Raw genomic sequence first — 72,089 nt, 5'->3', positions numbered from 1 at the left:
GTGCAGTGTGTGAGAGAGAGTGTGTGTGTGTGTATGTCTGTGATGGTTCACATACATGTTATAAACACCATGAACACAGCTACAACCACAGGGTTTGGAAGTCCTAGTCTACGTATCTGTGGCATTACTGGTAGACTGGTGCTGAGGTGTTCAAGTCAGTGAAATAAAGAAGTTTTGGGACATGTGCAGGAACAAAACTTTTAGTACTTAACTTTGGTTTTCATTGAAAATTGTATGATCATATTTCTTCTTTTGGATACACTTCAGAAAAAGAAGGAGGGAGATTCAAACCTAAGTAACACATCCAAGTGTTTAAGAGCACGAACATTTTTACAGGTGCTGGAATTCATGTCAGGATTGTGAACAAACCTAAACAAGCAGAAATTCTAGTGATAATTGCAGTGAGAAAGAGATTAAAGGGTGTAAGTGGCTAGTAATGAAATAAATATCCAAAGATGAACTTATGAAATATGAAATGTGTCAACATTGGTGAAATACAAAGAAAATAAGGCAAGGGACAAATGAAATATTGATGTAAATAGATACTTCACATGCACTCCTATAGTGAAAAACCACCTATGACCAAATTGCAAAATATGTGGCTCATTGTTGGCAACAGTACTCTGAATATTGTGCTCAAACAGAAAGGGAAATATTTGTCGTGGTGTGAAAATCAGGTATTTTATCAGTGCAATAATTTGGAGCACACAAAACCCAGATTATAAGCCCACAAAGAATATTCCTGATAAAATTCCAGATTTTGGGCTTTTAAAAATTCAATACTTGCCGTTAAACTTGACTTGAAAGGACTTCATATTCTTATCTATTTTTTTTCCAATGAAATACTGCAGGATGTGGTAAGAGGAAAAAAAATCTTGCAAGAACAGGTGTACATAAAAAATTGTTTATCAATATAAGCAATAAACAAATAGAAGAAAAGAGAGAAACAGGAAATAATGATATGAGGGCTCTTATAAGTCAATCAATCATACCAAATCAAGGCATTCTGCAAAGAAATTACACATTCTCTCATTTGTAATTCTTAAAATTTCTGGGATAAAAATAAAAGCAATTAGAACCAAGGAAGACAGTAGTTAGAAAATAGGAAACATTTTAATTGGTCTAGGGAATCTGAAAAATATATGTAAGGATATAATGATATGGCAGCACACTAAGGACAGATTAGTGGTTAATTTTGCTGGTAAAATATGAAAAAGCAACCAGAAAAATATTTTTTAAAAAACATCCCAGATTCTTATGTTTGAATGAATATCCGATGCGTAACAGTGAAAACCAGGTGATAACTCATGATGTATATAGTCATTCCAGACAGCATTTTGGAACAGATTTATTCAGAGGTGACCATTTAGCCACTAACAGCTGATAATGACAGCATTGTGGTTTGGTTTGGTTTCCAGTAACTTTACTAAGTAACACACTAGCTGGCAATGTATCACATTAAGCCTACATAATATTTACAAGCTTTACAGTGAGTTTCTTGTGAGTTACAGAAGACGATACGTATCTGAAAAGCTATGAAGGTTTGAAAATGATTGATATTTTGATAAAAAGCACTCTGAGATATTAGCAATCCAATAAACAAAGCAGCTGAAAAAAAATCATGCACAAGTAGCCAGATACCAACCAAGCCAAAACAAGAGTCACAGCTCTTCTTTGATTTACTCTGTTGAATCATTAATTAATTAATGATTGCAATTAATGAATGGATAAGACATGTCAAAAACACCTGCAGAAGCTCCTTTTCTTAATGTCCACCCTTTTAAATCCAGTTGACTGGACAACAGAAGACAGAAGTACAAGGGACTCTATTAGTAATAAAAAAATGTCAAAGCTGATGACACCACGGCACTGTAACTGAAAAAGAAAGGTCACAGGTGTTATATGATGGAGTGAACAGCTTGGAACAAGGAATCTCGCATACTTTAGGCCTTCTGATAATTAGACAACCACAGCTAATAATGGAAAGATGACCTGAGGTAATGAAACCATGACTGAAATGTAAACCTATAGAACATTTTGCACGACAATAGAGCAGGAAGAAATCAGAGGAAGTAAGACAAGTAGCATCAGCAACAGTATAGAAACTGTGGTTTGGGGGAGAAGAGGAAATTAAACAGGATTCCAATATGTCCTGATGCTATTATTAACTAAAAATATTAGTAACAGCAACCACAAACATAATGTGTTTTAAATAGGAATTAAAAGGAGTTTTAAAATTTATTTATTGTACTAAATAATAGATACAAGTTTAAATAAACTTCAGCATGGAAATAGAAGAACACTTGCTTCCTAGTATTTTACAGTTAATGGTCAATTACTCAGGCCAGTCATTCAGTAGATTTGCTAACTGCAACTGAATATTTTCTTTAGGGATATCTTGCTTAAATAGTAAAAGAAGCATTCTAAGAAATATTGTCATGTTAATTGTACAGATTAAGCCTGCAGCTTAATATGCTTTAATATTAAATACAAAAGAAATATTTTGAAGGTTGAGTAAAGAAATGTGTTCGTGTGTATGAATGGTTATGTATTTAATAAGCAATAAATCAATAAACCTGTCTAGATCATGTGGAACATCTACATTATTTTAGTAACTAAACTAGTGACCTTTCACATATACGTTCTGGCAGCTGAATTAGGCATAGGACAGGCCTGAGGTACAAATGTATTCAGCCGCTCCTCTCCTGCACGTCAGGAGCCTAGCTGGCTCAGCACGTGCCCTGCCCGTGTACCTCTGGACAGCTAGAGTCAGGAGTAGGAAAAGCAGTAATGACGTGAGTAGTTGTACAACAAACATCCTTACGAAGCAAAATACTAACAACAGGAGAGCTCCAGACAATAATTAATCCAATAGTCATGTGTTTACCCATATAATTTCCCATGGCATATTATGTGAACCAATACAATAATTATGTGCACAGATAAACAATCAGATGTTAGGACATGGAAGATTTGCCTCTGTGTCCTTTCAAACCAGTGGAATATTGCCCACTGACATGACCAGGGCAGCATCACATGCTCCTGCCTTAGCCCCACAAACTATTTTAGTGGGCAGGATGATGTATTCACAGGAAACAGCTTGTGAGATTATGTTGTAATCAGAGGGTCTGTGCTCCCTGTTAAATGCCTGACTAGTGTAAGCTGCTCCAGCTCGTAGCAGTGGTCCTCACGATTCTCTGGGTTTATGTAAACATAAAGAATATCTAAAATAATAAAAGATATTTTCATCAAAACTTATAAATATGTATTGGAAAGAAAACCAGTAAATTTATTGTCAGAATAAGGAGTTTTCTAGATTCTCCATCAAATCCTAAGGATCATATCAATCCTAAAATACAGCTTCAAAGGGATCATAATGCAAACTACATAACTCGAGTGTGACAAATTTAGAAATAGACTTTTGCTTACAAAATAATTTATTTCAGATTTCAAAATAGAGTTTAGTTGACATAGTAAAAAGATGGGTTCTGTGAGAATGTTGTAACAGTAATACATAAAATACACAGAACTTTAGCAACCCAGTGTTTTCTAGTTATGATTAATACTGTCTTTCTGTCAGTGCCACTGTTTCTCATCACTATAAATGAGATGGCTTGTGAAAGCCTATCAAAAGTTCAGAGTTGCACAGTATCTTGGAGGATGATGGACATCTTTAAATTTCTTCTGAAAAACAGCGTATATTTTATTTTACATTTTTATTAATTCTCCAACTTAGAAAAACACGTAGAACAAATGCAGAATTGTCATATAATCATGTCCTCTATACACTTTCGATAACAGCAAGTATTAGATACACTGTGATACTGATCCACTATAAAAGATATTATATAAATGATTTAATAGTTTATCGACTCTTTCACGTAAGCCAGAATGTAAGTAATACATGGGAACTGCCTGAGGTGATCTACTGTCTACTCAGTGCTTGTCTTGACACACCTGGAATATCGTGTCCAGTTCTGATCCACACAGTTCAAAAAAGTGCAGACAGACTGGAGAAGCTCTAAAGGAAGGCCATGAAGATGATCAAAGGGACAGAAAAACTGCCCTGTGTAGCAAAGACTGAAAGAATTAAGTTTTTTCTCTGTGGAGAAGAGAAGGTTTGGGCAGGACCTCATCACAGTATTCCAGTACTTAAAGAACAGCTACAAAGAGGAGAGTGGCTTGTGCTTCACATGGAGCCACATGGAGAACACAAGGAGCAGCAGGTGTAAGTTGTACTGGGAGAGGCCTCATCTCAATATAAGAAAGAATTTTTTTATAGCGAGAACAATCAAGCACTGGAACAACCTCTTCAGGGATACATAGAGTTCCCATCACTGGATGTTTACAAGATGCAGTTGGACAGAGTGACAGACAAGGCAGGTCTTGCCCAACTAATCATCTTCTATGGCAAAGTGATTCAGCTACTGGATGAGGGAAAGGCTGTGGATGTAGTCTTCTTGGACTTCAGTAAAGCCTTTGACACAGTTTCTCACAGCATTCTGCTTCAGAAACTGTCAGCCTCTGGACTGGACAGGCGCACACTCTCCTGGATTGAAAACTGGTTGGATGGCCGGGCCCAGAGAGTGGTGGTAAATGGAGTTAACTCCAGCTGGAGGACAGTTACAAGTGGGGTTCCTCAGGGCTCGGTACTGTGTCCAGTCCTGTTCAATGTCTTTATCGATGACCTGGATGAAGGCATTGAGAGCACCTTTAGCAAGTTTGCAGATGACACTAAGCTGGGAGGAAGCGTGGGTCTGCTGGAGGGTAGGGAGGCTCTGCAAAGGGATCTGAACAGGCTGGACTGCTGGGCCGAGACCAATGGGATGAGGTTTAACAAGGCCAAATGCCGGGTCCTGCACTTGGAGCACAACAACCCTATGCAGTGCTACAGTCTGGGGGAAGAGTGGCTGGAGAGCTGTACAGAGGAGAAGGACCTGGGGTTGTTGGTTGACAGCTGACTGAACAGGAGCCAGCAGTGTGCCCAGGTGGCCAAGAAGGCCAATGGCATCTTGGCTTGTATCAGAAACGGCGTGACCAGCAGGTCCAGGGAGGTGATTCTCCCTCTGTACTCGGCATGGTGAGACCGCACCTTGAGTACTGTGTTCAGTTCTGGACCCCTCACAACAAGAAGGATGTTGAGGCTCTGGAGCGTGTCCAGAGAAGAGCAACGAAGCTGTTGAGGGGGCTGGAGAACAAGTCTTATGGGGAGAGGCTGAGAGAGCTGGGATTGTTTAGCCTGGAGAAGAGGAGGCTGAGGGGAGACCTCATTGCTCTCTACAAATATATGAAAGGAGGTTGTGGAGAGGTGGGAGCTGGACTTTTCTCCCAAGTGTCAGGGGACGGGACAACAAGGAATGGCCTCAAGCTCCACCAGAGGAAGTTCAGGCTGGACATCAGAAAAAAAAAAATTCACAGAAAGTGTCACTGGGCACTGGAACAGGCTGCCCAGGGAGGTGGTTGATTCACCTTCCCTGGAGGTGTTTAAGGAATGGGTGCGTGAGGTGCTGAGGAGCATGGTTTAGGGATTGATAAGAATGGTTGGACTCGATGATCCGGTAAGTCCTTTCCAACTTAGTGATTCTATGATTCTGTGATTCTATGATAATCTCATCTAGGGTCCCTTTTCCCATGAAAGATTGGATAAAATGATTGTTCAAGGTCCCATCCAACCTAGACTGTTCTATGATTCCGTGATCTCTCCTCCAGGCTGAACTAACTGTTCCTTCCAAACTTGCTTCACAGGGCAAGGGATCCAGACCCCACACAGCCTGGAGGCCCTATGCTGAGCTTTTTTCCAGCATTTGTTCACTTACTTTCCTGTACTGAGGAGCCTAAAATTCAGACAGTGTATCCAGATGGGATCTCATGAGTGCTGAGCAGAATGATGTCCTGACTAAGCTCCTGTGAATACTGCTCAGGGTGCTGTTGGCCATCTCTGCAGCCAGAGTACACTGCTGACTCATGCTCTACTTGTGTCTGCCAGGTCACCCAAGTTCCTTCTCTCAGATGCTTGCAGCCAGACAGGCCCCTTGCATCAGTGCTTCCTGCCCAAGGGCAGCACATGGTGTTTCTCCTTGCTGAGCTGCATGTCCTGTTGGCTTGTTTCTCCAGCCCGAACAGGTCCTTCTGAATTATATTCTTGCCCTGAAGTGTGAACTCATTTCTCCAAGCGGCGTCATCTGCAAATGTGGCAACATTGCACTCCATTTCCTTCTCCAGGTCAATGACAATGGCGTTAAAAAGGAAAGGTACCAGTGCAGACCTTTGTGGAAGTTCACGTCTTCCTGATCTACAGGTAGACTAAAACCCATTAATGACAATCCTCTGAGCTTGATCATCTAAGTTATTTATGCATGTCATACACTACCCACTCAGACTATAAAATCCTGATTCTCATAGGAGAATATTTCAGGAGAGCATACCAAAAGCCTTGCTAAAGCTGAGATGAATGACATCCGTTTTTAATGTCATTTCATTTTACCCTGCAATGTTCTGCATTCGGGTTCTTTTCTCAAAATGCTGCCGACATGTTTAGTGGATGTGGTTTCATCTTTAAAAGACTGCCTGAGATATAAGGAACTTTTAAGTATTTTAAGTTTTTGTCTTCTGTGATGATCTTTCCATGAACAAACAGTAAATTTTCATGTCCTATTATTATGTTTCCTTACAACCTGTTTTGACTTGTCTACTTCTGTTGTCAAGACCACAGTTACTTATCATCTGTTGCTGCTCTCTTATATCTATTGTTAGAAAATATATGCAACTGTATACTCCTTATAGCAATAATTTAAAAACTGAAAAAAATACGGTTCTGAGCTCATTAGTACTCAATGTATCCCCCCATTTCTAATGGGGCCCTTCAATGGGATACCATTATATTCCACAGGAATGTTTAAGGGCTGTTAAGTTCCATTATTTGGTGCCACTACAGTTCCCCATATTTTTCAGGCATCTGAATTACTTCCTAAAATCCCGTAGCTTCTTTGTCTATGGTTTCCTACCCAGCAACAGAGAGCATTTTTAACTCTGATCAGTCATCAATGTCAATGGACTTTTTAAAAAGTCATCTTTTTTTCTCTAAAATAAAAATCAAATGAAATCATACTTCATTTGTTTAATCAGTGCAGAAATTACTTTGTTGTTCTGCTGTTTCTTCAGTAATATTGCATCCTTCCTCACTGCTTTCACATTGCTTTGTGATTTATTCTTAGAATAAAGTTTCTTCATCTACATTTTTCAGCTGAATTTTCTCAAAATGCCTTGTGGATCCCAACTCTGCAAGCCTGCAATATGACAAAGCTCTACACTTCGCCCTAGTTGATGAACAGATGGGCAGAGAAGAACTGATTTCTCCACCTTCTCACATGATCTCCAGAGAAATTATCACTCTGACTTTCTTCTGTTATTTCTCCTTTTTTTTAGAAGATGGAAGTGTTACTCAGAGAGATACCACATATAATTGCTGTGAAGACATAGTGAGTCCCAAAAGAGTCTGAGCTCAGAAGAAAAAGGCAAACCAGGAAACAGACTAGTACCTGTAAGACTGCACATAACAGATTCCAACTCAAAGTGGAGGGAGTTAGCTCATGTCATCTCAGCATGGATAAATTCACCTGATCAATCTTTAGTTGAGACGATTTGGTCAACTATACATTGAAAACAGAACATTATGGACTCATTCTCCCAAACTTAGGAACCAGGCAGGTTTCTGCAGCACAGGCTGAAATCCCAGTGCCACAAAAATGTTTTCCTGTTAACCAAACAGATTAGAGCTCTACTTTTCTTTCCTGTGCTACAAGCTTATCTCCAACTGGCATGTATTCTCCTTTAACTAGCTTTGCTTTAATACCATTGCCTGGCCATGTAAAGATATTGACTAGAATGTTTGACCGAGTGGTCTCCCTGTTAAACTGTCCATGTCCAGAAGTTGTCCAAGTGAAGCATGCAAAGTGTGAATGCAGAATTGTGATTTAATTGTGTGTTGCACTTACATTTTTGGGAAAGCTGTCCATTATCTCTGCATATTGCTTTAAATCATGTTCCATCTGTTAACATCTTTCCCATTTAGCCTACTGTCTCACCATGGAAAACATAGACAAAAGACTTTTTTCTGCCTTTTTTCTTTTAAGCAGAGAACCGCAACATTTATACAATTTACACAACATTTATACAATGTCTAAGATACATGTAAGATGAAAGAAGTGGCATTTTTATTTTAATAGGGGTATACTATTCTGCAGTGTACTTGAAGGAAGATTTTAGTCCTGATTATGTAAAAGAAAACAAGAAGTACTACCCCAGAAAGTCTGTGCAGAAGTAAGTAGACAATGGATTTGTGCCTTTTTCAGGTTTTGTGTGCCTTGTCTTGCCTCTGCCATTGTTCTTAAACTGTGTATCAGTGGCAACCATCAAATATCTTTGAAACATCACATTTCCCAATCCTTCTTTCGAAGTAACTATTGAAGATTTAATTTACTTCAGCAGATCCATCTATTGCAGCATTGATGCTGATATCAGAACATCCTTGAAATCCTTGAACTGTCTTTAGGACTCTCACCTCCATTCCCATTGTCGCTTTTTATGAATTTTTGTCTTAGTTGAGTTGATCAAGCTGCACACTTGGCATGGAACTTAAACTGACTAGTATCGTTAACCCAGCCTAATGCAACCTTCAGTCTTGCTGTGAAAATTTAACTCTTCATAGTTCAACAAGGACTTAGGTGTGGTTTATAGTTTTTCAGGGTTGTTTTTATTTTTTGTATAATGAATTAATTTTGAGTATGACTCCAGTCAAAGAATGCTTAGTAGCCTACATCTAATAGACTATGCTTTGCGACAGGCTACCAGAAATAAGAAATTATTAAAATTAGGGCTTTTTATCTTTAAAAAACAAAATCAAAGAAAGGCTACTGACTGATGGGAAGTCACTTAACAAAAAAGAAATAAAAGTTATTTGAATGAAGTAACTTAGAAGAAGGTGGCAAAAACTCAGCAAATTCCTATGAGGTGCAAACAGTTTCACCAGAGAACTTAAGAAAGTTTCATTTGTTCGACATAAGTCTGCTTCAGTGCTGCCAGTTCATAAATAATAATGTAAGTGCCCTAAAAGGCAACCATTCCTCTATGTTTATTTTCTGTCACCCACAAAGAGGTGAAAAAAAACCACAAAACAAACCAGAAAAAAAAATACGAAAAAAATCCACCTCACAACAGTAAAAAGGAATTACAAAATGCAGAGTGGAATACAGAACACTTGGAATCACAAGAAATTAGAATCTCTTACTGAGAGCATACCACTGAATATATACACAGTAACCATAATGAATATATGAATAATATGTTATTGTTGAAAAGTTTTTTTTCTTTCGTTGCAAATATAATGATTCTATTTGATAACATTCACTGCTAGAAGTACTGAAGACAGCACTACACATAGGAGTTTTTCAGGGAAGGACTTAAAGAGATCTATGACCATTTGAAATAAATGCTAACTAGTAAACTTGAACATAACAAAAAATTAAGAGATAATCTTGGATTCAGGAGATATTTTGGTAACATGTCTTTTAACATTTCAAAGACATTTACACATATATAGTTCAGCAGAAGCAGAACCAAGATAGCTTTTTTGTCTGTGCTCTTGTTGCCATAGTAACAATATCACTTTTATTAACAAGAAAAATGTTGAAAACTTCTGCATGGGTCTGAATGGCCAGACTCCTTAGAGACAGTTTCTACATTGGATCTTCCTCTCAAAAAAGTGCTTTGTGGTTCCTCTTTAAAACATTTTCAGCAGGTTTATGTAACTAATATTCTTTAACTGACCAGATATTTTCCAACCATGTTTTAAATGCATATTGCTAGAACACAAACTGTGTTGTATCGGATTAGATTGTACTCTACATAGAGGACCTAATAGAAAACCTGAAAATAAACAAAAGGAAAAATTAAACAATGTATATTTATGTGATAGATCTCAAATTGATCTCAACTTTGAGGCTATTTACCTAGACATTGTGTTCTGATTGCTTTCCATAATGAGGTATAATGAAAAATTATGATTCGTAATTTCTTACATAGAAAAATTCAAAGTGACTATGTTAGACAAGTCAAAATAGAATGGACCTACACACAAGTCTGCCTTGCCTACTCTGTACTTGCAGGTAAATTTTTGCTACTGTGCCCAGTCTTGTAATTTGAAGCAAAACTTTCACAGTTTGCCCTGTTTCTAAGGAAGTTTGTCTTTCGGTCAGTGCTGAGAGGTGTCACTGTTCTCTGTTCTTCTCAGTAATTCCTCTCTTCTGCCTGACATCCTGCTTATTTCTTGGCTTCTCTCATTGCCATCTTCTTTCTGCTATATCCAGCAATGTCTAGAAGTTTTTCTCTTTCTGCAGTGACTTAGTTGTCCCAAGAAAAGCAAAAATATTTCCCTTTCCAGAGAGTTCCCCCCAAAGCCCCCAAGCCACAATTGTATTGCAAGAAACAGCACACAGCTGAAAACAAAAAGATCGACCTCACAGAATTTCACACTTCTATGCATCTGTCCAGAGGCACATGTTTGCCCAGCTTCAATGTCACCTTATACACAAAAAAACACATCACGAAAATGTCTGCTCCAATAAAGACAAGAAAAAAGTCTTCCAGATCAATCTGATGACTCTGTACCCATCTGCTCTCGCTTTGTGTAAACTTTGCCTTATGCCATCTCTTCTCGTGTATTATTCACACTGCACCTGATTCAGTTTTTCAGTTATTGAAGTGAACACGTGGTTTAAATGGTTACGGTCCTGAACAATTGTCAGCTACTTTATTAGAGGAGTCTTCCTTAGATATCACACAGAGAATCTTGTAAAGTTATTTTCCAGTGCTCTTAATTCAAATTAAAACTAAGCTCGATTAAGCATATTGCTTAAAAACGATTTAGGAAAAAAAAAAATCCTACATATATCCATTGAAGCTTTGATTCAGTTAAGATTCTCTAAAAGGACTGAGTTGTGTCTTCTAATGGCTTAGTCCAAGCAATCTTCATTTTATTTGCTAGGCAAACTAAGATTATCATCTTAAAAAAAATACATTTGCGAGGCTAGATGACAGTTCAGAAATGTTGTACCTGCTCTTTGCTTTATTCAATTCTGTTTTGTAAATCCATGGAACAATTTATATTGAAATCAGAGGGATCTCAGCTGATTCTCGTTAAACTTTTTCTTTGACTTCGAGCTTTTAAATTTATTTTGTGCTAACATTCTTTTCTGTATAAAATTTATGTCATTTCTTTTTTTAAAAATGTGAATATTGAATTGTAAGAAAGAGATTTTACTTCAATGAAGAACATTTTTCCAAATGTTAGAATCAGCTTTTGCTATGAATTTGGAAGGGTTATTTGCATTGAAAAACAATTTATGGACATTGGAGTTTGGACTTTCATATGAAATAAAATAAAATTGTCCTCCAAAAGATTATACGAAAAAGGAACATTTACCTTAAAGTGAACAACGAAAAAGCCTTCATCCCAGGTATGATTTTAAGCTATCACCATTATTTGTCCCAAGAAAAAAACCCAAATATACACCCTTTTATGAAATAGTCACAGTTGAAGCAAGGTGCTGCTGTGGAGACACAGTGGGAGAGTAAAATCTGTTTGTGGCAGGATAGGTAGGCATACTGTGAAGAACCGAGCTACAGTTAAATGTGGAGACATTTTATTTCAGGTAGCCCACAGGAAGCAATAATGTTCTTAGGGATGAGTGGGAGGACAGTGTGCTTTTAATACTGAGGGTGTTGCTAAAGCCTGTATTGTGTTCTTCAGGCAAGAACAAGGCAAGCCAAAGAGTGTATTTATTGTGTGCTGGCTTTTCTCTGCTGACAGTCCAAGACCATATCCTAACTCATGGTGTGTGTGACATGAGTTACCCTGTTTCAAGTGGGTAGTATTAATGTAAATCTCTGGCTTAGCCCAGCTAATTATACTCTGAGACTCTTCGGGAGGGGTATGGCTGTGGGTAGGTGTGTTAGAACAGGAATAATGGCAGAAGATTCAGCAAAAATACAGACAAAACCCTTTTATTAAGGCACATTAATATGAACTGATTATATCTCAGCTAATCCAAATTTAATCCAAAATTTATCTCAGTTTTATGTATAAAAATATGATGGTTTAACATTCTAAATCTAAGTAACTGATTGTATCCTTTCTTGGAGAAAATCTCTCAGGTTGTAACAGCAGAGAAAGACAGAACTTGATTTCTCTGAATATTCCAAAGAGGCTTGATTTTGAGTATACCAGAATAACTCATAAAATATTACTTTATGGACCCTTTCATTAAAGTAAAGCAGTGATTATGCTCATAGATCTAAATGGGCTACATGAGGTAAATAGGCCTGTCATTTTTTTTCATTAGATGCAGAGACAGGTAACTATGTGTAATCTCTCTGAATCATTGGTATATCAGTGAATTAATGAAAAGAATTGTTTGAGAGACTACAGCAGCATCCATCACTACAGTATCTCAATAACATTTCTCTGTTACAGGGTATGCACACATACAAAATCCCATGACTTGCTGAAATATGAATACTTCCCCTTCAGGACAGTTTTGCTCAGGTTAGTTACTGTGGTTCGGAAAGGCTGAACTAGTGAGAAAAATCACATTTGAAGCCCATCATCCATACATGGTATAACACACCTTTTTGCAGCCCATTACCTTGATTTGTTAGTCTTTATAAAGAGTCAATGCTGATTTCCAGGGTAATACTGTCTTTGTACAGAGATTTGTTTTAAATAGGTTAATTTTAGAGCATTTTCCCCAAATTCACTTTCTTTATTATAAATTTAAAGTCTTTTTAAGAAATTTCTGTGCTGTCATATTTTGGCTTTTTCAAAAATTCTATAAGAATAAGAACTCTATTTGTTCACCAAAGAGGTTTTTTTCTCATTAATCAAGAAGGTCTTTCCTATATTTCCTAAGAGGTTGGTAAAATAGCATTGACTCATTTTATTAGTAATTATTTTATTTTCTGTCTAAAATGGAAACTGTTGAAATCAAATGACTCTCATGGTTTCATAGGGCAACTCTAACTACCTTTACAGAGAAATATCTCACACTTTGAGATCAACGGGACTACTTATGTGAATAACTGCATCCTAGTAAGGAGTAAAGTGGCACCATTTATTTCTTACACTATATTGAAGTCATAAAAAGTGCTCCACAAAATTTGTTTCATTGAAGAAGTCAAAGGCTGCAGTGTGAACAGGAATTAGCCATTTCATTGCTGTGAAATCAAAAATATTCTTAGAGCAGAGACAGGCCATATAATAAAATATGAGAACATGCTTCCTTTACGCACTATGCCTTCTTCTACTGGTGAACCAAAAAAAAAATCAGGCAGACACTTTTTGATCTCATACTGTTTCATAATATTGTTGATTTGTTAAAATTTATTCCATTAATTAGAATCAGTAGATAGGCTTCTTCCATATACATTGTAAATTTTCAAAACTTGAACTTTCATGAATAACAGGCTAATACTGGCAATATGATGAATAGAAAATTGACTAGGGAAACACAGAATTAAAGCCAGCCAGAACTGAAGGAGCACATTTCCTTATTTTTTCTGTTAAGATGTTAAAGTTATGCAAGACAATTGCCATTGAAAATGGAAGATGCTTTCCCAAAGTGTAATAATATAACCATTTCCAGCTGCAATAAGAACATATCAATGCTTTCTTGGGCAGTTATACAATTTAATCATACTTTTTTGATTAAAACATTATTATGTGTAATTCCAGTTACTCGGGTTCAAGAGGAATAACTTCTGATGAGAGTCATCAGAAGTGTGTATAAGCCTAGTAGGAGGTTAAGAAGCAAAATGAGCCTAAATAAGATGGAGAAGGCAGAATAAATCTTCACCTATATACTCTCCAGGACTGGGGTTTGAGAAAGGATAAAGTAATTTACTGGAGAATAATAATCAAAAGGCTACAGAAAAGGATGAGTTTGAGTAAATAGACCTATAGGTTAGCAGGAAATTGAATAATTTGTGTTTGAGAAAGTGAGTGTGCACTTTGAAGGTACAGCAGTGCTTGGAGTCTGCTTAGACATCCAGAATACTGGACAAATACTGGAATGAGATCTCTACTATAAGTCATACTTATATAAAGCTGAAGTTAAGCTGGAAATGAGAAGCAAAGTTTCAGAACGGCCTTTCTGTAAGTGCAATAGAGTCAAGAAATCTAAACAGTTTTAAGATAACATTCTCTGTGAAAAGGGATTATATGGGGAAGTTGCTTGTATTACATTGAAAATCTCATTATGGGCTAATGAGGATGCACAATGTATACAGAACCAAGACTTTGTCCAGATAATGTCTTTACAGTCAAAATGCGCTGAACGGGTATCATTAGTCCAGCTGCAACATTACTAAAGTAATTTAAATTAGTTAGCAAATGAATCATTAATAGTACAGTTAAAACGCTGATATACAGAAACTATAGTCTCCGCCTGTTTTCCATGGAGATGTACTCACTTTTTCAGGTAACAGTGTGGGCTATAAAGGTCTCCAGATCTTCTCTAGCAGTAGCTCCATGATGGTGCCGGCACTCCTTCCTTCTTCATAATGGGCTCTGTTTCTGGTTTTATTTCCAAGTCTTCTTAACACTTTCTGCTTCCTTCTCCTGGTTTGTTATCGTACAGTTTAAAAATAGGACACTAGCTCTTACAGACTCAGCATAAAGGGTTAGTGCTTGTTATACAACAGCTACTGAAGTTGCTCAGACCTTCAAGATCCATATGATAATCACACAGTTAAAGGAAAGCAAGTTAGAAAATAATGAGTTGATCATCAGACAGTTGTTATTACAGCTATATCAAGGTAAAACCTATGCAGGGCAAAACAAATCCTGAGACTCTGATATTAGGTCAATAGAGATATTGTAGGCTTTTACTATTAATGGCAAAAACCTTATCCTTTGCAATACTAGGGGACAGAATTTCCTGCATGAAGCAGATGGATTCATCTTCATCCTTACACATGCAGTCATGTTCAGCCTACTAGCATAAATCAAATATTTATGAGATGTAGACTATTGTATATGTGATAAATAATACGCCAAAGTGCTTGGATTTTCTAGAGTGAACTTCAATATAAAAATGATAATTTTTAACCCCTGCATTGTCCCAACAGCCCTATAAGAAGCCAAATTTTAGTTTGCTGGATAGAGCAGTTAAGGTTTTTCACTGTCATAAATAAAGAAAAACATAAAAAAATCAAAAACATCAAAAAACAATTAATCAATAAGTAAAAAGATAAAATATCCTAGCTATACAAAATTAAGGAGCATGCTTAACAGGCTAATGCATAAGAATCACAGAATCATAGATTATCTTGTTCCAGCCCCTCTGCCATAGGCAGGGACACTTTCCACTGGACCAGGCTGTTCAAGGCCCCATCTAACCTGGCCTTCAACACCTCTAGGGATGGAGACATCCACAACTTCCCTGGACAGCCTGTTCCAGTGTCTCACCACCCTCATTGTGAAGAATTTCTTCCTAATGTCTAATCTGGATCTTAACCCCTCCAATTTAAAGCCATTCCCACATGTTCTATCACTACATGCCCTTGTAAAATGTCCTTCCCCAGCTTTCTTGTACTCCCTCTTCAGGTACTGGAAGGTCTACCTGGAGCCTTCTTCAGGCTGAACAACCCCAACTCTCTCAGCCTGTCCTCATAGCAGAGGTGATCCAGCCCTCTGGTCATCTTTGTAGCCCTCCTTTGGACCAATTCCAACAGTTCCATATTCTTCTTACATTGAGGATTCCAGAACTGGACACAGTATTCCAGATTAGGTCTCACAAGAGCAAAGTAGACGGGCAGAATCACATCCCTCAACCTGCTAGCTGTGCTTCTTTTGATGCAGCCCAGGATATGGCTGGCCTTCTGAGCTGTGAGCACGCATTGCCAACTCAGAGGCAATAAAGGTGTGACCTTCTTAAAGGGATCTGCTGTCTGACTCCATAGTCCTATCAAATGTTCATCTAATGACATTCTTTTCCACAGAATTCAACGCATCCCTGTTTTGTGTTGAAAAAACAGAGGAATCCCATTGTATTCCATTTTCAGGTAAAGGCATAGCTCAACAGAATACATGTGACACAGACGACATCTGAGGAGCATTTCAAAGCAAGCTTCTAAGCCTGATCACTTCGAAACTGAATGGTCAGTTTTAGTTGATTCTGTGGAGTTTGTTGTCATTTGGATAAGAAAATTTTCTCCTTCTTATTTTGGAAATGTATTTTGTAAGTATGATATAAAAAATAGAAATGAATACGTGTTCATTTACAAATGGATTTTTTTTTTGCCATCTTCCTATCTATTTTTGAGATAATATATGCCAATATAGAATAAAAATAAAACAGTGTTTGTCATCTCAGATTCAGTTATTTTGGAATAACTGCAGCATGAAATAGTTAATGGTGGAAATATTTCTGCTAATGTGTATGAGAGCTTTATTGTTATTACTGAATTTGCAGGACATTATAACAAACACATATAAAATATTCAAAATATGTAATCAGCCTCTGAATGAATAGTTCCAAGTGAGTCAGTCCTTGAAAACAGACACCGTAGTGCTAGGTAAATGATCATTAAAGAATACAAGAGATTAAATGAACATGGAAAATTTGTGAAGTTTTTGAAATACTGAAAAGTGTATGACTAAGAGTAATAACATTCTCATTTCTGTGAGGAGAAAATAATATGAAACATAAAAGATTTTCTCAGTCATCTACAAAATACCAAAATATGGTGAAGGATAAATGTGGTCTATTGAAAGACTTAAAAAAAGAAAAATCTGCCTGTCAGTCTTACTTGATAAAAGCATACTGGAAGGAGGAGGAATTGGGGAATATTTATAATACAGGCTCATCTAAGTCAGTGTTTAAGAAGCTAGTAGCTAAGAGTAAAGAGATGTCTAAAGTTTTTGAGACAGAAACTTCTGAAAAGGTAGACAAAAAATATCATATCTGAGGAAAAAAGAGGAGCAGGGGGAGTATAAAAATTTACTGGATACATATTTAATTAGTGAAGTCATTTAAACTAATAGCCAAAAGTTTTGAGGTCATCTAGCATTTTTGAAAACTAGTGGTTTATTAAACACCTCTTCTTTCTCTTTTCACTTTTCTACCAATTTTTCAGCCCTGCAGAATACCTTGAGTCTGTGCAGAAGTCCAGTAGCACCAAAGCTTTTGTTTTCTTGCAGAGTAATGTGGGCAATGCAGACAAAGGGAAAAATAAACCACAATTAAGTATCAGTTACAAAATACTTATGTAAGCATTGCTCAAGAAAATAAAAAAGCACAAAAAATCAAAACAAAACAAAAAAAAACCCCAGAAACCAAAACATGACACACACTGAAAACTGAAAGAAAATCCAGGAGTTTCCAATTGTTTCCAGGAGTTGCTTTGCTCCCAGTTTGCTACTTCGTTTACAGTCATGATTTTTATTTTTTAAATTGTAAGCACCTATGCCATGTAGAACCCTTGAGTGGAAGGAGAAATTTCTGGCTTTGGAAGAAAACCAGTCTTTGAAACAAATCTCAGGAAGATAAGACTTCAGTTGAGGCTGCAAACAAAAAGAGAAAATCACAGGGAGGAACCAGGAGCCTGTAACTCAGAAGGAGATTGTTGAGCAGATGATCAAGGTGCATAGAGGAAAGTCTCAGGAATGAAAAAGGCAACTATCCTTAGAAGCAGAGAGGAACTGGCAGAATTTCATTCAAGGGATAAAGCAAATGATGACTTGCCTTGAAAAGACATGGTGAGAACTGTGCATAATTCTTTTTCATGTCACACAGTTTCTACAAGATTCTTCATTTTAAAAGATAAGGGATTCCAGTTTTTATTAAAATAAAACCTGGGGTTTTTTTCCAAATTCAATGCTTTCCTGTTTTTCTTTGGGAGCTCATTCTAAGAACAGAGACTAGGCATAAATACTTTAAATTTCTGGGCTACTTACGGTATCTCCAGAAGCAGGTGGATTGCTTGGATGAGTGTTTACATATAATTCAAATTAAATTTAGGTTGTTCAGTGGAATACTTGAACACAACTTGTGCTACTCTATGAATGGCTTTGATTATCACTATCATGGTGCACCTTGATGTCTGTCAGGCTACATCAAGAACTGTCCCCCCTAGAGGACAGGGACTTTGGAGCCCAGGGTGACCCCAGGAAACCCAGTGACATCACCAATGGGCCCCATCCCCAGTGTACCACAGTTGACAGAACCAGTTGCTGTAACCAGGACTGTTGACAGCCTCAAATGACCTACCAGGATGGAGGGCCATAAAGCAGCAGGAGACTAGGACAGTGCTGGAGACATGGCTGAAGTTTGGGTCCAAGGTCTATCCAGCGGAGAGAAACAGAGATGGATTCCTACTGCCTCACTAGGGCAGGTATGAAAGCCTTAGTCTGAGCTTAAATGAGGCTCCTCAGCTCATGTTCAGGGTTTGAGGGATGCCTCAGGGATGCTGGGCAGGGACTGTAAGGCCTGGCAGTACCCTCAGAACCCCGTCAACTATGCTCAAAGCAATGGGCTCGCCTGTTCCTTTATTTTTAATATGTAGTTTATGGGAATTCACGCCTACACCAGGGTGAAGGAAGCTTGACATTCCTATCCCATAACTAGGCAGCATTTGGCAAGAAGGGGTCATACAGATTGATCAATTACTGGCAGAGATGGTATGGAGCAATTCCAGTTACAACTAATTTCCTCTGTTCTTCCTTTCTCTGTTTTAACAGTCACACTTGTTTTGAGTGTGAGAAGGCCAGGTGGCTACAAAAAGAAGTTTGTTTACAGTTTTTCATGTTAACTGTACCATCACTCAATATCAGAGCCTGTGGATTGTATCTGTGCATTTTTAAAATAAAGTAGGAATGAAGTGAGCATGAACAACAACAGCCATCGCTTTGAGATTATTAAGAATCTTGCAACAAATTCTTCCTCTATGATTTTAAAACGTTTTATCTAAGTAGGATACAATAAGCTGCACAAGGAAATGTATAGACATGGGAGTATAATCTGAACCGTTCATAGTCTACTGAAGAAGCAAATTAAGTTAAGTTGTAAATTAAGATATTTGTCCTTAAGAAAGCTTATTCCTATTGGCAATTGTATTGCAAATCTAATATCACTGATTGGATATTACTGATATCATTCTTTAGGCTATAGCTCAAGTAACTCCATTAGTGACTATCCTCATATAGAAAAGCCCTTCATGTAGCACAATTTAGGAAACAAAATAAGCTGAACAGAACTAAAAGTAAAGTGAAATATAGCAGAAACAAACTTGCAATAATATAAGATATTTACAGAATAGAAATCTCACCTGAGTTTCCTTTGCTAAGCAATCCAGACAACACATAACAGCAACTGGCTAAGCACTGAGGAACTGGTATGTTAGCTCAGACCAATATTTTTCTGTGACTTGGTCAGCTTGGACTGCAGGCAGAATGAAATATATGTTCATAAATATAAACTCCTGTGGACAGATGCACACACCTGCACAAGTGCTATTGTTGGTATCAGTGAACTCAAGAACACAGAAAGGGTCTGAATGTCCCTGTAAAGTCTGAATTTACTTCTTTTTTGCCTTAAACATTTTGTCTGAAGGCTGGCCATTTGTGTGTTTGTTTTGTGGTGCCAACAACAAGTAGGGGAGGTGTTACAGTGGCAGACCTCCCCAAAGATGGAGCTTGGGATATCGCCTAAGGATCTCATCTGTGCTGCCAGGTTCGGTGGAGGGGAAGTGCAGGAGTGAGCACCGCTCTCTCTTGCCTGGCTGAGGTCAAGGTCTGGAGTTGGCTGCTACAGGGGGAGGTGATGCAGCGGCAGGCGCTGCCCCCTTTCCCTCTTCTACCCACTGGACTGCCTGGGCCTCACCCTCCCAATAGACACGTGGCAGGACCACCCCAACATGTGCTGATGGGGGTAGAATGGGCCTTATAAAAGAACTTGCAAGGAACCACGCAGGGGGCTATCACTCAGTGAAGGATACCCTTGAGAATGTCATCATCACACAGTTTTGTGAGTTCTGTCCTTGGGATCCAAAATTCCATCCTTTGGAGAAACCAGATTACTATGAGGCTTTATATGTGCCTCAAATTTCCTAGTACCCTGGTTTTAATCCCCCCAAATTTATTGGAGCCAGTGGGATTCTGGTTACAAAATTGAATCTTAAAATTTTGGGGAAAATGAGTGACACTCCTTTGAGTGCTCCAAAATTATTATTGCCTGTGGGTTATGCATTGAGATTGGAATTGTTGATTTACCATTGCTATTAATCGAAGGGAGAGAAAACCAAAGATAAGAACCATAGTTTCAACCTTATTCATTAAAATGTTATTTTTTTGATTGTTAGATCTATACTCATACTGGTTCACTCGGCTATCGTAATATTAATCTTGATCCTTCTATAATCACACATGCCATCCTGGTTATTTTTTTCTCCCTATCTTTCTTCCTCTATCAGATATATCCCAAACTCCTCTTGTCTTTCAATTGTACAAGTCGAAAGAGGCCTGGGTGCAGGTTAACAGCTCGTGGATCTGGGAAATGTCCTGTGTTTTGACTGAGCAAGTTGATATCTCATGGATCCAGCACATGACTACCCCTTCCTTTTCTCTTCCTCAACCTTATTCTGCTCATCCTCTCCCCTTCTTATAAGGGTCACCACTATAGACAGCATGGACCTGAGTTTTGGATTTGAGTTCTGTGACAAGTGTTTACATCTTGGGGTGGAATTTAAAGCCTGACTTTGCTTCTTTCTTTGCCTTAAATATTTTGTCTGAAGGCTGGCCATCTGTGTGTTTGTTTTGTGGCACCAGCAACAAATAGTGGAGATGGTGTAGTAGCAGACCTACCCAAGGACTGAGATTGGGATATTGCCTGAAGACCTCATCTGTGGTGCCAGATTGGCCTTGTTGGATTCTGGATCATGGCACAGATGAATGAACTACTTCCCTCCTGCCCCAGTCAAGCCTGGATGTGAGCGTGTGGCTCATAGATCCGGGCTGTGACACTCCCACATATGTTTAGAGAACCTTGCATAGAGATATCTCCCGTACTCCTATTTTAAAGGCACAATTTTCTCCCTTACTTGTATTATTCCCAGTATTTCAAAGACAATACAAAGATGATAAATCCATAGTCTACTTGCTAGCATATTACCTCCTTTTTTGAAATGCTTAGCATTTATGTGGGGGTTACATAACATTCAGCATTTACACGAAAGCGTAAAATTACCAGGGCTGTGGTGTGAGGAGGAAGGCTTCCTTGTTTTCTCCCCCACTTCTCCGTGTGTATTCTGAATCCCACAGATTTTTCTGCAGAAAAATGTATATATATACTCTTATACCTTCCAAATAACATCCAAGTTGCAGCATGATGGTAAAATAGCTGAAAAAATTATTAAAATTTTAAAGTGAAAATTATAATTAAATACTAATTACTATCTATAAAACAAAACTAAATCAGGGGTGGCAAGAGAGGAAAACTTACGTTTGTTCAAAGAATGTTATATCACAAAAAAAAAACAACTCCAAGATGAAGTTTCAAAAGCTGTACCATTACATAAAATTGCAGACTTTGTGTTATAAATTAATTTTGATACATATATATATTGGGGACAGGGGTGGGGGTAGAAGAGAGGAAGAGAGGGAAATGAGTGAGTAAGCACATATAAATGAAGAAAACTAAGGAAATATTCCTTTTTTTTTTTAAATTTAAGCTAAACTTTGGAGGACTCATAAGTGTAAATCAGCAGTAATCAATGGAGTTACTTTGGCATAAAATTGCTGCAAAATTAGAATAGAGCTCAAGGTCTTTACAGACCATTAATTTTTAAGAAAACAAGCATCCCCTTTTTAAGGGTGAAATGTTTACTTGAAAGCTGTCTGAAATTTTGCCAACTATTTGAGTTAACTTACTTAACATGCACTTTTTTTTAAAAATACACCTACAGCATTCAAGCAGCTCTGACATCTTTTGCAGAAGTGAGATGCACTGCCTCTGTGGAGGAGGCAGCCTGACATTGGTAACATCTCAGGAAGGACTGATCCTTTCAGAAGTGTCAGTATTTCAAAGCCCCCACCCTCTTCAACACTCACACACGTAATAGACAACAGTATTTTCTCCTCTTTGCGTTATTTGCAGACTGCAAAAAATGTGTATGGTATTACCAAGGTAACTTAGAGCAATACCCCAGATAGATGGGTCATTATATAAGTAGAAAAACTGAGTAGGCCTTCTATCTGCAAGAACTTAATGGAACTTCATACTGCTTTGACCTCAATTATTTTCACAACAGAAATAAAAGAGGCCAAATTGCATGAAAAATATTTTTGAGGCCTGTCAGGTTTCTGAAAGTTACTTTGTTTCACCCCTGAGGAATTGATGCATGGTTTTTGTTCTTAAAGCAATGAGTAGAAGTGCATCGAGTTGACAGCTTTTTGAGGCTTGTTCTTAATCTTTCATTTGAGATTCTCTTTGTCCACAGAAACTTATAGACTCCTCTCTTGGGGTCTTAAATTTGCCTGTAAAAATATAGGCAAGCTGGATGGGAAGAACACTTTTGCATTCCTGCAGCCGTTAAAGAGGCAGACTAGAGACTGGCATCAAAAGTATAAGGTGGGGTATAAAGATCTTATTTACACAATAAGCAGGAAAACACTACAGAGACATAGAAGAGATTTTTAAATTTTCAGTGGTTTTAGTAATCCTTCTCAACACTGATCAGGGCTACCATGTAAGTCATTCATACTACCTCATTAAATAGAGTTCAATATTCAGCTTAACATCTAAAAAGACATAGTAGGGAAGATGAAAAAAAAATACAGAGAGGTAAAATGATTAATTAAAAAACAGATAAACACTATACAGAATAATAGGTCTTAGAACTGCTGAGGTTTTACCAAAGCATCCTACCAACTAGTCTTTCAATACAGCTTTAATATAATGCATATTAATAGCTTTTACACTGACCCATACTTACTTTTTTATTTACCTCAACATTCTCTATAATTTCCTAACTAATTCAAAGAGCAATGATGACCTTCTGCACTTACACAAATATGAATTGAACAATTTTAAAGTTGACCAAAATGCATTTCATAAAATCAGAGTAGATTCAAAGCTGAGTGGGGTTTTTTCCATCAAGATTTTCTTTTTATTTTTCTAAACTATCAGCAGAAAAACAGGTGTGGTAAACAGAGAAAAACTAAAAAACATTTCTGAATTATCTTCTCAAATTATAAATATGTGTTAGGAACATCAGTGTAGCTGAGAGTGTTTGAAAAGATGTGGAACTTCTGGACATGATTTAGTAGTGGACTTGGCAGTGTTAGGTTATGGTTAGCTCAATGATCTTAAAGGTCTTTTCCAACAAAAACGATTCTATGATTCTGTGAAAATGTCCCTGTCTCTTACAAAGCAGATCCAGTTATCTTTCTTTTAATATTTCAGAATATGGTTTTCTAGGAAGATACATTTTTCAAAACAACTTTGGCTGAAAGCATTAGTGGTGCTTGGCTCATTGAGGGGTCAAATTTTATACAGCTAGCGAATGGCAGTCAATTAGAATAAGAGAAAATCTGGACCATTGCGTAAGCTGTGGCAGACAACATGCTCTTGCTACTTTCTCAGAGGCTTTTGAAAAAAAAAAAAAAAAAACCAAAAACCTGTAAAGACTTCTATGCTTCTAATAAAGTATTAAATATCAGTTGTTATGTCATATTTCTGAAGACCAGATGAATTCCTTGTGCTTTGTGTTCCTGCAAACCCTGCTTTGTTGCAATATTAGCCTATGACAATATCTGCTGTTTCTGTATTTTTGAGCAATAGATGTCACAGAAAAAATTCTGTAAGTCCACTTGTATGGACCAGGCATGGCATAGGTTAATGGCTCAAAGTAGAAGAGCCATCCTCCCTCCCCACAGTGGCAAGACCAGACATGCTGGAGAATGTGTTGTGTCTAGACCTTCCCAGTGGGGCCATGCCCAGCATGTTACCTGCTCTACCACTTGACCCCAGAGAGGGGCTGGGACAAAGAGCTTAAAAATCCCGTGAAAGCCTACAACCTCCTGTTGTGTTGGACACTCACCATCTTCTAGACCCACTGGACAAAGAAACATGTATTGTGACATGCAGAGTCTCTAAGGTGGTGACTATCTCTCATCTTTCCTACTTCTCCTGTAACTATTTTTCTATCTTCTCCTTTTCTCTCCCTTTTCTCCTTTTCTCTCCCTTTTCTCCTTTTCTCTCTTTCTCTCCCTCTTCTCTTTGCAACACATGTGGCTGCAGTGGACTGTAGCTGGTGGTTGTGGTCTGATTTTGGTTTTGACTCCAGCAGCATCAGGGCTCCCCATGCTGTTTTCTCGACTGGGTTAAGCAGATTGGCACAATGTTGGCAAGCGTTGGCCGCATGATGGGTTGTTCCAGTAACTTCAGCCACTGTGGTTTTTCTGTGGGTGCTTTGTCATGTACAGGTTGTTTGAGCATTTCAATCCAGTGTTTTAAGGTCCTGCGCCTTGTTTAGTACAAACATTGTTTATATGCTCCTCCTGAGTGATTTTGTATCGCTCTGGTGCCATGCTGGGATAAAGAGCTCACTTTTTAAAGCAGGCCGTGACACCATCACTTAAACTAGAAACAAAGCCTGACTACGACAAGCCCAGATGCTTTTGAAGATGACTCAATTTAGTCAGCAACTTATGACATTTGTTCCAATTTGTTTTTTAAAACTAAATAGAGTACTAGACTCATACTTGCTGGTACTGGTAATGTTTTTGTTCTGGAAGCCATCCCAGTGCTTACTGCAATACATCACACAGCTGGATATAGATTTTTATACCTACTGTCAATGCATATGAGAATTGAGTGATTCTTAGATTTCCTATTTCCCTGTTGTTTTCTGCGCTATCGAGTTTGTAATGATTTATAGCTCTATTGCAGAATTTTTCTGGGTCATTCCTCACACATTTTTTTTTTTATATTTTCTGATTACATATTCTTTCCCTCATCTTGAAAGAATTATTTTTTTTTTTGTTTTAATTAATGCTAAACTGGTTCCCCTTATAATCTGATGAAACAAAATGAATCGACTACGAATATTAATTTTGGCAAGTTTTTTTTCTTTCCATCATGCTACATATAGTATAAAATCTTGAATGTAAATTTGTACTGTGACTAGTTTAAAGAAAAGCGGTACATCCAAAATCCTCCACTTAAACATGAAACAGAAACATCAAATAAGAAGCTCATCAGGCATTGTGTTCCCACACCTAGACTTTTTGTTGGAAAACAGAGAGCCTGAAAAGGAAAGGAGTCCAAAACATAGAACTGATCCCAGAAATAAGAAGATAGAGGTTCTCCCTGAAGGGAAAATCCTGGAAGAGGAAGATGATCCTGGACATAAGCCCTTTGAGTAGTGAATTCTGGGAGATACAAACCCCTATATCCAGACCCGTAACGGTTTGCTTGCTCCATGTGTACTGAAATTCATGAGTTTCCAATTCAAAAACAGTTGAAGACAATCACAACAAAATATTCTTTCCATCATCTTCCAGCCGTCCTGGCTGACTGGGGAAGTTCCATTGGACTGGAGGCTGGCTAATGTTGTGCCCACCTACAGGAAGGGTTGCAGGGAGGATCCTGGGAACTACAGGCCTGTCAGTCTGACCTCAGTGCCGGGGAAAGTCATGGAACAGGTAATCTTGAGTGCTATCATGAAGCACATGCAAGAGAACCGGGTGATCAGGCCCAGTCAACATGGGTTTATGAAAGGCAGATCTTGCCAAACTAACATTCTATATTGATTGCCTTCTATAACAAAGTGACTCGACTACTGGATGGGGGAAAGGCTGTGGGTGTAGTCTTCTTGGACTTCAGTAAAGCCTTTGACACAGTTTCTCACAGCATTCTGCTTCAGAAACTGTCAGCCTCTGGCCTGGACAGGCGCATGCTCTCCTGGGTTGAAAACTGGTTGGATGGCCGGGCCCAGAGAGTGGTGGTCAATGGAGTTAACTCCAGCTGGAGGCCAGTCACAAGTGGGGTTCCTCAGGGCTCGGTACTGGGTCGAGCCTTGTTCAGTGTCTTTATCAATGACCTGGATGAAGGCATTGAGTGCACCCTTAGCAAGTTTGCAGATGACATTAAGCTGGGTGGAAGTGTGGATCTGCTGGAGGGTAGGGAGGCTCTGCAAAGGGATCTGAACAGGCTGGACCGCTGGTCTGAGACCAATGGCATGAGGTTTAACAAGGCCAAACGCTGGGTCCTGCACTTGGGGCACAACAACCCTATGCAGTGCTACAGACTGGGGGAAGAGTGGCTGGAGAGCTGCCTGGAGGAGGACCTGGGGGTGTTAGTTGACAGCTGACTGAACATGAGCCAGCAGTGTGCCTAGTTGTCCAAGAAGGCCAATGGTATCTTGGCTGGTGTCAGAAATGGTGTGACCAGCAGGTCCAAGGAGGTTATTCTCCCTCTGTACTCGGCACTGGTGAGACCGCACTTGAGTACTGTGTTCAGTTCTGGGCCCCTCACCACAAGAAGGATGTTGAGGCTCTGGAGCGTGTCCAGAGAAGAGCAACGAAGCTGCTGAGGGGGCTGGAGAACAACTCTTCTGAGGAGCGGCTGAGTGAGCTGGGGTTTTTTAGCCTGGAGAAGAGGAGGCTGAGGGGAGACCTTATTACTCTCTACAACTTCCTGAAAGGAGGTTGTGGAGAGGAGGGAGCTGGCCTCTTCTCCCAAGTGACTGAGGACAGGACAAGGGGGAATGGCCTCAAGCTCTGCCAGGGGAGGTTCAGGTTGGATATCAGAAAAAAATTCTTCACAGAAACAGTCATCGGGCGCTGGAACAGGCTGCCCAGGGAGGTGGTTGAATCACCTTCCCTGGAGGTGTTTAAGGAATGGGTGGATGAAGTGCTTAGGGACATGGTTTAAGGGAGTGTTAGGAATGGTTGGACTTGATGATCCAGTAGGTCCTTTCCAACCTGGTGATTCTATGATTCTATCATTTTATCATTCTGTGATTCTTAAGGACACCTTTTTTTTAAAAAAAATAAAGGTAAGAACTCATTAGCTTTCACTTCTTGCATTACTAGAAAGTTAATTTATTTGTGTAAGAAATTAAATGGTAGCCAAAAGATGGTTACTCCCTATCCTGCTGGATATGATACAGTGATCTCAGCACAATGCATAGACTGAGATATTTCATAAAGCTTACAATTGACACTGTTGCTCCATTGACTAAGATAATATTTGATTTATTATTGTTTCTCTGTCATAAAAAGTGCACATAAAAATTAAAGAATAAATGCCTGAAAATTTTTGAAAGACCATCCTTCATAATTACAGAATATAAAAGCAATATAAAATTGCTGAAGGTACACTAAATCCCACAGTGTATGTTGTTAATGAAGACAATAAATAACATTGGTCCCAGTATGGGCCCTTGTGAGACACGGCTTGTTACTGTTTTCCACTTGGACATTTTGATGCTAACTGTAAGTCTTTGGATGTGGACATCCAGCCAATTCCTGATCCACTGAACAGTCTACCAATCAAATCCATATCTCTTCAATGTAGAGAGAAGGATGTTGTGAGGGAGTACGGCAAAGTACTTACAGAATTCTAAGAAGTTGACATCTGTAGCTCTTCCCTTATTCACTGATGTACTTAATCCATTGTAGAACGCCACTAGGCTGGTCAGACAAGATTTGCCACACTGGTTGTCACACATTGGTAAAGCCACACTGGCTGTCTCTAATCACTTTCCTGCCTTCCATAAGTTTAATATGTCTTTAAGGAGGATCTGTTCCATGACCTTACTGGGCATGACAGTGAGGCTGATTGATCACTAGGTCACAGGGCCTATTCTATCTTTTTAAATTGAGACACAATATTTCTTTTTTTCATGGTCTCTGGTGACATCTCTCAGTTTCCACAACTTCTCAGATATCATGGATAGTAGCATGACAACTACACCAGCCAATTTGCTCAGGACCCTGGGATGCGTCTCATTGGGTCCCACGGACTTAGGTTCTTCAGGTTCTTCAGGTTCTTCAGGTTCTTCAAATGGTCTCAAGCCTGATCTTGTTTTATGGTGGCAGAGAATTCATTTCCTCAGCCTCTGCCCTGAGGTACAGGGGCTTGAAAGATGTAGAAAGAGAAATAATCTCTGAAAACTGAAGCAAAAAAGTTGTTGAGTACCTCTGCCATGTTGATTGTCAACAGCTCTTCCATCTTATTTAGTGGGGTGCATTTTCTTTTATTTACTTTTCTGGCCGATGTACCAATAAACCCTCTTATTTTCTTTTACATCCCTTCCCAAATTTGGCTGCAGTTGTGTCTTAGCTTTCCTGATCTCATCTCTACATATCTGAGCAGCATTCCTATATTCATCTGAGGATATGTATCCCTGATTCCCCTGCCTAAACTTTTCCTTCTTACACTTCAGTTTGACCAGGAGGTCCTTACTGAGCCACGCTGGTCTTCTGCCCTCCTTGTCTGATTTCTTACACAAGGGAATCAAAAGTTTTTTCCCTCCAAGAATAGGTCTTTACAGAAGGTCCTCATTCCTTCACATTCCTCAGATTTATTCATCTACGTCATATCCTCAGCAAGGGGCTGTATCACTAAAATTGTCCTATATCTTCCTGGATTGCTGACTCAAAGGTAATAGCCAGAAGTTTCTTGTTTCTGTTTCCAGCAAGATGAGCAGGAAGATAGGTAAAATTACTGCTATCTAAAGATGTCCAGAAGCTTAAATTGACGCATCTTGCACAAGATATTTTGGCCAAGATAACATAATTAATGGTTTTATCTTTATTATTTTTTCCTAAAGCCACAGTAAACTGAGCGTTTTTGAAAAGGACGAATGCCACTAAATATAAAGACAGTGTCATTCAGGTGGGCTTTCGTCTTCTATGACAGCTGATATCACTTTCTCATCTTTTTTTCAGATCAAAAAAGTTCAAATGTGATTCATCTAGGAAAGATAGTTCCTCAAAAGGAAGAAAGAAAAAGCATCTCAAATTCTATCATTTCAACACTCTTGGTGAGAATAGTTCATATAATAAAGAAATTAAAATCCTTTGCTTGTAAATAAGAATGACTATTGTCTTGCAATATTTACATTTTCTGAAATTCTTTTTACACATAGTAGTTAAATATTTTATAACAGGAGGAAATGGTTCTTTTTCAAGATTTTTCAAGTTTTTTTCTCTGCACATTTGAATATAATAATTTTTATTGTATCACATACTTGAAGATGACTTAAAGATGTTTTTGAGATCTTTCTAATGACCACAGATGAAGCCTCTAGTCTACTCATTTTATGTTCACTGAATAGGTCCTGTGAATATCAGCTTTTAAGAAGGAGATCCTTTATAACATATTTAAGGCTTCAAAATACCAGTAGGGCAGTCTACTTAAAAGGTTGTCTCTCAGAAACAGGATTATAAAGAAAATAGTCCATTAAAAATTTCAAGTTGACTATGTCCCTTTATTCTTATAACTTTATCCTTGAGATAACTCATTCAATTGAGTCTTTTAGACACTGTGTATAAATACTTGCTTTTGATATCCAGAAGGGCTTTCTTTTGTGTTCCCTGAGGCTTTAGAAAAACAAGAAGATGAGTTGCATTGAATAGATAAACCCTGGGCTTTTTCCAGACTTCTTTCACTAGTTCTAAAAATATTCCTCTAGCTTTAAAGCTTTCTAGTTTGCACTAAAATTTATAAAATATGATTAGGAACTCTGATCAAAAGAAGTCGCTATATTAAAATAGATGAGACAATATCATTTGTCCACTGTGTCTTGCAAGATATATCTTTCTCAAAACTTGGTTTTTAAGCTAGAGGCTGGTCCTAAAAAGCTCCAAGTGTTTTCTAGTACTCCATGCTTCAAGACTAAAATCTTGTTGTTCACACATAAGCTTATTTAAGGAGAGATATAAATTCCCTAGTGACTTTCAGGCTTATTGATGCCTCTCAGGCTGCAGTCTGGCTGCAATTACACAGCAGAGAATTTTTTGCATAAGGGAACTGCACATTTTGTCAAATACATCTTCTTAAGTCCAGGATCTAGGATCAGGATGGGTATGTGCATTTTCTCAATACTACTAGGCTATGTTATTTTTTTCAGTCATAGCGTCTGATCAAGTCCTTTGAAAACAGGAAGACCCTACTAATATTAACAGAAACAGTATATAGAGCTCTAACATACTCAGTCTCACTAGCTTCTGCACTTGGCGGTTAGTAATGATAGCATGATCATAGTATTTCTTAGGAAATATTACATCTAAAGGAGAAAAGACTATCTGAAATTATAATGTATATGATGTTTTCTATTACACTAATACTTTTGCGAACATTTGTGTATTTAACCTTTAAAAATTTCCTTCATCTCTGTGATTCTCAGTACATCTGAGGCCATAAATTTCAAATGCAAATGTTATGCTTATTAACTATAAAATAAGTATCAAAAGCAGATTCTTAAATGAGAAGCTGTAGTCACATTGTGCTTCATGCTAGAAAACAGAAAGGGTAATTAAGTAAGTACCATTTTGATACGTATATGGCAAATAATTGCAAGAATCATTAAAGGAGACTTTTCCTTTTTTTTTTTTTTTTGATAATTCTCAGGTACACTTTTCAAGATGTTTTGCGTGGTTGGTTGATTCTTTGGGATTTTTTTCTTTTGTTTTGTTTTGGGTTTTATTTCCCTTAAAGAAAAGCAATGCTTCCTTGTTCATAAAATATATTTATAAAACTTTGTAATTACACTGAAGAGGCAAATATATTTATAGAGAGTTATTTCTGACTATATATAACCCAGTTTGGATTTTTTTTTTTTTTTTTTTTGGCTATAACAAATGCTGTATTTACCTTTTCACTTAGTCCTTAGGAAGAAGATGCTTGTATCTGAAAACCTATTCAGGAATAAGTATTATACTTTGAATTCATGCCTGGATAGGGGTTTTTTGATTTGGTGGTTTTTTTGTTTGTTTGGCTTCTTTCTGATAAGTTTGCACAGTTCTCCTTCCTGTTTAGAATAAACTAAGGAACACATTTTTAATATTTTTGTAATTTGTCTCCAATCTGTGTTGTATGATGATTAAATATATACATACATTATAATTATTTTGTACAAATTTCATCCCAAAACCAAAAAAAGGTTTGCAAGAGTTCAGAGATAAAATTCAAGCTCACCAACCACTTTACAGGGAGTAATGTCCATAGACATTCATGAATATATTAGCTGGCTACCAATACTGGTAAAATTTCATTAAAAATTACAGTGCAGGGGTGTACAGAAAACTGCATATAGTAGCTGTCAACTGCCTCTGATTCATATCAGTCAAAACTAAGCTTTCTCATCCTAACATATCATCTTAATGTGTTAGAGAAAATGCTCTTTCAAGAGAAGAAACAAAAAGCCTTTGGGTTGCCTGCGTAAGACTTTCTAACCTGTTTGTTTTGTCTTAGCCTCCTTCCAAGCTAAAACTTAAGACTGACATAAAAGTCTTGATCAAAATTCTTTTGTTCCCTGGAGAGGTTGTGGGATTTCACATAATCACACTCTACAGCTTTGATGGAGGGAGTACCTTACCTACACTGTTAGCACTTAGGTTAATTTTACTTCCACTAAGACACAAGGTGGATGAACTAGCTTAAAAGTTATTTTTCCATTTATGTGGGTGACAAGGAAATCATGCTGGCATGAAAAAAGGAAACAGAAAGCAAACAGAAACAACCTGGCATCATAAGAAAATAATGACATGAAGGGCATTAACAGTGAGAAATAACATCATTTGATTTGATGCTTCAAAAAAAAAACTCAGAAAAAAATGAAAAGGAGCATGAAGGGAAAAGCTCAAATTAGGAATAAAATCCTGTAGTTTATTGTAAATTTGGGTCACTGAAAGATGTGGGAAGAGAGAATACCTGTGAAAATTTGTAAAAATATAGCCTGTTTGTGAATCAGACTGCCATCTCCATAGCTAGCATAGGATACTGCAGTAGGTAGAATCCTGTTCTATTTCCTGTTGTAAAACAAATTTAACACAGCTACTATGGTATGAATGTGTGTAATAGTTCCAGTATATAGACACTAGCCAGTGATCTGCTAGTGGGATCTGAAGTGCGTTCTTTCACTAAACAACCATTTTAATTTCTGTATAGAGTTGATAATTTCGGTCTAGACTGAAAAATAACTGTACAAATGTTTTTTCTCATTTCTCTATTAAAAAAAGAAGCTTTTAATCTTTATGAAAAATCCTGCACATTAGTTGCCAAAGTACATATATTTTGAACTAAAATATTGCTTAGAGATATGTATTCAATTTTCTATCCTATCCAAATCTACGATTGGAGTCTGAAATGACAAGATTTAATTGAATTATTTGCATGCACAGATTCACTAGTTCAGTTTGGAAGGGACTTCAGGACATCTCTTGTCCAATTCTCTGCTCAAAGTAGGGTCACTTGTGGGATCAGAAAACATTGTTCTGGTTTTTTATCCAATTGGGTCTCTGTTTCCAAGGATGGGGACTGCATAGACTCTCTGAGGAGCCTGCTGCATTACCTGACTGTCCTCAATGTGAAAGGCTTCTCCTTATGCCAAGTTTGAACACCTCCTTTTTCAGTTTATGACTGACAGTTGTTTTATCACTGCATACTTGAATAAAGACCCTGTCTACCTCTTCTCACTCTGAAAGCCAACCGTGTCTCCAGTGCCTTTCTGCATTCACTGTTAGATTTAAAAGTATTCTCTCAGACCATGAGACTCTGAGAGCAACCTACTTCATGAAGGGTTTAAGAGAGCAAATCAGCTCACGAATATTTCTCTTTTTGTTGTTGTTCATTTTAGTTTTAACCTGATGAGAAGACTACTTGAAGATTGAACATCTGTTGTTTGAAATAACAGCTTCAAATTCCACAACTTTTTTTTTTTTTTTTTTTTTTTTGGCACATCTTTCTGGGTATCTGTCCTTCTCTGCTCTACAATAAGCAGCCTTTTTAATGACACGGCACAATGACACCTTCATTGACTCTCTGTTTTGAGTCACTTGCTTTTCTACCATCCTAAGAGATAAGGAATTTAGAGTTAGTATTATATCCTAGGTCAGAAACTATGGAGATGCAGGAAACTAAAGGGCAGTGGTTTGTGGTTTACATCCACTTTCCTGGAAGTCTGTAGGGATGTTTTATTTCTCAGCATAGTTTTCTATCACGATAACATTTTCAGTTCCATACGTGAAGTGAAACTTTCAGTTATCTTCACCTCTGTTGTTCTGTTTGACATACTTGGAGGTAATGTCACTGATTCAGCTATTTGGCCTTTGAGTACATAATCAACTGCAGTTCTAAGAGGGATGGTAGATATGGAATTCATTCCTGTCTGTCCAGAGTTCTGACATCCTGCCACCCACATTGTGGAGAAGATCTTGAAGTAAGTGAAGGCAAGAGTCTAGGAATACACTTTTAGAAGCAGACTTAATCACTGATCAAACCCCAAATATACTTTACAGAAAGGTTATCTTTTCTGTTAGTACATGATTTTTGTGGGTATAATTTACTTTTTTCAAATATAAATCTACTTTTTAATTATAATATGATCTCTTTACATCACTTCACTTTTGGTGCACTTAGAGTGAAAATAGATAAAATGACCTCTCTTCCACATAAAACTGTGTAAAAGCACATTATTGTAAAGAATAACCTAATTTATTCCTTTAAAGGTTGAAGCATAAAAATACATTGCTTTTGCATTGTTCAACATATAATCATCACAGCTTGAAATAAGGAGAACTAAAAAAAAAATCCCCTCTTTTAACAAATCAGAAAGCATTGCTGGGTTTGTTTCTCCTGTGCACTTTATTAATTTGTGAGCAAATATCTATAAAGATTGAAACTCTGCAAATATCTGGTTACATGTCACATGTATTTCTAGAAGAAAAAAAATTATTGATACTGTATAACCTAGACATATGAAATGACAGGTACTATATTTAGCATTTTAATACGCAGCAAAAAAATACCTTGCCTCCTTTAGGATAAAGGTGCTAGAATTAAGGTAATAATAAGAAATAATATCAAAAAAGCTATAGTTGTTTGATAACTATATTATCAAACTAGTTATCTCACATGTGAGATGTTTTGGTTTTGTGACATTAATAGTCTTTAATTGTAGTGAATAAAACCTCAGAATTAAGTTTTCAAGAACCCATGACAAAAGGATATTCCTCACTCATTACTTTGCTCTTGTTCTGCAATTGTGGTGACACCCACTGTTAATATTACGCAAAGCCTAACAATGTAAAAGAATTGATAAATACAATGAATGCACTGTCAGAAGAATTCTGTTTCCAATGTCAGAAAGAATATATTTTGTACATGTAAGAACTCTAAAATCTAGAATTAGTCTCTACAAGTAGAAATGCCAATTCAGTGTCTCTTAATGAGCAAATTCACAAACTGAAGGATGTTAAGGTGTTTCAGTTCTCAAAACTGAGCTATGGTCTACAACTGGCACATCTTTCTGGGAACAAGAACTCTTGACAATCTCCTTAGTCAGGTTCTGAGACTTTTCCTTGAGCAGACTTTTGCTTTCTCTGGAACTTACTGACTTCAGTGAGACTATTTGATAAGTTGGCTGCTACATAACAGTAGTCCCCTGCAGTCTGGCCCACTTTTACTACTGTTTAATGGACAACATCTAAATCTATGTAATTTCAAATCTTTCAGTAATGCATGTGCTTACTTCCTCCTGAAAGATCTCCAAATGCTTTGCTTAACGAGGATTAATGATATCCCTTTTGGACTATTGGCCCATGTTTTCCTTTTCCACAGAACATTCCTTACCACCAAAGTTGTTTAATTCTAGAACTGGTGTTATAAATCCACATGAGGAATGAATAGTCATTTAGGAAAAAATAGCTGCTATGCATTAGCATCTATTGTTTCAAATAAAATTGGAGAAGGTTCTGAAGCCAATGGATATCTTTGTACTGTATCTCTGCATTTTTATTTGAGATCTGACAACTAATAGAACCCAATACTATTCTGTAGTCAGTAACTGTTCAAAAAGATCCATTATGTTCTATCATGTGAGAAATTTGTGTGCTTAAGAACAATTTCCAAGGCAGCTTTCACACAAAAGTCATTAGACAGTAAGTCCCTAACCATGGATTTCCATGATAGAATGTAACAGTTCTGAAGAAGCTGTTATGGTCTGTTGGGCCAGTAATTTGCATTTGAAGTAGGGCCTAAATATGTATTTCTCAGGCAGATTGGAGCTGTTATGGCTTACTGGGTCAATAATGTATTTTGTAAATACTCCCTAAATAGGCATTTACATAATTTGTATATTTAAAAGTCTGTAATTGAGTATCTACAGAACCCACCATAATGATTCTTTTAGAGCCAGTACGATCTATTTTTGCATTGCTTAAAAAAAGAGATGAAAAAGACTAAATTATAATATTAATGAATGCTGCAGATATAAAAATGTTGAAAAATTGAATTCACTAAAGGCTTGTGTTTTTCAAGTTACTTTTTGCTATGTTCTCTTTGGCTTACAGCACTGTAATAGCACAGTATCCCATTCTGTGTTTATTATTGGACGGAAAATACACTGTTTGGTAGGTTAAAAGGCCAAGCAACACTTGAAGAAAAATATTTCTGTCCAACAGATACATTTTACTTATTGCTATAGTTATCATCCAGCTTCATTATTAAGTAATTAATTAAAAGTACTCTTAAAGATATTTTCAGGAGTAATCAACGGGGCAGTTATGCCTGAATAGATCTTGTCTGACTCGTTATTACCTAAAATACTTCTACAGTCAGAGAATTGAATACAGGCATCCTAGAAAGTAGTTCACTGTCTGTTTTAAAGGCAATGAATCATTCTCAGAACGTATACATAGCCGAGTCTCTCTTTGACTGCAGAAGAAACCCAACTAGTACTATAGAACAGAGACATCCTCTTCAGCTGGCTACATTTAGATGAGACTAATCTTGTTCTCATAGAAACTCATTAGGCGAATCTATATCCTAGTCTTCAATGCTTTATCTCAAGAAGTAAACAATTAGGTAAATGGCACAGCAAATTTCAAGATTTCTTCATATACTACTGCTTGCAAAATCTTGTGACCATATTGCAGACACCATGAAAGCTTGGACATACTTTTTTCTTCCCATACAGTAATCGAATCTTTATAAGTAATATTAATTTTCATGTTTTCTATAACATCTTTCAATTTTTTTTTACTGTTTATCTTGATTACATACAGATAAAAAACCCCAAGGATATATTTCACATTAAATACCATTCAAACACTGAAACAATCCCAAAAGTAATTATTTCAAATTTTCACACTCTCCCTTCTAGCATTTGCAAACAGTTCAGTAAGAACACTCAAAATGTGAGCTGTGGTGGGTTAGTGACAAGAGGTGTGTGGAATTTGTTCATTTAATAACATCTGCAACAAGAAGAGTTTCAATTCAAGTTCAACTGAAATTTAAGATTCATTGTAAGCAGCAATTGTAAGTCAGCTAAAAATTTCAGCATTAGATTTTTAGCTAATGTATGAGCAACGCAGCTTCAAAACAAGTGTTCATGGTATCAGTACTGCCCATGAAAGATAAACTCATTCTCCATGAAGGTCAACACGGTCTCTAATTGAGCCTTCAATATAAGATTAAGTAAATCTTGAAGATATAAATCTTGTTTTGGATTTCTGTACAGAGGAGAACTTCACCTTCAAAACTGAATGGAAAATGAACCCATAAAGAAACATGGCTGAATACAGGTTTTTTAAAATTACCAGTGAATATTTGTGTAACAGAGTTTTTTCCAGGTTTTTTTCCAGAGTAACTTTGCCCATATCACCGAAAGACACTGGGACAAACTTCTCATCTCTGTTTTCTGTGGTTCTTTGAGTAAGAAGGACAAATGCAGTTCAGTCATTTCTACTGTGCAGAATTGAAAAATAATTAAAAGTTCATATTCCTGTATTTATTGTCCATTTTATGCATCAAAATCATTATATCATTAAACTACTGTCAATTCACCATCACAATTATACAACGAAAACTAGAATATGCATTAGAACACGCCTGTACCATTAAAGAAACAAAGTTCAGAGCACTATTTTACAGATTTTAGCTAATTTTATTTCTGTATTGGCAGAAAGGAACGAGATAATCTTTCACATAAGTGTTGTATAGTATCTTCCCTAGAGTGATAATCAGTAATGAAATATAGAGCTGGGTTAATGCTGAGCTTAGCAGAACTGTCATTGATGATAATAGATATGGGCAGCTGTTTAACTCTTGAGGAGAGATGTGATTTCTGGCTAGTTTAGATTTTTTGTGTGTGCAGTGGTATGTCAATGTGCTATAACTTCCATTAACTATCTTAAATACTATACTTATATGCTTGAAAAGCTTAGGAAATGAAGTTTAAGCTCAGATTAACGAGTAGTGATGTTGGGAATATGCTAAATAAGAGACAGCTAATTGCAAATCAATCAAGTTAGAGAAACTGCATTTGCAGATAATGCAAAAATTCATGATTCCATACTACTTATAGAGTATCCCACTATACCAGCTGGTCTGTTATTAAGCACTGCTACTTCTGTTCAGCCTGGCCACATAGTAGAATTGTATAGAACGTTTTGCATGTTAAATGAAAATGTTGGGTGGCAAACAAAATAAAGTAAAAGTAATTCTGACATCCTGCCATTTTTGCTTTAATGAAACGAAATATATGTTTTAGTCTCTTTTTGAGAAATGTGAAGGGACTCTTAACAATCTATCCTTTAAGGGACAGATTTATTCACTTTCACACTTGTGCAAACTCACTTTCGCACTTGTGCAAATAGAAGTTTTAAGCTGTGTGCAGATTTCTATATCCTAGCCACAAAACTTTGTTTTGTCTCTTATGCTTTCTTTTACTGAAACAATTTTCTCAAGATGTTCTTAGAATCTGGTCTGAAGTATTGCACTATGGAGATAAATTGCCATTTCTCTTTATTTTTCTCCTACCTTCTACTAACTATCACTTCTACTGATTGTAGATTTTTCCGTGTTGATGTAGCTGAATCTTCCGTTATGACATTAAATGTTATAATAACAATGAAAACAATTTACTCCTTCCATCAAATGAATCTCCTCTCCACTGAAATTGACTTGTTCAGAATACACAGATCAAAGAGATACATCTGAATTAAAAACATTTAGAAGCTTAGGAAATTCTATACAAGTCTGGAATGTGGAAGGAATAATACATGCTCTGTATCAACCTCAAAGAAAGTGAAACTCACATCACCTGAATGCCAGCAAGAGATGCAGCCAAATTATGGAGTAAATTTCATTTCAGTGAGTAAAAATCTATGTATAAATCCTCTCCTAGTTACAACATTCTATAGAAGATCCTTCTGCAGCTCACTTTAGTAGCATTCCTGATCCTACCAAGGGCAATGAGTAAAACTCACACCGACTTCAAAGACATTTGCCTGGAAGTTTACCTGCTTTATTTCACAGCATCGCTGCCATTTGTCTTGTTGTAAAGCTCCTCTCTTTTTTAAAAGAGAAAGAGCAAGAAAAGAAAGAAAGTAGTCTTACTTTTCTTAGAATAATGGTATAGAATGACCAAAAAGTACTTGCAGAAGTTTTGTTACTTTTTATGTACTATCTGTATTTTTATGAATGAGATTCTATAGAGAATGGAACAGGAAAAGACAAGTGGTATTATTAAATATACATATAGTCATACTAGCAATGCAAAGAAAATAATCAAAACTCCAAGAGTAGTGTGCTGCCTAAGATATCCAAAGGAGAGGAATAATTCCATTAACTCCTTCCTTTAACAAAGAGACTTCTTTTGCACCTCTCACATGCAAGTACATCTCCTCCAAGCTCTGTATTCCTCATAGTCCCACATAGTTTTCCCAGATATTCCTATGCTATTGTTCAGCATCTGATGCTGTAAAATAATTTATATTAAATGACAAAATCAAAATCCTTCCAATACTTCAGTCCTTGGGACTTTTTGGAGATGTGCCTGATGTAGAAGAATACCCATTACTTGCAGATAATTGTACCAAACACCATATTATTTTACTCACTAAGAATTGATACTGAGTTTTGTAAGTCTCAGGCTCTATGTATCAGTCACACAACTTCTTTTATATTGCTTCTCAAAGACTTATAATTTGCTGTAAGCAGCAAAACTTCCTTTGGTGTGTTACACTATGTGACATCAATCTTGGCAATTCACATGCAGCTAGCCAAAAAAATAGATAAACAACTTACTGCCTTTCAGGGGAGCAATGAATGGGGCTAAGGGCTTGAAGATGGAAAGAATTGTAAAATGAAGTGATTAAGTGGACAGTTATTTAGATACCTGTATATATATTTGAAGTTACTGTTAGCTTGCAGTTTAAAGTTGTTCTCATGGCTTGACTGCCTATCTTTTGCTGTGCAGTTTGATGTATCTCTGCTCTTTTATCATTATCCACCAATTTCTTGTAGAATATGCTAGTGTCTAGGCACTTTTTGCATTGTAGCAAGGGCTAAAATTCTCAATAATATCACGCTGTATGTCAAATGTATATTTGGTCTAATGACTGAAGTCAGTGAGATTACATAGGCGTGGTTTTTGGGCTGTTTATCAATGTCTAATCATTAAATAAATAAATAAATAAATAAGTAAATAAAATGTTTACCTACATCCTTCACTTTGATCATTCTGGGATGGAAAACTCTAGTGTCACCATTGTTAATAGCTATTTTCAATGAATTTTAAAATGTTCGTCAACTGAATACATCATCTGTGGATTATTCTTCCAGAACTTATTTTCTTCAGAGACCATAATTCATGATAGTTCACTATGGAAACACCATGCGAGCTTCTGACTTTCCTGTGGTGCGTTCAAAATGTCGTACTCCTTGCTCAGATGTGTATGCAGAAGAAAGGAATTGCAAACTTAGAAATATCAAATACAGTCCTTTACTTTGGAATGATAGTTCAGATTCTTATTCTGTGGAAGTAGCTTCTCCATTGTTATTAAGATTGCCGTTTCCAAAAAGTAACTAAATTGTGGCAGAAAGAAATTTCATATTTATTGTTCCTTACTGTTTCCTTTGTAAGTGCAATCTACAAGTCATAGAAAAGCTATTCAACTTCCAGGCCTGGAAATTCATTTAAATTCAGATAGGAATGGGAAAAACTTGTCTTATTTTTTATTCATATAGCTTCCTTGTATGTCTTGTCCTTAGCAAAAATCTCATGTTCTAAAAATTTGTTTTAAAAATAATTGCTATCCAGAAAAAAACCTTTTATTTAATATACTGTTGCTTTTCGAAAGTAGAAATGTGTTTCAGAGAGTTCAGTACTGATTCATACTCTGCTTTCAAGCATTTCTGATTTTTTATTTAATTCTGAAAGTAGTGACTTTAATGGTGTTCTTTCAAATGACTATAACAAACCTCCTGTTTTCTCACAAATGTAGCTTACCTGCACGATTTTTGTTTCCCTTCAATAATATTGATGACCATTCTCAATTTACATGAGTTGTTTTAAATTACAATTCACTGAAGAAATTAGTTATTTTATAATAGGTTTTTGGGGTTTTTTTTTTTTCTTTTTTTGGTGTTCAAAACCATGGAGAAAAATCCTGTCACATGAGAAGAGATAATAGTGGTAATGGGTAAAACCAAATGTATTTTCAGGGTCACTCTACCAATTCTTAGATTGGTTTAGGGTGAGGTTTTTCAAAGCTTTTTAGGTACGTAGGAATGCAAACAGATGCTTTAGAAAACCCCAAGTAGTCCATAGCATCTTTTAAATTTGATATAAAATGTTCATGTCTGCTTTGAAAGAAAAAAAACCAACAAACTACTAGCTTTCTATATGCTTCATTCACAATGAAATCTCGGAAATAGTCATTATTTCATAGTCATGTACTCCTAACAATTCAAAGCTACAACTGCTCAAGTAGACATATTCGGGCTAGCTTTATGCCATCTTTTCAGAGCAGTTTAAATTTCAGGCTTTTGTGAGTACTTTAAAGACAGTACATATATACCACCAAAACCTGAATCACACATCTGAAATGCCATATGAACAAGAATTTTTTAAAACCTTTTTGGATGTACTTAAAGAATTTCCCTGACAAAAGTTGTTTTCCAGATCACAGCCTACTGTTTCTGGCTTGCATTGAGAACTAATAGCAAACGTGATCCAAAATACGTATTGTTATATATGTGTTCTTGTTATGTCTATACTTTCTTTCAGCAAGCTCAGATTTTGGTTATTTACACTCAGGTCAGTTATCAAGAAATTCAGAGAAATGTTTTCATTGAAAAGCAAAATTATTTTTATTGTATTTATGCAAGCAATTTATTTTCCAAAGAAGCTGAGAGAGAAAGCTATTAAATAAGAATGAATCTTCTTATATTGTTGGTTCTTATTATGAAGCTATTTCATAGTTTTCACCCAGCAAATAACTGATAAAGTTATTAGCCAATCAATGAGAAATTAAGACTGGCACTGAGATAACAGATTTTGTATAATTTTCTCAATAATCTCTAGGCTATTTTCGGTACTAAGACACTTATGAAGTTCTTATGGAAACTCTTGTTCCCTAAGTAGTGGAATATAAGACAGAGCCTTTTTACTGCTCAGTTTTCACCCAAGTACCACCAATCAGAATGCACTTTCTGAAAGAGAGGAAGGTTTTATCTTGACCTTTCCCTATACACCACCAATGGTTGTCACAAAACTGACATTGACGAAGAGGGGAGTGCCAGCTCCAAAATAGGCTCTCTCTTCAACTACATATATTTGCATTGATTTCATTGTTTTGCATACTTTGCGTGTATGGTGAAGTTTATGCTGAAAAACATGCTTTTCTACTTGTATAAACAATACAAATTCACCTCAAAATGTCACATTCTGTACATTTCTATTCCTTGCCCTTTAACATTTTTATTAGATCTGGGTCTTCAAAGTAATAATAAAACAGTAGTTTCAGGCCATGCATTGTTCAGGTTACCCAAACAAACAATTCATGCTTTATGCTGCAAGAGTTCATTTAAGCAGCAGTAAAAGATCGTCCTGCAGTGCTAGAAGCATTGCACTGACAGACAACCCACACTGGAAGAATATATCACTTAAAGGACAGAAGAAAGATAAACAAAACCAAAGCATCAGAAATTAAGGGCTACATCACAGAATCATTTGGTGAAAGGATACAACATATAATATACAGGGGGCCTAACGGACCTTATGGGTATTAATTCTATACATTTATAAGACGGATACAAAAATCAGGAGAGAACAAGGTAATAGAATTATGAGAATCATAGAATCATACAATGGTTTGGACTGGAAGGAACCTTAAAGATCATCTACTTCCAACTCCACTGCCATGATCAGGAACACTTTCCACTAGATCAGGTTGCTCAAAGCCTCGTCCAGCCTGGCCTTGAACATCTCCAGGGATGGGGCATCCACAACCTCTCTGTGCAAACTGTTCCAGTGCCCCACCACCCTCACAGTAAAAAATTTCTTCCTAATATCTAATCTAACCTACCCTCTTTCAGCTTAAAATCATTACTGCTTGTCCTATCCCTATACTCCCTGATAAAGAGCCTCTCCCTTGCTTTCCTGTAGACCCCCTTTTTTAAGTACTGGAAGGATACTGAAAGGTCTCTCATGAGCCTTCTTTTCTCTTGTCTAAAAAACCCCAACTATCTCAGCCTATCCTAGCATGGGAGGTACTCCTGTCTTCTGATCATCTACGGTGTCTTCCTCTAGACTTGCTCTAACAGATCGATGTCCTTCCTGTGCTGAGGACTTCAGAACTGAATGCAGTACTCCAGGTGAGGCCTCATGAGAGTGAACTAGAGGAGGAGAATCATCTCCCTCAGCCTGCTGATCACACTTCTTTTGGTGCTGCCCAGGATATGGCTGGCTGCAAGCGCACATTGCCAGCTCATTTTGAACTTCTCAAACACCAGCATCTGCAAAGTTATTCTCTTCAGGGCTACTCTCAACCCATTCTCTGCCCAGCCTTTACTTGTGCTTGGGATTGCCCCGACAAAGTTACAGGACCTTGTACTTGGCCCTGTTGAATTTCATGCGGTTCACACAGACCCAGCTCTTCGGATTGTCAAAGTCCCTCTGGACAGCACCCTTTCCCTCCAGAATATTGACCACACCACACAGCTTCTTGTTATTGGCAAACTTGCTGATGGTACTCTCAATCCTACTGTCCTTGTCACTAACAAAGATGTTAACCGTCGTCAGTCCCAATACCAGCCTCTGAGGAATGCTACTCATCACTGGTCTCCAGTTAGACATTGAGCTATTGACAACAACTCTTTGAGTAGAATTCCTTATCTACCAAGCGTTCCATTTGTCAAATAAGCATGTCTCCAGTTCAGGGAAAAGAATGTCACTCGGGACAGTCTTGAATGCTTTGACCAAGTCCAGGCAGATGATGTCAGTCACTCTTCCTTTATCCACCAATGCTGTAGACCCATTGTAGAAAGCTACCAAATTTGTCAGCAGAATTTGCCCTTAGTGAAGCCATGTCGGCTGTCACCAATCATCTCCTTATTTTCCATGTGCCTCAAAGATTAGGAACTGGTTTTTGTGTCGGAACTAAACATTAGTGTTTTAGAGTCCTGCTGTGCATAATGGCTTTTGATAAGCAGTTTTTAATAAAAAATTGAAAAAAAAATAGAAACAAAAGATCATTATTTCAAGATTATTTTGTCCCTGTTTACTTTTCCAGCCTCTTTTCTTTCCCCCGTCTCTTTATAGCAACTTAAAGAATTCATTTATTTTGCTTTACCATCTTCTTCTGTTAGTTGTTCATATTCAAAAAAAGCATTGTTCAAAATAATGCTTTAATATAAGAATGCTCAGAGACACTTTAGTAGTTCTAACAACTTTTTCTCCCTCCTTTTCTCTCTGTCTCTGTCCTTCTTTTGAAAGGGAAGCCTTTGTATCAGTCTACAGAAGAAAATATATCTTACAAATCTTGTTGAGAAGTACTTTATTGTTTTTATTTCATTGATTTTGTAATTATTTGGTACTTTTAAATAAAATTTTCCATTGAAAGGGGAAGGAAAAAACTCAAAACTTTCATTGATGACTAAATACAGAACAGCTTTAAGAAGAGTCTTTTCAGCTTTGGTGTATATATTTTGTTACAGTAGTTCATTTTATGCTCAGTTAATATTTTTTGGGTTATATTTTACATTTTTCCTTAGTCCACTTTGGTATTTTTCTCTATTTCACCTATTCAATTACTATTTTTTCTTCTTTCTTACTTTAAAAGAAGATTTAATAACAAAAGGAACACCTTAAAAAAAAATTACAGAGAAATGTAGTGACTGCTAGAGACTGATTTCCATATGGAGGCTGTACTCCAAAAGTAATTAAACTTCTTATTGAGAAAGATCTGCCCAAGTGATAATGCAAGGACCAAACTTTATTTACCTCTAGGCTGTAAAAAAAATCACATCTGCCTGCTTAAAAAAAAACACAAGTTTTTTTTTTTTGTTTTGTTTTTAATATATCACAGTAACTTTTCATGTTGTTACCATGCTAGAAATGGACTCTATAATGACGGCAAATGACTTAGTCACTTCAGTGTTATATACTGTAGGTTTATAAAATATTTTTTTTGCAATACAAATTATGAGCACTACCACTAGAAAGCAATATCTTCAAGAAAGTACCTCTTCTCCCTGACTACAAATATTTGCTTGCCTTTACTCCTAGAATTCATGTTTCTAAAATTCAGGAAGTGCATTACTATATACCAAATTTTAAAATAACCATTATCTTTTCACAGATTTCCTTTAGTACTAAACTCTTAAAGGAAGGTGTTTAATTTTTCTTTTAACACCACGTAAAGAATTACATTTTTATACAGCTCTCACCAGCTAGCTCTGTGTTAGTTAGCAATATATCATAGAAACGATGTTGTTCTGATAATGTATTACACTAATATATCATCAGTATGACAATATTCTATGATGGATGAGTAATACTTCTTCCCGACAAAGGTGTCAAACACAGATCTACTTGGAAAAAGAACAACTTCCCTCCCTGTGTATTCTTCTAGCTTTATTATCTTAAAACTTTATAAAATGCTTTTAAAATTCTACTCAAATTATTCATTTGGGCAGCCAAAATATTCCCACACAGACAGGAATATTTGTCACAGCTCTGAGATCTGTTGATTTGACAGAGCTTTTCTTCATTTTCAGTGTAAGAGACGATAGTAACTTCCTTTACACGCAACATATGGTGTTGCATAAGGTAAGAAATGCCCTATAGAAGCTCATTACTAGATTTAAAAACGCACTTACTGTTTAGCAAGTCTGTGATTTCCAATTCTAAGGTAATCCAACTTTTTTTTCTCTTTTGTGGAATCTTAGAATCATGGAATCATAGAACTACAGAATCTTAGAATCAAAGAATCAAAGAATGGTTTGTGTTTGAAGGGACATTTAAGGTCATCTAGTCCAACCTCCTTTCAATAAGCAAGGACATTTCTAACTAGATCAGGTTGCTGAAAGTCTCATCCAACCTAATCTTGAAAAATTCCAGGGATAGGGCATCTGCTTCCATTCTGGGCAACCTGCACCTGTGTCTCATTATCCTCATCATGAAAACTTCCTTATACCTAGTAAACATCTACCCCCTTTTAGTCCAAAATTGCAACCAACCCTGCTAAAAAACTTATCCTCATCATTTTTGTCAGTCTCCTTTAAGTACTGAAAGGATGTAATAAGGTATCCAAAGAGCTTTCTTTTCTCCAGGCTGGACAACTCGCTCCCAGCCCTTCTTCATCAGAGAGGTGTTGTCTCTCTCTGATCATTTTTGTGGCCCTCTTCTGGACCCGGTTCAACAGCTCTATGTCTTTCCTGTGCTGAGTGCTCCAGAGCTGAATGCAGTACTCCGAGCGGGCTGTCACCAGAGCAGGGTAGAGGGCCAGAATCATACACTTAGGTCTGCTGGCCACGCTTCTTTTGATGCATCCCAGGATATGGTTGGCCTCCTGGTCTGCCAGCACACATTGGCTTGAGTCTAGCTTTATCCATCAGTAGCCCCAAGTCCATCTTGGCAGGACTGCTCTGAATCCCTTCATTCCCTAGCCTGTATTCGTAGCAATGGTTGCACCAACCTATGTGCAGGACCTTGCACTTAGCCTTGTTGACCCCCGTGTGGTTCACATTGTCCCACTCCTTGAGCTTGTCCAGGTCCTTCACATGGCATCCTGCCCCTCAGATGTGCCAACCACACAACTCAGTTTGATTTTATCTGCAAGCCTTCTTCTTCTTTATTTAGTTATCCATCCAGTTTATGTAGTTATCTGGCAACTCAGACCTTCTTCCTTACGATAAATAGGATTGAAATATGCTTTCATTCAAGAAAGTAGACAGTCAAACAATTCTGTCTTTGGCTTGTGTCTTCTGTTCACTTTAATTGGGAGAACTGTGATTTATATATTTAATTATATAAAATTATATAAAATATTTCATCTCTATATACATTTTATATATAAATATCTTGTACATAAAAATATATTAATATAAAATAATTTAATCTTGTATATTTAATTTCTAGACTACCATAACTGCATATCTCTTGAAATATTTATGGTTTGCTCTTTTTTATCTTTGGTAGAGAATAAAAGTGAAAAATGAAGATATACAAGTCCCCTAGCTATTATGCTTCTTCTAGATTTTAAGCAGACAGCCTGAAAAAAAAAAGCTAAGAAATTGTGACATCTGTGCTTTAGAACTGTTGTTTTTACATAGGCTGTAATTTCAAAAAAGCAATTTTTTCAGAAAGGTCAAAATTTTTCCCTCTCATTGGCAGAACATCAGTGAGAAAAAAAGTATAAGTGAGCTGCACTAGATATTAATTAAAACTATATTAAAAATAATTCTGGAGAAAAGATGGGTTTGTAATTGGATCTAGTTCTCAATGAGTATTCAACACATTAAGATTCAATTGCTAGTTCCACTATAGATTGCTTTCTTTGTAATCCTGCTTATATAATTTTTTAATAAGCACCTTAGATAGTAGAGTGATGGCCCAAAGAAAAAGGAACAGAAATGTGTGAATGTATAAGAAAGAAGACAAGAAGGATATTGAAGCACCTTCTTTGAGAATTTAGGTAGTATGGGTCCAAGAAACACAAAGTTAGTACACTTATGCTCTCTATAGTTAATTAAGACACAGCAGCCAAAAGACAACATATAGGAATATCTAAATTTCTTGCATTCTTTATCTTAAATAGAAGGTATGTATTCCTCTTTACTATCATAATTTCTTCTTAATTTCTTAGAAATGCAGTAATTTGTATCACTGTAAATATGAGATAGGCATACAAGATTCAAAAATATATGAATAACAATTAAGGAAAATATATATGAAAAATAAAATAATAATGGCTATTGAAGTAATGTTTTATGTTCTCTGTGTTCATGTAATTCCTGTTATTTGAACATCAGGCTTTCCTCCCCTTGTATTCTTCTACTGCAAGAATGAATCCTAATTAATTTGGTCTGCTTTCTCTTTCAACTTATTGAAAATCAAAGTGAATTGTATTACATAAAAAATTTGGTTCCATAAATCATACTGAAAATAAGGGACTAAATAAAATGGAACTGGAAAAAATATTATTTTCCATATCTCTATCATAAATTTCAGTAAAATACTTACTGTACAAATATGTTTTTTAAAAAATATACCTTTATTTCAGACCATAAAAATAGAAACTAAAATAATTAATTAGCTTAGAGATACAATATATCTTTATCAATGCTTAGTCTCTCAGAATAATAGAATTTTAAGAGACTCCAAATGAAAAGGTGCACCATATGAATAGGAAATAATCCTTGCTAATTTTCTTAACTAAAAAGCCATTTCATCTATAATTCTGTTCTCTTACTCTATTCAGTGGTATTATATATTAGACTTACTAAATTTTTACAATTGCAGCATACTTAAATTATTTAAGGTAAATCATACTTCATTTGTTTTATTATTATTATAAAATTTAGAATCTTTTCAGCAGAACTGAGATCAGATGTAAAAATTCTCCAAGGGAAGTGACACATCCTTTGAGAAATACTTCTTAGAGATTGTCATGAATAAGGACAATTAATTTTCTCTTTTAAACTGAGCTCAGATCTTAAATCTTGTATTTTGTATTTTATATCAAAGCACCAAAAGTTTGCATCACATTTCACATTTTATAAGATCTGGATCTCTAGTGTCAATATAAGGCTTTAATTAGACTTTATTTATATACTGTTGATCTTGCAAGATGATGAATTTCTCCAATAAATATCTAAGAACTTCTAGTCATTAGGAGCTAATGAAATTGGTGCTCTTTCCTTGCCAATTTCAGGCCATTCCCATAGCTTAAGAATTGTATTCTTTCACATAAGTCTATTAAAGTTTTGGTATTCAAATTTAGTTGAAATATACATTTAAAAATGGATCCTCATCTGAGTGATTTAGCCTTGCCTAAGCAGCCAATTTCAATTTACAGACTTGTAAAATTACTGATGGTTATTAAATCCCTATATTTACCTGTGGCTTATCCTACAAAGTTCAATACTTCTGGAGTACAGGCCTAAAAGGGAAAAAAATATCCAAAACACTTTCTTTAATGGTCTGAGTTTTCAAAAAATTACTTTTAAATTTTAGACTCTAATCACTTCAAGAATGAGTGAAGACCGGGATATGGGTGAAGGGATTTTGTTCAGAACCCATTTCAGAACTTTCTACTGCCATTCTCAGTTTCAGAGACGTTCTGTATAACAACTAAAGAACTGTTGTAAAATTAGTCCATCTTGATATTTCACTGTTTCACATTAGCCTGTACATCTGCAATCTGTTAAGGTACACTGATGCTATTGTTAAAACAAATATCTAAAACCATCACTAATCCATAGTATTAGAACTAAAGGGTAGAAAAGCTCCATTTATTCTGTATTTGAGGAAGGCTTTCAGCACTGAAACCTTTTCTGCCTAACAGAATTCTGAAAAAAAATAATGAATGAAATTTAGAATAATGTGGACTTGTTGTCATAAACACTTCTAAATCCAGAAAGAATATCCTGCCTTTCAAACCTAGGGTAATACAATTTTAACATTACTTCTTCCACAAAGCGATAACACTAAAACAACCTGAGATAAATTGAAGGACTCTGTACTTGTAAAGGCATTAGATTGTTTTAACTTCAGTTTCAAAGACAGACAGTTCTCCTTCTCTTTTAAATCTCTTTCCTACCCATGAAAACCCTCCTTTTATTTTAATGGGAGTAAATCCCTATCATCTTGCCTTCCAAGTGTTTAAGTGTCCCTTTTTAGTAACAATGTGAGCCGAAGTTCTTTATGTGGAATTTTAATCACATACAATATAAATAAAGCATTGCTATAACCTGATTTGAAGCAGGTAGCTTATAAAAAAGAATATTTACTACAAGAAACAAAAAAAAAATAAAATAGAATAAAAATAGAATAATCATATAGAGCATATAAATAAATAAACCTTTGTGTTAATACTACACAAGTGTTAATACTACACAAAATTATAGATTTTTCTCATAGAAAAATAAGTCAGAATTGTGGAAGATAAAAATACATACCAAAACTACATATAAAACCAGAGGAAAAAAAAATACAGAATCATAAAAAAGAGTCAACTTAAGGACCACAGATTAGAATATACACAGGAAGGTTCATCTAGTAACTCAAATTATGAGGCAGTTTCATCTTTGCTCTGCCACTTGAGCAAGAGTTTAAGAGCCTATTTTTTCATCCTAATATAGTGTGGGTAAATGCAAGGATTGCAGGGTATGTTTACAGAGTAACAGTTGGGTGGAAGCTGTGCATGAAACTTTCATTAAACTAGCGATCACACTTTTGGAGTACTAAAACACTCAAACTAATTTCCTGGTCTACCGATTAATGTAAATATAGGCAAATATCATATTAAGATTATATAATGTAAGGTAGGTCACACTGCTAATTGTGGAGCATTTTTGTGCTGCAGTTTCTGAATTCACTTCCATATAACCTAATCTGCTTCTATAACAAAGTGACTTGCTTAGTATATGAGCAAAACCCTGTGGGTGTTGTCTATCCAGACTTTAGTAAAGCATTTGAAATCCCCTACAGCACTCTTCTGGAAAAGCTGGCTGCTCACGGCTTGGATGGATGTATAAAACTGTCTGGATTGCTAGGTCCAAAGACTGATGATAAACAGTCAAATCCAGTTGACGATTGGTCACAGGTGGTGTTCCCCATGGTTCAGTAATGGGGCCGTTCTGTCTAGTATTTTTATCAATGATCCAGATGAGGGTATTGAGTGCACTGCAACTGAGTTTGCAGACAACACCAAGTTGGATGGAAGCGTTGATCTGCTTGAGGGAAGGAAGGCTCTTCCGGACAGCTGGATTTGTGGGCTAAGGCCATTTGCGTGAGGTTCAACAAGACTAAGTGTTGGGTCCTCCACTTGGGTAACAACAACCCCATGTACCACTACAGGCCTGGGAAAGGGTGACTGGAAAGCTGCCTGACAGAAAAGGAACTGTGGTGTTGGTTGACAGGCAGCTGATTATGAGCCAGCAGTGCCCAGGTAGCCAAGAAGTTCAAAAACTTCATAGCTCGTATCAGAAATAGTGTGGACAGCAGGGGCAGGGAAGAGATTGTCCCTCTGTACTTGGCACTGATGAGGCCACACCTCAAATACTGTGTTCAGTTTTGGGCCCCTCAGTACAAGAAGGACATTAAGCTGCTGGAGCATGTGCAAAGAAGGGCAATAAGACTGGTGAAGGGTTTGGAGAACAAGTCAGATGAGGAGCAGCTGAGGGAAGTGGGGTTGTTTAGTCTGGAGAAAAGGAAGCTGAAGGGAGATCTTATCACTATCTACAACTACCTGAAAGGAAGTTGTAGCAAGGCAGGTGTTGGTCTTTTCTCACAAGTAACTAGTGATAGGACAAGAGGAAATGGTCTCAAGTACCAGGGGAAGTTTAGCTTGTATATTAGGAAATATTATTTCACCAAAATGGTTATCAGGCACTGGAACAGGCTGCTCAGGGAAGTGGTTGAGTCACCATCCCCGGAGGTATTTAAAAGATGGGTAGACGTGATGCTTAGGACATGGTTTAACGATACACTTTGCAGCTTTAGGTATACTGTTAGACTCGATGATCTTAATGGTCTTTTCAACCTAAATGGTTCTATATATACAGTCCATATTTACAGAGCTCCCAGAAGAGTCAGACCACATAGTAAATTAAAGACAGTTAAGCAAAATGGTGCTGCCTATCTACTTCTTGACAATCAGCTAGAGAGCCATGAGTAACAAGTCTGTGGTACTTGCTTATTCTAGTGCCTTGCTGCAACTTGCTATTAAGAAAAGCTTCCTTGAGCATAAATTAAGCCAAAAAATTCATGTCTAGAGTGCAGCAAACTTTTTCTAGCAGAAAACACTCCATATACAATTTCAGAAATGGTATAGAGAATGCAAAGCATGAGAGGGTCTGCATGAGTATATCAACACTGGTTTCCATGTATAAAAACATGGCTATTAATGACACAATCCCAATGGTGCAGTGAAAGAGAAACAGATATCTTATTACTTCTAAAAATAGAGATTACTCTTTTTCTTAAAAGAAATCAATATTTTAAAGAAAATATCTGAGAGTAGAATCATTGATAGAAAACCTGATTAATCAATCACAAAACTTTTGGAATGTTATGTAATTTGAATACACTTTGAAAGTTATGATAGGCAGAAATCTTGCATACTTCACAGGATATTTAAGTTTTTACCTATGTACTTGCTTGGTATTTCTTTTCAGCACAGCTAAATGCAAAGACCTCTCCCTTGAGAAGTACTTGAAGGATATACTTAACAAACTCTAAGTTATTTACTGGAAGAAGGCAAGGGAACTGTCACAAAGGACAAAACAACTGTCCTTTGAAGTATGTGCAATCTTAATGGAGGAAGATTTCCCTATGAGCCCTCACTGACAGGAAATACAAAAAATATTTGTTTACATATAGAAAGAAATAACAAGGAGTTGTAGAGGCAGGAATTCATCTCTGCTAATCTCACTTGTGAAACAACGTTTAGACAGTTTGAATACTTTTATTATCTATGGTTTTCTAATATTAACTTGGGAAAAAAAAAAAGAAAAAAAAAGAAATAAAAGAAGGCTTGCAGAAAAAAAAGAGCCATAGATTGTAACCAACTGATGGAGAAAAATATGAGTACTCTGAGACCTTATTTTTTTTTGTTGTATTAGAGAAGATTCCATTTGATTACTGCACATAAATATCTTCATGACAACAAAAATACAGAGTGCTATGAAATTCTTCTGTTACCAGAGAAAGGAATAAAAAGAATTCACTTCTGGAAGACAAAATCAAATAAACTCAACTGCAAAGAACATCTTTCTTTTCCTTTTGACTGATAAACCTTTTGAACAAATATGTCATTTCATAAACTGTAAAGGTTAGTATATGGAACTTAACATCGTAAAGAGATTTGCTGCCTTCTAGCTGAGAAGAACCTTAGGAGAATTTGTGTTTTTAACTTGCATGCTCCTAAACTTTCAATTTATATATATTCATTTTTTTTCACATCTTGTTCGGTCTATTTGTACTTTGGTTCCAGCTTTACTCCACAGCATCCTGAATTACCTTAATTTCTAGCCTGTCCACTAATGTTTAAAGGCATGTTTAATCCATGATCTTGGGGAAGAGAAACGCTTTCCCCACATAGAACATTGTTACATTGTAAAAACTAAAACAAGCTTTGGTCCTGTAAATATTTCAATTCATGTGTTTATGCAATAATTTTGAAAAAAAAAAAAAATTACTGAAGTGCCAAAAATCTCTAAGTGCAAGACCATAAAAATAGATTCTTTAATATGACATTTTCTTGTCACACAAGCAAGAACAAGCTTACATCTTTTGGTTTAAAAAGAAGTATTTTTGAAAAATGAGCTGTCAACAGCACGAAGAACTGTGAATCTAGCTTTTCGTGTATCTGTGAGGGCTATTTTGGCATACACAGCCATCTCCAGTTTCTCTGGTTTGCATTACAGTCATGACATCCCCTACTGCAATGCTATCTGATAGGAATCCACAATTAATAATAATCCTGAGGCCGAGGAGCACATTTTTTTGTTTGAAAAATCAGCCGTAGGTTTCAAGTCAGATCTTGTATTACAAGTCTAAACAAAGCAACAGTTAATGAAATAGCCCTCTTATTTCCATAGGAACATGTCTACCTGAGTGTGTGGAGATGACCTTAACTCTTCTGTCCAGATGACAAACAGGTAAGAAAAATATCAGCCACAGTCTGGGGACTGTATATAGCTCTGCTACCGAGGCACTTCGTTTATGCAAATTTTAAAAGTCAGGCACAGCATTACTCACACAACAGTCTGGCTTCCAAGTAGACAACTGAGTCTGGATGCAGGATTTTGGGAGAAGAGCAACCAACAAAACCTCTGCCAAAGTTAATGAGGAAATGGCATGAGGAAAACAAAACACACAAACTCAAACCAAACTAAAACATCAGCGTTAAAAACTGATAATCCTTGGTGTTTTGATAAAAGCAGTCACCATTAAGAAGACAAGGAATGACTAATAGGGTTATGGTAATGAACCAGTCTCTTTCTCTCTCCGGCTTTTCCACATATGCCTCAAGGAAGATAAAATGTAACGCAATTAAGACATCACAAAATAAAAATGAAAAGTGAATCTAAGTCCTAGATTATGGAAATGGCCCCAGAGCACCCAAAAGTTATCACAAAGGGGAGTGAGATTCCTTGAAAAAGCTTTGGTCTTCAAAACCAGAGACTGACGTCTCTGTATCTGCATTCTAAAAGTTACCACTGCAAAGGTTCACGAATATACCAGTTTGCACAACATCTGCTGTTTCTATCGACAGAAGCATCATTCCCCTCAAAGTAGCTTTAAAGAAGTAAGAAATTGTACAACTTATTTCTTATGGATCCTGTCACGAAATAGTACCTTTTGTGTTATAGTTATTATCATCATATATACTTTCTGTGAGCTTGCTTCATAATGAATTACTTATTTTTTACCACAATCAAATAATTCTAAGAAAAAAAGAAACACTTGCAGAACTCACAATTATTTCTATAATTTTATGTAGTTTTCTCATGATTTTTTTTTCAGATTATACTAGAAATAACAAAGAATATCCTGTGAATATACAAGAGCCTGCGGACGGGTTGTGTCTGCAGAATACAAGACAGGATTCTCAGCTTCCGAGCATAAGAATTCGCTTTTGTTCCATTATATCAGATTATATAACATATATAAACCCAATATAAATCTAACCCCTGTTAATATTATTGTATAAAATAAAAGATAGACACCTTTGACATAGTTCTCTGATAAGACTAGCTAATATTGTGCTACTAAAAAGTACACAGAGAGATTTGTGATATGCTTTAATGTCTTCAGACCCTTGCTTGCAAACTTTTTAATCTTCAAAATTACAGCCAAAATAAACAATGTAATTCAGTTTACAGAATAACATTATTTCGGGCTATAACCTACATGAAGGAATTCTTTGGCAGATCCTTGTTTTCCTCCTCCTCCTGCATATCTCTATATTTTACTTTAAAAAAGATGTCTCTCATGAAAAGTAAACACCAATACTTATGTTTATCATTACCTGTCTTTTCTGTTATACAATAAAGCTGTGCAGGTTTTCTGCTACATATAGTAATTTTCCAAGTTAGAATCAATCTTCCTCCCACATCAAATTCTAAACAAATGTAGTAGTAAAATTGATTTGTATAATGCTGTTGTATGTCCACTGTCAGGTGAAATGTATTTATTTGGAGTTTCTCTACTGGACAAAAGGTCACAACTCAGACAAACAAAGCCAATCTATTAAGTTTGACATGCCAACTGGAGGCACTGAGCTTCTGCTTTACCTAGCACCTCTTTACTCTCATGAGACACCTGTAGAGATGCCCATTACCCAGTCCCTGGTATAGGCTTACTTTCCCATGTGTGACCCTATGGAGACCATAGATCTAGACATGTGACAAAGGGTATCTATGTAAAAGTAGTAGAATTTTAAGAAAACTCTCTTCTTCTTCTTCTCTTCTTTTCAGAAGTACTTTCCCAGATCTCTATTCCAGTCTAGCTACCGAGGAAAAACACAGCAAGGAGACACATGAACAGTCTCCTCCTGCTCCAACAAATAGTCAAATGACTGAAAATAATGCTATGTAGAAGTACTGGATGGCAGAAAATGACCCGCAAGGTGAAAAGTTCATCAATTAATAGCATACTACCATAAATAAATTACCAGCTGTACAATATTTCCAGTATTTTAGGCTTATAATGACTGCAATGGTAGTTAGGAAGATTCATGCAGAGAAGGCAAATTTCACTACATAACTGGATACAGGGTATGATTTTAAACTGCATTCTGCAGCATCTTATTTGGGGTCACAGAATTTCTCAGCTGCCCCAACATGCTGTCATGACCTTTCTCCAGATAAACAGTCCGCACAGCTACCACTAGCAGATACAACCTCAGTTCTTTTTGCACCAATATGCTAGCCAGTACAGTTTATCTGAAACTAGTGCAAAAGGTGAGAAATCAGTCTCTACTTGAGCTCAAAATATTTGGAAGTTCTGTAAAAGGGCATCTGTATTGAAGTGGACATAACAATATATATCAGTGAAAGTCACTCTGTAGACCTTGCCTTCTGCTTTCTCTCACTGTAGTGTTTAACAAAGCTAGACAGAAAAATATTGTCATAAACATGAGATCTTCCCTTGTATTTGAGCGAAGGTCAGAGTATTTGGAGGCAGGAAAGGAAGAGAGATGAAAGAAGGGATGAGGTCAGAGAACCAACTTAGAGCACTTACTTATGACTTTGCAAAATAACTCAAACCTCATATTCTGGCTTAAATGTTAGTATTCCAAGTCCAACATTTTTACTTTATGTGTTTATATCATCATGCTTATATTTTGGAAAGCAAAACCTGATATTATTTATTCAGTAGATGATAAAAATTAGACTGTTTGATTGGAGAAAAGTTTTCCGTCTTTTTCCGTCAGATAAAATAGAGAACTTAATGTATTTTGTAAGGCTTGTCTCTTCTGTACCACAATGGAGCTGAAGTAATTTTGTTCTCTCTAAATAAAAACAACTCTATGTTTAATAGTTTTCTGCTTGATCTAATTTTGGGGAAAAGGTTTTTGGGTTTGGTTTTTTGGGTTTTTTTTCTGATTGGAAGCTAGATTCCTGTTTTCACTTCCCTAGAAACTTCTTCAGAGGACCTGGTTCAACTGAACTGAACTAATGGGTTATGATCATACGTAATACCGGCACGCTTTTTGATAGTTACTGAGAGGAGATCTGAAACTGTTTCTTCTGTAACTTTGACCTTAATATTGTGCAACAGCATTCTGAATTACTATAAATCTCAAAAATTCATTATCATTCACACAAGACCTTCACATGGACTTCACTGTGAATCATTTGGTGTCTTTTAATAGTAGCTCATGTTTTTAATTAAGATATGCACAATATACAAAATTTCACTAAGTGTCTTTCAAGAAGCTTTGATGATAATATAAAATGATGCAATGGAAAGCCTTCACTTTTAATAACTCCAAAATTATATAGTTCTGGGGTATATTTCTAAGGCCTTATTCATTTTGTGGTGGAGAGGAGGAAAAGGGTCTTTCAGTATTGTTAATTAAGACGAAGATTCTCATTAACTGAAGCAAATGTTAAATGGCCCAGGGGAGTGCATAAATAATAGGCTCACTAATAAACTGTAGTATATCGAAGCTGAGGGAAAGAACTTTACCAATGCTTTTGCAGATTTACTAATTACAATAGCTTTCAGCAGTGCCAGATCAACCTGCAAAGAACTTAAACTACTATTTGTTCTGTTTCCAGAAGTGGTCCAGAATAATTAAACTATTTTGAATGGAAAGTTGCTCAACCTGCTTATTAAAATAAAAAAAGGCAAAATATTTGCTATAATATTTTGGACTCCTGGTGGCTATATATTCCATAATTGAAATAGCTCTTTCTTAAAAGGATAGTATTTCTGAAAATGAAATGCATTAATACACTTACATTTTATTCGAATTAACTGTAGTGGTTAGTAAGTGCGTTATTGTTGCAGGAGAATTGTTTTGCCATTATGAAAGCTATCATGTGGGAAACAGTGGTACTCATGGTTCTCATCAGTAGTTCTAGTCATTTCAGAATGACAGATTTATAAAAAGCCAGTGTTATGCATGGCTCTCATCAGCATATGAAACTAAAGAATGGTATGTGTTTTGAAGAAATTTTGAGAATGTAAGAATATAACACTATAGTTGAGTGTTAACCCCAGTAGGCAGCTGAGCCTCATCCAGCCATTCACTTTCTTCCTCCTCAATGGGAAACGGGGAACAATTGGAAAGGCAAAAGTGAGAAAACCTGTGAGTTGAGACAAAGACAGCTTAACAGTGTGAGCAAATGCTGTGCATGCAAGAAAAGCAAAATAATTAATTCATTCACTGCTTCCCAATGGCAGGGACGTATTTAGCCATGTCCAGGGAAACAGGACTTCATCATATGTAATGTTCACTTAGGAAGACTGATGTCGTAACTCCAAGTATGCCCCCTTCCTACTTTGTTCCCACAGCTTTTATTGCTGAGCATAACATCATATGTTATGTAGTATCCCTTCAGTTAGTTCAGGTCAGCTCTCCCTGCTTTGTCCCCTCCCAATTTCTTGTGCACACCCAGCCCACTCCCTTGCAGGACAGCATGAGAAGCAGAAAAAGCCTTCTCTCTGTTCAAGCACTTTTGAGCAATAACCAATATATTCCTGTGTTATTAACATTGTTTTGGTCACAAATCCAAAACAACAACATATGAGCTGCTATGAAGAAAATTAACTCCATGCCAGAGTATGACTATAAACAATCATTTACTATGGAAAAGTTGATTAAGTTCCAACGGGCTCAAAAATACAAAAGTGGTAGAAATGTGTAATTTTGCCTGAAAGGAATCTGTGTAGATTGTTTGGTTTAATCTTTTGCTCAAAGCAAAGTGAACTTCAAAGTTAGATCAGGTTGCTCTGAGCTTTATCCAGGTGAGTTTTGAAAATCTTCAGACTGGAGTTTTCAGAGGATCTTTTACTAACTTTATTCAGCATTTACCACACTCATAATGAACACTTTTTCAGCATCTCCAGATGGAGTTTTCTTTTTCAAAACATCTACCTACTGCCTCTTGTCTGTTGGCTTTTACTCTTTAAGAAGAGTCTGTCCTGTAAGTCACCATTATGGAGTTAAAAACGGCAATTAGGTTCTCCATATCCTCCTCATCTCCTCCCTAAAAAAAGCCACATCTTTCAGTCTCTCCTCATGTATATTGTTTCCCAGAACCCTAACAACATTAGTGCCCCTCTTATCTCTTCAGTTTGTACATCTCCCTCTGGTCTGGCAGAGCACCAGCAGTTCCTTCCTTCCTTCCTTCCTTCCTTCCTTCCTTCCTTCCTTCCTTCCTTCCTTCCTTCCTTCCTTCCTTCCTTCCTTCCTTCCTTCCTTCCTTCCTTCCTTCCTTCCTTCCTTCTTCCTTCCTTCCTTCCTTCCTTCCTTCCTTCCTTCCTTCCTTCCTTCCTTCCTTCCTTCCTTCCTTCCTTCCTTCCCTGTAACTACACATTAATTATTTCTTTATGTGTTGTTGAAAGCACCGTGAGAAGCTTCTCTTCTCTTCTCTTCTACTAAGTGAATAATCCAGTTATGGCTACCCATGTGGCTTTTCAAATTCTCTAAAAACACTTGTTGCCTGCAAGTTTTTGAACTCTTACTTATGAAACATACAAGGGAGAACAAAAAAAGTAGAGACTTGCTTATTCTTTTTCCATATGAATAGAGTCATCTTGCACACTGTCTTCTAAAGCCAACAAATGATTTTCTGTCGTTTCTGTATTTTCTATATTTCCTGTATTTTTTGACTTTAATTCTACTCTGCCTTTTCTTACATTCAGTAATTATTATCTGAAACAGCTCATTAATCTACTGTTCCTTTGGTAGCTCAGTTTGTTTCTTACATTTTCAGCATCAACAAGCTATGAGCAATCATCAGCAGACAATCTATTGAAATAATTACCTTCCCAGAACTGACTATGGTTCTCAAAAGTACAAGTGTTCCTTTAATTTGTTATGACACCCTTGTGATGGATCACTTCATTGCCTTTTACTTGATATGATCTGGAAGACACAAATACAAACTGTTGTGCAAAGACCTTGAAAGAAATGTATGAACAAAACCTTTTAGTTTAGTGGTATATGAGTATAATCTCTAAGCCTTTGGAAGGGGAGAACTTAAGATAAATTTCAGAACGATGAGGAATCTAAGCTGAAATTTTGATGAAATATCTGAAATAGAATTTTCAAAAACACATGGCACTGGTCTACTATCACTTGCATTACAGGAACAGACCCTTTTCAACACAAAATTAATAGGAAAAAGAGTTAAGCACATTGTTGGTAGCTTTTAGATAACTTAACATTTTTTGTTTGATGTTTAACACCGTGCAGATAGTCTGATTGATTGCAGATCACAGCTTCATTGTGTCAAAAAAAATCCTTATGATAGTTTAAAATCTGCAGAAGATCAGAACTGGCTTGTAAGCTGTACATTACAATGAGGTTTTGTCATTACTGGATTATTTATTTAATTTAAATTCCATTAGGAATTCTACATGTATTGCAAAACTGGAAACATCACAATAAAGAATGGAAAGTAACTAGTGTTAGAGTGTTTTTAGGAAAAGAAAGGCCAGTGATCTTTAGGTGACTTTAGGCCACAAACTGACGTCCTACCACCCCTTATCCTCCCCAAAAACCCAGCAAAAACCTTTAAGTTAACAGTGAAGATTTAGTAGAAGAACAGTATTTATCCTTACAAAAGGTGAGATTCACAAATTCAATCACATTTCAAGTCCAATTTTCAAATAACTTTTATTTGGGAGAAGAGACCCTTTTTATATACTACTAAGTTCTCTGTATTGCAATGCTAAAATTATTTTTTAATTTTGGAGGGTTTTTTTTTGCTTTTTTCTTCTCAATATATTTCTTAAAAAAATATCTGCTATTCCAAACAGATAAAGTTGAGCTAGGTATACCTGCACACAGGCTTTTATAGAGCCTACACATCTCAGTTGTCAGGCTCTTAGAAGGCTTATTCATCTTTAACTGTCAGAACTGGTCTCTTTTACACTTCCTTACCACCAGATCTGCTCTGACTTCATTGGAAAATCATTGAATAATCATAATTGAAGTGCACAGCTGAAAATGACAATGAACTTCACTACACACACCTTTGGATACCCTTAAACAGGCACTCAATCAGGCACTACTTTAAGAAATAAAAAATAACAAATGTTAATTTAAGACCAAGACATCCACTGAAGAGCATATCTTTCTCCAGCAAAGCAGTGAGATTTATCTACATTTCAATTCCATGGCTGTATCATACTAATGTCAGTAAGGAGAAAGGTACACATAGGAAAGCACATGGTTAAATACCTTCTTGAAATATCTCTGTACTGGATGATCTCTCAAAGATCTATAATAACAGATCTCTCATTTTACTTTTATATTTTTTGAAAGAAAAAAGTCACTTCAGTCAATTTTTTTGTTTCTTCAGATGTCATTTGTCCTCGCATTTTTATTTTTTTTTTGTGGGGGGTGGGTGTACACACGAGAAGCATGTAAAGCTCAGTCATAGCAGTAGGTACTTACATAATGACTCATGATAAATCATACTGTTTAGCTAGTGAGAATAGCAGGATTCAAACTAGCAGCACTTTATCATCATCATCATGGAAAAAAAAAAAAACAAACCAAAAAAAAACCCCAAGAACAAAAAGGCAGAAAACCAAAGCAAAAGACAAGGAAACTTGACACTTTATTTGCATTATGTAAATTACAAATTAGGAATCTTTTTGCAACTCTTATCTCAGCTAGGTAAGCCCCATAATGTTGGTAAAATGCATTACAGCTATTTTAATTGCATCAATGCTGAACTTCATAGCTACTTCTAAATGGACAGACTGCTGTTGAAACAGTAGCGATCGGATCTTTTTCACTAAATTTCTACTGTCTTAGTTTGGAGGAAACAGTGATCTACAAATCTCTATATTTCCCTGTCCATCTGTTTGCTTTGCGGGATCTGAATCACTCTCTAACCTGTCCCACCCTTTTCCTTAGCTTCAAAACCAAATACATCAGAAGTCACCAGCACCTTAGATAAGCAAGATACATTAGTAATTACGTGACAAAACAGGTTAATTGTTAAATATTGTGTGTTGCTCACGCTTGAAGTAGAAAATAAAGCAATTAATGTACATTAAATTGAAGAAGCACCTGCTGTGTATGTTGAGAGTGGTCTTTTCCAGGCAATTAATTCAATTGGCCAAAGTGTAAATATCCAAGGAAGTAAACATAGCAGTATATAAAAACACTTGTAGTTCAAACTCCTTCTTTTTCTGTCAAATGTTGAAACGTGCTGAGGCAGATTCCCTAGATGGTGTAAACTGTATATGTTTTACTGAATTAAACAGATAATATGTGGCTAGCTCACTTTTCCACACCTAGGATACAAGCAGGAATAAAGAAACAGAAATGCAAGCTGAGAAATTTATCAAACCTAAAGGTTTCCCACCTTTTTACATCACTATGTGGACATAACGTGAAAGGGAGTTAAGTGCATCCACAACTGCATGCATCCCCCTTCCTTCCCCTTCTGAATTGGAGAATCCTGTAAAGTAGAAGACAAGATTAGGTAGGTTATTTATTCTACCCTCCTGTCAAAGTAAGAGCTATGATAAATTATAAGGTCTGAGCAGGTATTTTATCTAATAGGATAAAACCCAGCAGTGGTGGAGCCTCCAAAGCTCCAGAGGAAATCTTGGGAAGTAACTACTGTATCAATTAAACAGAACGCAAGCACTGTAAGTGGAAGATTTACTGTGAATTTAGCATGAGCAAAATACATTGATATGAGAACTGTGAAGTATATAAATCCACAATTTAATCACACTGAATACAGTGGAAAAAATTGGGGGACTCTGTTTCTATCTTGCAGGTGTAACTTTCATCGAAAATTTACTTTCTTTAAAGCAATATTCTACTTTAAAAAAAAAAAAAAAAAAAAGTGTTTCTACAATAACTGATTCTACCTGGGTGACTTAAGGCACCCCTTCATGCCAACTCACAAGAACATCTACATACTTTGCAAAGCACACTTCCCTCCCAGTGGTCTGGCTGTGGTGGCTCATGGCCAGGGCAGCCCTAGCCTGCAGCCTTGGAAGCTGCTCTCACGGGAGACTGCCACGCTGCACCATGCTGCAGCCCACCTGGCCCTGCACCTGCAGCCTGCTATCTGTTGATATGCACTCTTCACCAGAGAGGTGACGGATGTCCAAGACTGTGGCTGCCTTGATGGTAGTCCAGCTGCCTTGCTCCTGGCTGAGGTGGTGGGATGGACCCTAGCTGCCAGACTCTACCATCCATCATGCACTGAAGGGAACATCCAGCACTGCTGGCACCCAGCTCCAGGGAGCCACAAATCCCCACAATGCCTTGACATGTCGCTGTCAATATACCACAGGGAAGTAATTTGAGATTGCAGATTTGCCCATTGAGTTACATGAACTACAATGCCAATATTTGCCTTGAAATTAAAATGACACAAATACAGACTCAGGTGTTGGAAACAGAAAGTAAAGTCTCAGGGGAACAAACGGAAACAAGTTTAAATAACCTCTAATACCACCATCTGGGCAAAGAGCATTTCAATTTGTTATACATCTCAACTCTTCAAAATGCTATGAGAACCTATCATATTTCAAGTGTGCAAGAGGGAGTCAGAGAGTCTTTCTAGCTGCAGATTTAAGTAGAAAAATATCTCTTTGAAAAAGCTATTTTGCTGCTTGTTAATTTATTTTTCCACCACCACCTTCAGTTTCCTTCCATCCCTGAAATTGTCTTACATAAAGTAGTCTGCATAATGAACTCCAAACATGACATTTTCAGCAACTTCTGTGAGCAATCAAAATTTCTTTTAGCTTTGGTGAGATTCAAGAAGAAATTGTTTAGATAAGAACAACTCAGTCTGTTTGATATACAGCTAACAGTTTGTAGCATAACAGAATAACAGTTTGCAGGTGCATGTCACCAACAAGATGCTCTAGAATTGGTAGAAGGTCCTATTAACAGTTGAAAATCTTTTATCAGAAATGTTGATTTAGAGGGGGTTATATGAGTTATCCTTACAAGCTGATTCTTTCTTCTTCCTCATATGATGTACATCCTTAAGATCATTAAGAGGGTCTTTCAGCATTGTAATCCATCTAAAGCCCTTCCTCTGTCTCTCCTGCTGACTCAATAATTCAGATTTTCTGTGTTCTTCATACAGAAATTTCTAAAAGCTCTCCTCAAGGGGAACTGTCTCATCCCTGATTTCTCCACTGCCTTTGAAGCCACTAGTAGGACTCTAAACAAGATGAAACATAGATAATGCTGATGTGGCCTTGGCCTCTTTTTAACCTGTTTCTTGCTGGTAAGCACAATCCTTTTTTTTTGTTCAAAGGGATGAAAATTTGCTTTTTCTTTCTTCTAGGAGACTGCCTTATATACTGGACTCTATGCTCTCATTTATTTCTGTTCCACTTGCTTTATCTATTTCCTTTTGCATAGTAGAATGAAATACCTTTTAGCCAGAGAATGGATGTTTAAATAACAGGAATGTTTTTGCAGATGAATGGTTGGACACTTGCACTTCTGACAGTACTGAAGTGTAATATAACCGTATTAACTGGAGTCTTTTCCATGCTGTGTAACAGTACTACAACTTTAGCCTTCTCTTGAATTCATTATGGTGAAGAAAACATATACACTAGGTATAACACATCAGAAGAACTCTGTTGCTACTCTGATGTTTTGAAATTCAAAATAGGCTGAGTTATCAACATTTTTTTATGGAATGTGGTAAATGAAATAAGCTACAAGCAACAATAGTACAGGAGAAATATAAATTGCGTGCAGGAATTACTATTCTTCATGGTCACTTCTAAACCTGAGAGATCTCAATTCAAGTATATTAGAAGAAAATAGAAGGCCAGAATTGGAGCTGGATTATTGTCTACAACCAGAAAATAGAAGGCTAGGATTGGACTTTATTAGATCTGCAATTCAGTTACTGTCTGTCTTTACCCTTTACACCCAAAGGTAGCTCACAGAAAGAATAATTTGCAAACACAGTAAATTAGGCCAAGTATTATTTACATGAAGTGCTCATGAACTGTAGGCTTTGCATAAAAGAATCACTGTAGAGAATATACCAGAAAGTACTTCAATACTTGGCAGACTACTGATCACCATGTGCAACAGCACAGATGAGGCAAACTTTGAAATTTCCATAAATTTATCATTATCTCTGTTTTTAAAGCAGAATCAACATCTTGAATGTTTTGTGCAAACGTGCAAACCAACCTGGAGGGTTGACTCAGATCTTTCAGTTCCTTATAGTACATAGTCAGGCACAACGAGAATCAAATTATCATGGATTCCAGCTATGCCCAAAGGAGTGTTCAATGCTGGGAGCAATTAAAAAGAACTTTTTCATTCCTCAGTACTGTCATCCCACACATTGACAAGTCTTTGAAAGCAAAGAATAAAACTCCTCACACATAATTAGCTAGTACAAACTGATGAAAGAATTAAATATAAAGTGTTCTCCTCAAAGACATGTTCATCAATCACAGTACATTCCATCATGACTGATTTGAAAATGCAGAAAGATTGGCAAATTATCCCATTGTCCCACAAAGCCTTCAAGGGACAGTGGGATGGTCTCAGAGGCTTCTTAATCCCTCTTTATTTATTTATTTAGTTAGTTAGTTATTATCTGGTTATTTCAGCTTGATTAGTGCAGTCCCAAGTAAAGCATACAGAAATAAAAGGATTTCTATGACTTAATGAAATTGTTCAGGAAGATAAAATAAGGCTTTTAACCAATCATTTATCATGTACTGACTTTTCATAAGATAAACAATTTTAAGTGTCCAAACATCCCAGTTTGTGCTCTGAACTATAAAAGCAAATATTGGAAACATTTTGATAGGATAACTGTCTTACACAACTTCTTCATTACTTCTCTTCTTCATTGCTACTCTTACTAAAGCAAAATTTTTAGGTTAGTAACACATTTAAATGCTGAGATGTAACCTCTGCCCAGTTTTATTCAACATGTGCTTTCGTCAAGGACATAAGAATTTTGCCTTTCTTTTTTTAACTCAGCAGTCAACTAGAAATTTCAGAAAAAAACTATTGAAACAGAAGCTGAATGTCAATGAAGCCTTGATCTTCAACTGTTAATCTTCAGTAATCACACCTCACTTACGCCACATATAATGAGACAGCAACAGATTCTGCTCACTGTTTCATCAATAAAGCTAAGCCAGACTCTCTGACTTCAGGAGACAGTGGAAGGGTAGTTGGAGGAACATTTTGTCCCTAAATGCTTTTGTAGCTAATCTCTCAGTAGGAAGCTGCATAATATTCCAATAAATACGCAAGATGAGCAGCACTAACTGCATGAATGAGAGAAATAGAAGTGCTATACTCTACAATGAGGTTTTCTTTTCATCTGCTGTATACCTGTGGCAAGACCACTTATTATGTAGGTGGGGTGAAAAAAGTCAGTAATAAATTCCTGAGCCTAATTGCATGTTTTCTGTTTTCAGGGCATATTTTCAGTTCCTACAAGTTTGTAATTATTGTAGCATCAGGTAGTTCTCTTTCACTTGAAATAAAACTCTTAAATATCTTTAAAAACTGACCAAAACCCCAAGATCAAGCCCATAACATACACATTTGGGAGAGGTTACTCAAGATCATACCAAGTTCATCCAAGTTATCATGCACTGTGTTCACCGACTGTGTTGTGAGGCCGTTTCCTAAATCCTTGCAGTGACTTTTAGACTGGAATCTGATAGATACTGCCTCATACCTTTAAATTTATGTTTATTTTCAGGTGTCCATAGAAATACTAGAATATTTGCCTTTTCAACACCATATAAAGGTTTCCCACTGTTCACCTGACAACTAAGATTATCTTCCTTCCTTCCTTCCTTCCTTCCTTCCTTCCTTCCTTCCTTCCTTCCTTCCTTCCTTCCTTCCTTCCTTCCTTCCTTCCTTCCTTCCTTCCTTCTTTTTCCTTCCTTCCTTCCTTCCTTCCTTCCTTCCTTCCTTCCTTCCTTCCTTCCTTCCTTCCTTCCTCCCTCCCTCCCTTCCTTCCCTCCAAGCAAGTTGAATTCTTCAGTGAGAATTTACCAGGGTGTTCCATAGAAACAGCTCTCATCTTCAATTGCTCCTCAGGTGTGGGGTACATTTTCACCATGCAACATTATTTCTCTTTTCAGGGTGAAAATAACCCCATGAACAGATTTACGCATCTAGGAAGGCACTTCAGAAACATTAGAAATAATACTTAGAAAGAGTATAATGGTCCATACATTTTCATAGTTTCCTATATGAATTCTACAGAGGATGTTTGTTTCCTTACCAAGACGTAGCTCAGGACTATGCAGAGCAGAGACTGGGCTGCAATGAGAAATCAGCTTGATTTACCACTGTTAAAATATTATGGTAGCAAGCATTCTACAAAAAATTAATTTTGAAATAATGGAAGGAAAATTAAATACTGGATTGCTTTCTTTTCTGAGTAGGAACTCACTGTGGCTCAGCTTGTCACTTCCATTTGGCAGATACTCTCAACAGACTAGTCCTTCTATTACTTGTTTTAACAATCTAACATGGAGTTCAACAGGCTATACAGCATGCCTTTTTTCAGTTATTTTCCTTAGGGAAAGATCCTAGCTAAGAATTTTGTGAAATGAAGGATCTCTTTTTCCTTTAAAAAAAAAAAAATCCATCAGCCCAGCCTGAGTAGGAACATAGTTACCTCAATATAGCTACCAAAACTGCAATGCTGAAAATATATCAAACACTTTTGACCACTCAGCTGTTTCAAACTCTGTCCTAGTAGAGAGGTAATTGCAAAAGACCCTCCTTGAGGTTACAACAGCGTATTTTAATTAAAGTCCTAATGAAATAATGTTCTATCACATTATGTTTGACTGAAAATTACAGTATATGTCAATCATAAACAGTGAATTGTGATTTCAAAATCAAAGTATATTAAAATTTATTGACAAAATATCAAAACTAGCTGCTTGTTTATAATTTTATGTAATTATTTTAGAGGAATCAGTAGAATAGTTGAACTGTTAAATAGTTCTGAAAGAAAAAGTTATGAGAAGTATTTTTGAAGTTGTGTTAATAAAATTGGAATAGAATCAGAAGTCTTTTAGCACTCAAGATAGAAAGTACATTGCATTTATACTAAGATATTACACTGGAGACAATAGCTCAATATGAAGCCTAATGATTGACAAGCAGAGTGTATGTTGCATGAAATATCCGGGATAGGTAATGGCTTTTTAATCCATTGTTAAATTGGATGCAAAGCCAACAGAAAATAAATTCCTTTGTCTACAGTGGGATGATGTAAAGGAAAACCTTTCTCAAAAGTAGGTTAGATAAAGAGTAAGGTAAAAGTAAAGTAAGAGCAAAGTGAATTACCCTATAATGAAGATACCTTGAAAGTGTTTGACTAGCTTTGGAAATCTCAGTCATTAACCACTGAGTGAATTATTAACCCTTGACCTTCCTTAACTCAGTGACAAGATACTGTTGTCCTAAGCTCTCTACGCAGGAGACTAATGAGACTAATAAAGTTGTTATTGTCTAATGTCTATCCAATAGCAAGTAACAAGTGAAGAAAACTTACCTCATATTTAAATATAGAAATACAAAGCCACTTGTTGTACTTTAACTACAGGAAGAAGCTAAGCACCTCACAGCTGCATATTCACTCCCTCTCAGTAGGATAGGGGAAAGAATTGGAAGGGCAACAGTGAGGACACTTGTGAATTGAGATAAAGACAGTTTAAAGGGGATGGAGAAGACAAAACAAATTAAAAATTGATGTAAAAACCCCAATTGCTCACCACAGTTTGGCCTATGCCCAGCCAATTCCTGAGACATACTCACCCTGTCAAACTTTCTCCCTTCATTTTTTATCACTGAGTATGACTTTATATGGTATGTAATATCCCTTTGGTAAGTTGGGGTCAACTATCTGGAATGTGTCTGCTCCTAGCTTCTTGTGCACCCACAGCCTACTTGCTAGGGGAGCAGTGTGGTGAGCAAGAAAGGCCTTGAGGCTGTACAAGTACGGCTTGGGAATGGTTAAAAATCCATGGGTTATTAACACTGTTTTCATCACAAATCCAAAACAGCACTATGCAAGCTACTATGAAGAAAATCAACCTAGTCCAGCCAAAACCAATACACCATTATAATGCAAAAAATATTGATTAGACATTTTAATTCTATCACTTAGTACATATCTTCTGCTTCTCTAGGTGGAATATTTTTTTACTCCAGAAAATTCTTTTGTATTAATATTGTACAAATTTAACTTTTGCAGTATTTCTTCCTTGCCTTTAGTCCTCTACCCTAAATGTACCTCTTCAGTTAGGATGCATATAAGTTATGAAGTCTAGCTCTAAATTTCAGATACTTTAAACATTAAAGGCACCTTTGTGTGTATCAGTCAGCACCTTCCATTTATCCCCATGACTGGCAGATAGGTTCTTGCTAGGACAGATGTCCTACTGTGGTGTTAATCAGATCAGAAACATCCTGCTGGGAGTTGTGACGGTTACAGTGGGATAGTTCATCTCTTCTTGAACTCTCTCCAGGTCTTCATTTTTCTTAATAACAAGAGAGACACTAATTAAAAACAAAAGTTAATTATGTCAGTTTATCATTTCCCTCTTTCTTGGTAAATTAGTTTAATGGTAACTATCGATGTACAAAAATGCCACTGATAACTTTTCCAGTTCAAAAGTTCCCTCCTTTCTTTGATGTCGACTGACTTGAATATTTTTTCTGATAACATGAAGGTGAAAATAAGGATAAGATTTTTACATTTGTCTTGCTTGTTGATATTCGCAGAACACCTATTCTCTATTGATTTACTGTGCCTTTTACAAACCCTTCAATGGCATTTATATTTTCTTCATTTTTTCAGAGACTAGTTTAGCAGTGAGGTTTTAGGGGGTGCAAGTCAGAAACTCAGATACATATTGTCTTAGATCTCTACCTATGTATAAAAATTGATGAAATTTACACATCAAAGGGGAAGAGAAATTTTAAAGTAGGAGCAAACTAGTGTAAACTATTCATTCAAGTATTTTCTAACATCTTACAATTTAATTTTTACTCAGATTTCTTAACAAGAAAGTTGTATAAATGCAATAAAGAATAAATTATTCTGATTTATATCATATTAGTCATCACTTGTGAATACAGCTACACCTTTCTAATACCAATGGATATTTAGTTAGCTCCTTCTCTTGTTTAATTTAGATTTTCAGTCCTTTAGCTCTTGCACAATTAGAAATTTGATAACTGAAACCTTTCAGAGATATTATATCTTCCAAATCAAATTAATGAAGATATTGCACTTGTTTGTTACAGGATGTATATTTACTCTTGCAGTATCAAAGTGACCTATCTTATAAGGAACAGGTAGAGAATTGAGTTAAAATTTCTGAAGTAAGTAGCACTCATGATGCAATGGCAAGGTCGTAAGTTTTTACTTTTATCACTGTGCATGTTAGTTCTTCTAGTGATGTAAGTGATGATACGTATGAGCTGAGGGTTTAAGATTCTTACTTTGTCTGCACTTGTGAAATATTTATTTGAAAATCATTACATTCTTAAGAAAAATGTTCTGGGATTATTGTTTTGGTGTTGTAGTTAAAAAAAACAAAAGAAAGTAAACCTGAAAGCTTGTCTAACATTTGTATTATTGTATCTGGAATTTTCTTCAACGGATTCTAGTGATCCTACCTAATAATTTTGTCTATCTCTTCACTTGTGCTTTTGATCTGCGTATTTTTCAGTGTATCCGTCAACATAGTATACGAATTTGAAAGAGAAAACATACTATATTGAAATCAAAGTCTATTGTAGGCAGTCTTAGTGACCAAAATTGAAATCCAGCTAATGCTCACTTACAAAGGCCAAAAAATTATTACACCTTCCTATGAGTGATGTAATATAATCATAGAAAGTATTGGAGTGTTTTTATTTCTCCGTTTAAAAAGATGAGCTGTGTTTGGAAAATGTAGAAGTATACACTTATTTATTTACAGATGTGAAGCAATGGCTCACAATATATTTATGATGGAAAAATAGCAGATTCATCTTTTCAGAAATTCTAGGATTAAGTTATCTTGAACTTGATGTGTAAAGTAATAGAATTTGGCTGTAGTGAAATTTTGACTTCCATGATTCATCATTTTTGAATGATTCTTGAGATTTCACCTGAATATCCTGTGGACTTCCTGCCCTCAGGGCTGTTCAGAGTTAGCATGGATGCTGAGAACTGTGAGAATGAGGGACACAGACAACAGAAGAGATGGAAAGACAGAAAGTCAAATGAACATTTATGTCTGTATGTGAAAAAGATAATGTATAAATGTTGCTGCTTGACACTCAAAAATAAAGAACAGATGTTTAGAAATCACTGATTATCTGCTCCATTGTAATTTAACAAGTAGATTTTTTAATGTAAACATAGCAACTAGACTTTAATCCAACTTCCAATCAAACAGGTTTATATGACATTTTCCTCAACTTAAGTAACTTTCAACTCCACAGTTGAATGCAATCCAAATTTTAGCCCTTAAAGAAAATAATCTGAGTACACCATGCATTAACTGCAATGCTTTATAGATTATACCATTTCATAAAAATCCAGATAACTTGAGAATAATCTTCATTTTCCAAATAACTGGAATTTCTTTGGAAGTAAATAGGGTTGTGCTCCTTGATGACTTGGGCACTTTTGAAAATGGAACTTTTTACAATTATCACACTAGATTTTCTAGGACTTTTTTTTTGTCACAGTCAAATTTCATGCTTGAGGTTTAACCTTCATTAGTACACTTTCATATCAGCATGGTACCACTCAGTATAAAAGACATTACTTCAGTCTATAACTAGTACGTTGCATTAAGCCTTCAGTCTCCAACTGTGTGCATTTTTCTGTTCCTTGCTTTTTAAAACAGAATTTAATTGTATACCAATCTGGATATTCACATCTTCAATCTCAGGCTATTTTGCTTCATTGTTTTTTCTCCAACCTGTGCCTTTTGCATTGGTCACAGATGTGCACAGGGAGGTCACTCATCATTTACTATCACAGACTCACGAGACTTGATTTGAGGAAATTAATTTAACTTATTACCAAACAAATGAGAAAAGGATAATTAGAAACAAACACAAATCATAAAACACTTAACTCCGTATCCCTCCCTTCTAGACAGCTGAATCTCATTCCCCTTTTCTCTACCTCTTCTCTTGAAGCAGCACAGGGGGATGAAGAATGTGGTTTGTAGTCATTTCATTACATGTCGTCTCTGCCACTCCCTCTTCCTCACTCTATTCCCCTGTTCCAATGTGAGTTCTCAGCCACAGGAGATATCTTACACAAGCTTCTTTGAGGTGGTTCCTTCTTATGGGCCACAGTTCTTCAGGGACAGCGTGCCTCACCATGGTCTTCCCCTTAGGCTGCAGGGGAATCTACTCTTGTGCTGCGGCACCTCCTCTCTCTCCTTCACTGACCTTAGTGTCTACAGAGTTGTATCTCACATATTCTTACCCTTCTTTCCTGGCTGATGTTGCAAAACAGTTTTTTCCCCTTTTTAAATGTTAGCACACAGGTGCTACTACCCTTGCTGATTGGTTCAGC

This window comes from Cuculus canorus, chromosome 2 (assembly GCF_017976375.1).
Source record: "Cuculus canorus isolate bCucCan1 chromosome 2, bCucCan1.pri, whole genome shotgun sequence".
Classification (NCBI taxonomy): Eukaryota; Metazoa; Chordata; class Aves; order Cuculiformes; family Cuculidae; genus Cuculus; species Cuculus canorus.
The sequence above is the reverse complement of the archived record's forward strand: the minus strand, read 5'-3'. Positions refer to the sequence as shown.